Genomic DNA, 60,948 nt, shown 5'->3' with positions numbered 1-60,948 from the left:
GCTACAAACCACGTGTCATCTGACACCCTCAGCTACAATGTGTCTTTCTCTTCCAAAGGAGATACAGATATACTAAAGCAGCAGAGAGAGGGACCCTAGACACCAGGCCTTCGGAATGGCTAGCGAGTGTGGGAATCTAATATAGGAGGCTGACCTAGGATTCCTGGGAGTGAAGGTGACACCTAGAGGTTGCAAACAATTGGCAAAACATTCATTTCTGGGTTGAGCTGGCAGGAAACAGGAGACAACTTGACACAAGGTTGACGATCTTGGTCCAAGGCCCAGGTAAGGGACTTGGGTCGCTCCTAGGTTCTCCCCAGCCTGCAGCTCACAATGGCTTTGGATCCATCACAAGGTTTTTTTCCCATTAGCTACCACCAACTCATTCTCTCCCAATTCCCCTCCACCCCAATACAAACCCCACCTTCAGCCCTCAAGGTAGTACAATGGAATTCCAGCAGTGGAATCCACCTTGCCCTGAGGCTGCCTGGCAGGCTTCTCACAGGAGACAACTGTACTTCTCAAGACTGGGGCAGCATCATCCTCCACCCACCTACAGTGGCTGAGCTTCTCTGGCTGGAGGGGCTGGTCCAGTCAGGAGCACCAGCAGGCTTGCTCCATTCCCAGGTAATAAGGGTCTCACCTTCCGGTAACCATTACCCACATTTTCTGCATTAAAGCTCTCACCCAAAGGACAGCTGGAGGTCCTGTCCCTTCTCTAAAACCAAATGACAGAGAATGGCAAGGAAAAGTAAAACTAAGGGTTTAGCATGGCAACCTTTCACCTCTGCCCTCTTCCCTGTACCAGTCTGTGTGCTTTGTCAGTTTTCCTCCCTTCCCCGCAGTGGGCACAGTAGCCTTAGACACAGCCAGAGTCCATCCAAAAAAAAAGACTGGGATTCTTTATTTAAATCACTGAACTCATATTCCTCGAGTCTGAGACCACAGTGAGCGGCCCTTCTGCCCCCCGCCCCCTCAATCCCACCCCTTAGCCACAGCAAGGGCAATGGAAAATGAGAAGCCAAGGGGCCTCTGCCAGGAAAGGATGTCCCAGATGTGTGGTAAGTGGCAGCCACCATAAGGCCCTCCCTATAAATTAGTCCCTGTAGCCACAGCTGCGGGGAAAGGCACACTTGTGGAATGAAGGTCAATGTGCATCAGGCCACAGGCAGCATCGCTGACTCCCAGCCAAGGAATGGACTGAGAGCACAGAGTTCAAGGTCAAAAGAAGTCAGAGAAAGAGGAGAGGCATAGTGGAGAAGAGAGTGCTAAAATCCCCAACTTTGGTCCTAGGAGAAAACTTTGGTCCAGTTTTGATGAGTGTAAGGATGGAATGTATTAGTAAGCGTAGGGAAAAGGCTGCCAACAGGCACCCGTGACAGGACAGGTTGGATGCCCCTCCCCCACACACACCCTGGCAGAGGGGAGCTTGAGTGCCCCAGGGACTCTCAGGGAATGTCATTGCTAAAACATATATATATACATATATATTAACCATTCAGGAGAGGGAAGGGGCATAGGCAAGGTGGAATCAGAGGATCTGGCGTGGCATGCCATAGCCAGTCATGCCTGCCTGAGACGCCCCACGGTTAGTGCCCATCTGTAACCCAATCACATTCTTGCCCTCTTGCAGCTGGTTGTCTGAGAAGTTCCGAGGATTCTCCTTGGATTTCCTTAGTGGGGGGAAAAAAAGTACTGGTTAGGAGGAAGTCAGAGGTTCCCTAACAATTCTTCCCTGGACAGAGCTCAAGGGGAAGCACTTCTCCCAGTGAAAGGCTTGAGCTGTCTGGAGCTACCTTCTTTATCTCTTCAAAGGGACAGCCACCCCTGTGAGTTGTAAGAAACTAAGTGAGATGAGTTACAGGGAAGTTCTGTGTAAATGACTGACATCCAGGGAGACATTTCACTTCCTAGGGACAAGTGTACTGTGCCAACAAAGGTCCTGGGGCTGTCCTAGCAATACTTACTTGGGAAACCAGTTGGGATCTCCAGAGAAGAGGCCATCCTCCCTGGCTACTGCCAGCCCACCCAGATTCATCAGTGTCCGTTGCACACAGGCCATGTTCTTTCCTGGCAAAAAGAAGAATGTATGTGAACCTCAGCAGGGCTAGGATCTTGGATACCAGGGTTCATCTCTATCCCTTAGTAGATAGGTCAGGCTTCCAAACACCTTTTAACACCTTGATCCAGAGTTCTTTGTCTTAAGAGACCAAACTCCAAAATCCACCCTTTCTCTCTAGTCAAGATGACCTACCCCCAAACCCTGGTCTATCTCCTAGATGACAGCCCAGGACCCTGGCCTACCTTCCCAGAGATCCACAGTCTGGAAGATGTCAGTGGTGTTGATGCCGTAGCGCTCGGCTGCCTGCAGGAACTGGGAGATCTGCTCCATCTGCTTGAAGGCCATGGTAGAGGCCTGGATCTTCTTTACAGGGGCCTGCCCCTCAGGGTACAGTGCATTAATGAGCTCACACAAAACCTGGGTGAGGATAGCAGGTATGCAGAGGTAAGGATGTGTCTACTGTAGACCAATATGTACAATCTTCAGCACCAGACACAGTCATCAAAGAGGGTTCCTAACCCAGGTGGAGCCTCATGGTCCTTCCTGCCCAGTGTCCTGCTTCTTGAGTCCAGAATAAGCCAGTGTTCAGTCTTCCTTGTTATTCTAAGACAACTGTCTGGAATCCACCCTCCCACTCTTTCCTTACAGCTATTCTTTTTTTTTTTAATTTAATTTTATTGTCAAGGTGATGTACAGAGGGGTTACAGTTACATACGTAAGGCAGTAAGTACATTTCTTGTCCAACTTATTACTCCCTCCACAGCAGCCTTCTGCTGCAGGGGACATTCACCCTTACTGTCCCATCATGTAAGGTAGATCTCAATAAAGATATGAGGCGAGGAAGAAGTTAGCACCGCATGTTCTCATTCTTCCCTCCTCAGGTTAAACAAACCCCAGTCTCAGCTCTGTGCCCCCTGCTCCTCTAGGCTAGCGGGGACCTGGCTCTCACCGTGCCATCCTTGAGCCAGTTCTGGAAGTTCTCCCGCCCAGGCTGGGGCCTGCCCACATCTTTGCGGCACTGGGTGGTGATCCACTGGATCAGGATCTGTTCTAGGTCGGCATCATACTGTTTCTCGATCTTCTGTTGCACCTCCCGGCTCAGGCCATATGAAGGTCCCCTGTTGGCCATTTCTGAGCACTTGTGGAGGCTGTGCAGAGCTGGGGGAGAGGACAATAGCAGGTTAACGCTCTGAAGACCATACAGCAGGGGATTCTGCCTATGGAGATACACATCCCTTAGAGTAGGACTCAAGGGCAAGGATCAGAGCTATTGACATGTGACAGGACTTTCATCCTAGCTCCTGGAAATGGGCTAGCAGTGCTGCTCAGAACCCTGCGAGGTCTGGGGTTCACATAGTCTGCAGTTCCTACACTTCTATGACAAGCAGTCTGCCTGGCACATTAAGGCTCTCTCTAAATTTTATCTGAGCAAATGGTTCTACTGTGAAAATAAAGCATATAAGACCTGCTGGAATAGAATACGGGGTATATGTGGAATGTAGGGTGGTTGGCTTTTGCACAACCAAACTGTTCATTCTCATCTATGCTGTTCTTCTGGAAAAGAAAACAACTCAGAGAAAGGAAAAGAATGTGGAGCAGCTTCTGAAACCTACACAGGCCCCAGAGGGCTGAATGGACCCACCCTCCATCAATCACTGGGTTTTAACTTAGCACCTACTACTTATACTGAGGATTAAGAAAAGGACTTGAGGTACTAATGTACCCACACTGTCATCAAGAGAGACAAATATGGTACAGCTGAGTGGATAAGGACTGCACAGAATGAATATTAAACAGCACAGTTCAGATCATATGTTGTTTAAATTACTAGAAGAGGAAGGGCACCAGCAGTCTGGGAAAACTTTCTGGAAGAAGTCAGCGTGGGTAGACCCTTCACCACATTTTAGCAGGCAAAGGAAACTTTCTATGAGAAACCAGGCCCTCGACACATCCTCCTTTCCCTTCTAGGAGCTGGTAAGGAGAATAATGCCTTCCACCCCCAAAGGTATCCATGTCCTAATTTCTAGAACCTGTGGATACATCACCTTACAAGACAAAAAGGAATTTTGCAGATGTGATGAAAAGATCACGAGATGGAGATTATCCTATATCATCCGGGTGAGCCCAATATAATCACAAAGGTCTTTCAGAGTAGAAGAGGGAGGCAAGTAGTCAAGAGTGGGAGAAGAGAGGAAGGAAGCGGAGGTAGAGTCATGGCAGGGGCCTGAAGCAAGCAAAGCAGGTGGCTTGCTGCAGCCCCGAAAGCGCAGGAAATGGATCAGGAAATGGATGTCTCCTAGCCCCTCCCCCAAGAATGCAGCTCTGAGTCCTGCCGACACTAGGAAGGACCTTGGCCAGTGAGACCCCTCTTGGGGTCTCTAGAATCGGGAGATTTTGCATGTGTCTCACTACTTTCCTGGTTTGTTACAGCAAAAACAGGAAACTAATACTGGAATCCTGGGTGGCATATTTTTAGGAGAACCTGGGAAGGGAGGGCAGGATGGGGAAGCACACAGGAGGGTTTCATTTGAGGACCTTGGTTAGCAAGAAGTAGGTGGTTTCTGGCCACTGGCCTGTTGGCAGTACCTTGCTCACTGTGGGCAGCCTGCCCTACCCACCACCTCACTGCCAAGGTCCCATCCATACCCATGTCCTGGTAAAAGGGTAGCCAGGAGCCGAGAGGGATACACAGTGTCTCATTTGCTGTCGCCAGCCCCTCCCTGGATGGGCTCTTCTCTCAGCTCTAAAATACAGCTGTCTCTGGTTTGCTCACAAAGGAAGAGCCCCAGGACTGCCACCTACATTCAAGGAGAGGAAAGAAAGCCACTCCTTCTCCCCACATTTGGACCTAGGCCAGATCAGACTTAAGGATGAAGTCATTCTGGATCCTTCTCCCATATACCCCAGGTTAAACAGTCCACCGCCCCCTCAATGGGCCTTGGGGCTCTGGCCATACAATGAAAGGAGCCAGGCTGCCTCTGACAATCCTCATACTTCTCAACCCCAAAGGCTGCATGTCCCAGGTCAGTCCCCTCCCCTACACTCTGTTCCTTTCTACTCTAGGTTATCAAGCTGCACATTTCCAGCAAGATCCTCCCCATAAATCAGTCACTTTCATTAGCAACAACTCACTCCCTACTTCCCCTGGCCTGAAAATGGGGTCAGATAAATGTCAGTCTGGGTCCTGACCTATATCAGTGGCCACACACACAATCAGCTGGGAAAAGGAAGGGGGTGGAGTGGCTGAGGCCTGAGCAGAATAGAAGACTTACTTCCTCACCCTCCCGGGTCCAGCCTCAGCTGCTACTCCGTCTATGTAAGCCTGTAAACCTCTGACCCCCCAGAGAATGGCTCCAAGGAAGAGAGAAAACTAAGGGCTGCTCTCAACAGCAAGCCCCCTTTTCCTGGCCCAATTCCAGACCTTTCATATGGAAGCACATTTACTATGGTCATCTGGCTCTTTCGCGATTGCCCATCAGTCTGTGGTCAGAGGAAACACAGATAAAGCAAGGGCAGGATAGTGATTAACTCAGACATAGGGGCTAAGAGGGGGAGACAGAGCCCGCCAGTGTCTCCTTCCACCCAGGCCCACTCTGGAACAGAGGGGAGGCTGACTCTCTAGGGCTCACAGCTGGCAGGGTCATGGCCTCCAGCTGCAGTGTCTCTGCTCCACTCCGAGACCACTGCTCTCCAGTCTTTAGGTGCCAGAGCCACAGGACAGAAATTCTGGGATATGACAGGCCCAGCCTGGCCAGCAGCTGTCTCTCCTTCCCACCCCCTCAAGGCAGCCTGCAGCTGATGGGCTGCAGCTGCTGCAACTTGAGAGACCCACCCTGGTGACACCCAGGAGACCTACTCCAGACAAGCCTCAAAGGAAGAGAAACCAGCCAGTCTCCTACTGGGGTGTAGAGAAAAGATTAGCTCAGCTGGAGGACAGGTGGGAAGATACCCAGAGTCAGGAATCCCAAGGGGAGAGAATAGCTGAACAACATGGGGAGGGGGGCTGGCAGTGAGAACCTAAGCTCTAGAGCTGAACGCAGCTGTGAGAATAACCCTCAATCCACCCAGGAGGTTATAATAGTTGGGAAAGGGGAGGAGGGACCGCAAAAAAAAGCACTGGACTCCACCCAGACCTTGGGCTGGTGGCTTACCTCATCCCTCTTGAAGTCAGTGCTGAAGAAAAAGGGCACTCAGAGTGGTAATGTGTGTTTGCATGGGGAGGGGGCGGTAGATTTCAGGATTCTTGGCTGGGTTGTTTAATTGGGAAGACAAAGGGGACTCTCCATTCACTTAGAGGATGAGACACCGGGGAACTCTGGGGACTATTCTAGCAGAAATGTCACAGGGAGTAGGCCCAAGTCAGGACAATTGGAGAACTGTGGCTAGGGGGGTTGCCCTAGGGAAATTCTCTACCCACCCTCTTCCCCAAAGGGCAGCCCCCCACACCACCCAGAGTCCACAGCTGAAGAGAAAGCCCCAGCCACACCAACCGGAAGCCACAAGGCAAGCTCTGGAGGAGGGGAGGGAGTGGAAGCGTTGCCATGGCTCCTGTGTACCAAACAGGAATGGAGGCAGGGTGGTGAGGACTCAGGCAGGAACACCCTCTCCAAACAGACTCTAAAGTGGAGGCTCAGAGCACAGGGCCTTGAGTAGGGTTCTCAAGCCCTGGGGACAACTAGGTGTGAGATTCCCCCAGGAGGCAGCTAAGGAGGGCCTGGAGGGCACGTGAAGGTATTAAGAAGTCTCCAGTTTGGTGGTTAAGAAGCGGACTCAGGGAAGTAATCAAGTAGAAGAAATCACCCAAGAGGAGAAAGTGTTGGGAGTCTCGCACTTGAAAAGAGGGAAGTGAAAAACAAAGATGAGAGGTCAATCCCCCGGGGGGGGGGGGGGGGCCACGGAGGGACAGAGGGACGAGGCAGCGGGGTAGGAAGGGGGCAGTGGAGGAGAAAGACTTTGTGTGGGTTCCGGAATGGGGGCGCCCAGAGGATCGGCCCTGCCTCGGCCCGCGCGCGCCCGGCGCCCAGTGCAATAGGAAGGGGTCTGGAGGTGGGAGAGCAGGCCCCGGGGAGCGCTCGGGGATGGCGATCTGGGGCGCCCGTCCAGGACAGAGCGGGCCTCCCCATTCACTGCCTCTCCACATTCTATAGCCGCTTTTTGCTTTTCTGTCCCCCTAATTCAAGTACCCCCAGCCCCACCCCGCGCGCCCAGGACCTCTCAGGGTACCAGCTCCAGGAAGCCTGCAGGACCGTGGAAAGGAGTGGTCCTCTTCCGGCCTGCAGGTCCAGCCCCTCCGGCTGCCGTCCCACCCCCATGGCCACGCCCTAGGCCGTTACCGCGGATGAGTCACCCACCGCCCGCCCGCCGCGGGTGACGCAGTGGTCTGGGCAGCCCGCCCTCCCGCCCGCCCGGGGCCACCACCGGCTTTCCCAGCAGCAGGGGGCACAGCCGGGGGGAGGGGGCAGCGGGGTTCGGGCCCGGATGGGAGGACGTGGGAAGCAGCTGGGAGCCCCCTCCCCGCCTTCCACCGACGGGGCGCGTGGAACGGAGTGGGGGATGCGGTCCCGAGGTGAGGGGACTCTTCCTGGACAGGACGGGGTTTCAGAGAGGGCGAGGTTGCTGTAGGACCCACGCACGGAGACCCCCCCACCCACCCACCCCGGACGAGTCCGCAGAGGTGCACAAAAGGGCGCAAGGGGCAGGCAGTGCCCACACGTGCCCCGGAAAGCAGGAAGTGAAGCCCGGGATCACGGAGCCCGGGCCGGGCCGTGCGCACCGGGCCTGGCGCCAGGACGCGGTCCGCGCCGCCACTCCCCGCCACCCTGTTGACATCCGACGCCCGCCTTTCCTCGCCCCGTCTCCGGGACGGCGTGGGGTGGACGGGCGGGGCTCGATCCCGAGGGCCCTGCTCGGCGTGGACGCCCGTCGGTGCACCCGCAAACCTCGCCCGACTCACTGCCTAACCACGCACCGGGTCAGGACCTGGCAGCATTTGGCGTAGCCGAGCCGTCCTCTGGACCTTTGCCTGGGCACCAGCCTTTGATCCTCGAGATCCCCAGAACAAATCTTAAGCTCCGGCCTTGTGCTTCTGACACCGCATGCACACCCCGCACCCTGTCCTCACCCTGCCCCCACCCTCGGTCCCTCGGGGCCGGCTCACCCACCTACAGGACTTGGCTGATTGTGCACGCTCCGCAAGGCTTGCAGCGCGAGTGGAGCACCGGGCCGGGAGGGCCAGAGGTTTTCAGAAGGGTCCCGCCTCGGACGGGGCGGACCAGGGGCGGGGCAAGGGCCTAGAGGGTTTAAAGGCACCGCAGGGTAGAAGACAAGGGAGATTGAGACAATTGGGCCAAAAAAGAAAAAAAGTTAGAGGTTCTAGGGAATCCACGGTGCCTCCGCAGTGGTCTCCAGCCATGAGAACCTCAGCCTCTATTCAGGGTCGCATAGATCTTGCTTCCCAGTAGGACACCTTCTGCTCAGACTAGCTCATAACCGTGGGCGTGTTTTTGTGGAAAAGGAGCCTCCTGTTAAGGTAAATAGAGGCACAGGAAGAGCCTCACCCTACAACTGTCTGGGGTGTGACTTCACTGGGGCAAGCAGGCCAGGGCAGCACTCCCACGTGGTCTTGCTTGCCATCTAGTTCAAGCCTGGGCAGAAACTAACAGTGAGGTCACTCCTTCCCTGAGCCCAGGGGCGATGTCAGTATGGGACCCAGGGTTCAGACAGTGACTTTTTCATCACCTCTTTCATCGCCTCTTCTAGGACCTGGTATCCTGGATCTGATCTCTGGAGGGATTAGAAGAGAAGGCCTCTCTCTGGTGGTAGAACACATGCCTAGCAAATTCACAATGCCAGCGCCCTGTGCGTGCAGGCCCACACATACACACAGACCAACTGACGAATGGAACCTCTCCAAATAACTTGTAAACAAACAATCCAATGCTGTTGTGGAAACAAAAAGTGGGAAGGGGAGAATGCAGGAGTTCCTCTGTCTCTTACGGTGATCAATCTAGTTTAGGAGGCAATGGGCAAAACTTTCAGGTTTGTTGGGCAGAGTCCTGAGGTAGAGTCTGTACTCTCAACTGCCAGTAGACCTCTTCACCTAGGGTAGCCGCTCCCTTGAGCCTGCTATTCACACATCAACAAGCAGTCCCTCTGACCTTAGCTTTCTTTGTCCCCTCCTCATCCTACCCAGACCTATGGAGCATCCTTTTACTGCTCTGAACCTTTACATATGTGAATCCTCTGCCCAGGATGCCTTTCTTTCCTTAACAGGCATCTCACTTGGTCTTTCCCTTACCCACTGTGTGGCTTTTGGGCAGATCCCTAAAACACTTTATGCTTCAGGTCCCTAGTCTACAAAACAAACTAACAGTACAAAACAAATCCAGAGCAGCAGAAAATTAACACAGGACAGGTAAAGAGCTTCCAGCAGTACCTGGCCCATAGTGAATTCTATTATCATTAGTACCACCTGTGAGGATCCCAAGGCTCTCCCAGAAGCAGTGTTTGTCCCAGAACACACTGTAAACTTTCACTAAATGTTACCTTGACCTGAACTCTTTCTTTTGTGCTGGACATAATAACCAATAAACAGCTTTATCATGAGAACTTATCACATCATACTGTAACCATTTCTTTACTTGTCTGCCTCACTGGCTAGAAAGAACTCCTCAAGGGCAAAGGCAGGTCTCCATGAATTTTATATTTTCTCAGGGCTTAATGTCTGGCCTCTTGCTTTTTCTCACCCTGAGGATGAGTTCAGTTGTTCAATTTGGGGTTTTTGTTGTTGTTGTTGTTTGGTTGGTTTGGAGATAGGGTCTTGCTATGTAGTCCAGGCTAACCTCACACTCACTATGTAGCCTAGACAGGACTGGAACTTCTTAATCCTCTTGCCTAAGCCTCTCATGGACCACCACACCCAGCTATCTAAACTACTCTCTAAGGGTCCAGTAAATTTCCCACCTTTCTTAGATTCAAAGGTATATGGTACACAGAAACATTTTTCAGACTTTTATTCACCTGTAAAAAACTTCACCCACACCACAACCATACACACACACACACACACACACACACAGGCAAACTAAGAGCCCCACTCCAATCCAGACCCACCTAGGGGGCCAGCACATACATTCCATACCAAGTTCACCCAAGTCCACCCTCAAGCTCTGTGCATAAGTACAAAATGGCAGGAGCAGCCTCTGAGATTGCAGCTAGGTCACACTGTAGGCTTCTCTTGAGGTCCATGCACCTTATCCCAGCCTTAAAGCAGAGTGGCCTGTTCCGGATGAGGGCTTGGCTGTCGATAGGCTGGTAGCCTGGCTCTGGTGGCATCTCGGCGGCGGCGGAAGGCCAGGAATTCCTCCCGAAGGGCTGCACAGCGGGCCTCAGGGCCAGCAGCATGGACAGTGTTCAGAAGGCAGCCTTCCTCTAAAGTCTTAGCACCTGCAGAAGGAAGACAGTACAAGAAGAGAGGAGGCCTTGTAGTTCACTGGGTAAAGAGCTCAAGCCTAATATTCCAAAGGGCCTTGCAGTGTAGTGAACCAGGGGAGCAGGACACAGTGCACAGCAAGAAGCCTGGAGCTTAGGTCCTGACTGGTAACAGATGGGTCATGGTGGCAGAGGGGATGTGGGACAGCTATACCTAGCTCTGGCTCAACTTCAGGTCGAGGTCGAGAGCCTCCCAAGCCCAGGGGCCAAGTCTCCAGTAATTCCATGTCCCCAGGGAATTCTGAGTCCCATTCATAGTTCTCATCCACTGATGTGTTCCTCCTGTTAAAAGAGACAAATGCATGCAGTGGGTAGAGGAATGGAGGTATACAGGAAAGTCTCAACCAGGGGTCTTCAACTTAAGTGGAGCCCTAGGTTTCATGTGGAAATCTCTGGATATTAGCAAATACTTCGAAAAGAAGACAGGGTCTTTTGATCCGAGAGTGGAAAAAGAGCAGGGTGGTGGTGAGGAGAAATGCAGAATAACAGGACAAAACTGGGGCCAGAGCAAGGATTGCCAGGCCCTGCCCTCACCTTTTGCTGACTGTCACCACATGTTCCCTTCGAGGCCATCTCTCAGGGCCACTGGCCCAGCTGCTGGTATCTCCTGGAGCAGGGCTGAGGTAGCTGCCCCCTGCAGAAGGGGCTGAGGAGGGGGGCCGCAGGAAGGAAGCACTTCCCCTTCCGCTGCTCTGGCTTGTGAGGCTACCCCGAGGGGCAGCAGGGAGAAGGCCTGGCAGGAGCCTCTCCCTCAGTGTCCAGTCAGCCAAAGCTGTGTAAGGAGGTTCTGAGGTGGGCCCAGCCCCTATCACAGCCCCAGGAAATGCCACCCTGGAGGATGGAGGCGGGGAGTCTGGGGGTGGAAGGAAAGATGAGGTGGGACAGAGTCTTGTATCCATGTAATCTGGGAGAGGAGCAGGGCTGGGTTCCTCAAGTGGAGGCCAGTCCCCATCCACATTCATCTCCCTGAAGAAAGGCAAGCTCAGGTACTGGAGCAGAGGTCCAGGTCCTGGCAGGGGGCCGGGGGAGGCTGCTGCAGGGGCCCCCACGGGGCTGATATCTGCAATGCAGAGGGGCTGTGGTACCCCACTGGGGCTGCTGCTGCTGCAGTCAAAGGACTGGGCCAGACGCTGGGCTGGGTTCCGAGGTTCTACCTGCTCCAGACCTGATTTTTCTTGGGAGGCTCCCACAGTGGACCCCATCACAAATCGCCCATCTGGGCCACGGCAAATGGGCTCCAGGGGTAAGGGTCCCCGACCAGGTGGTGAGTCTGGACGAGGGCTAGGAGGCCGGGCGGTCTCTCCCCAAAGCAGACTTTGCCGTAGACTGGGGACAGGGGAGCCCTGGAGCTTCAGTTTGGCCACACTGTCAGGACTGCCAGAGCCAGGAGCAGCGCTGGGGAAGGACAGGACATCAGGGTCTAGTCTTGAGAGGTTTGCTGTACAACCACCCTGTTGTACCATAGGGTAGAACCGGGAGAGCAAGCAAGAGGGAAAAGCCAATGTGGTGGTGGGAAGGCACTTTACAGCGCAGGACTGCCTCAGGATGATGCCTCTGCTCGCTCACCTCACCTCCCTCTAACTTCATTTCCCACCCTCCTATTGGTCCCAAAGGTACAGAATAGGAAGCAGGGGATACTGCTGGGTAGAATAGGGAAGGTGAAAGGAAACCAGAGAGACAGAAGGACTTACTGTGATGCTGATTTCCTGGGTGGGGAGAAGATCAGAGGTGGATCTGTAAGGATGTGAGATCAGGAGGTGACACAACTAAAACCTGAGCCCTGGGGCACTGATGTCACCTGACAGTAGGTGCCCAACCCAAACCCTGTCTAGCTAGGAAGACTAGGCAAGGCCTAGTCCAGGACTACAAGCAGGTACGTGGACCATGCAGAAGGGAGGGACTGTTCTCCCAGGTAGGAGGGGCTTAGGGATGGGCAGACCCTTCAGATAGACTTACACCTAAGTGGTTAAGTACTCAGCACCCAGGGGATGAGGATACAGGAGAGAGGAGGGAGAAGAGGAATGAGGGTGCTGGAACCTACCCTGGCGGAGGCGCTTGCGTCGACGCCGGGCAGCCCTGCGCCGGTTCATGAGGCAGGCAGCCAGGATGCTCACTAGGACAGCCACGCCCAGGAAGCAAACCCCACCTACCACACCAGCCAACACGGGCTGCGGTAGGAGACCTGGGAGCTGTGTGCGTGAGGGGTAGACTTCCAGGCCTAGGAAAGGGACTAGGCGAGTCAGTGGGATGAGAACCCCCAAACCTCCCAGAACCCTTCCTTCCCACTAAGTCCTCACCAGAAGTGGAGACATTGGCTGTGTTGCTGGGATCACTGACGTAGTTACCCGCAAAAGCCACGAGACGAAACTCATAGAGGACATCCTGGAGATGAGGGGCGAAGTGCCAGGAAAGGGGTCAGATACCCACAGTGCCCATGGCAAACCCCATTTACAAAGACTTTGCAGTTGGGAGGTAAGGATGAGGTAGGAAAGGGGAGGTGAAGATGGTCAGATCAGGGAGATGATGAGATCTGGAGAATGGATGGGACACTAGACATTGTTCAAAGGGCACCTCCAGCATCTACCTTGATGAGGCCTGGCACCAGCAGCTCCATTTCTGTCCCGGCTACAGCCCGGTCCAGCACCTCCCAGCCGTGGGAGCCCTGCCGTCCTTCTAAGACATAGCCATCCAGCCTCTCAGGTACCATTTCTGGAGGATCCCAATGCAGAAGAACTCCCCGGGGTGTCCTGACTGCCACCAGACCTCGAGGAGGTGACAAGAGAGGTGACATCTCTGTCGGAGGAAGCTTGGGGGCAGCTGGTGTGGTGGGAAGACCTGAATAGGGCAGATGGGCAAGATAAGAGCTCATTCTACCCCTCCCCTGGCCTTCCACAGTCCTCAGGAACCCAGCCATTCTGCTAGAGTCCTTCTGTACCCCAGGCTGCCCAGTACCTCTGCCCACTTCTGACCCCCAGTTCCAAGCATCTAACCACCTTTCCCCTCAGCCTTTCTCCCTCCTGTATCTGGTCTGCTGCTCTGGGATGGAAGGTCTCTCACCTTCTGGTGCAGACAAGACGATCTCACTGAAGGGCCCACTGCCCAGCTTGTTTTGAGCCAGGACACTGAACTGGTACTGAGTGTGGGGCTGAAGCCCTGGCACTATGAGGTGGGCTTCCCCCACAGGCACTGCCAGAGACACCCAGTCGTGGTGAGCTCGGTCAGGACGCTTGGCCCTGGGAAACATGGAGAATGGTTCATGAGTTCATGAGAGAGGAAGTTCAGAAAGGCTGGAAGAGGAAGATCAGAGAACTGGCTTCCTCCCTCTGCTCAACCACCCAACATCTCAGGGCCTGGACTCTGGATTCTAAGAGTCTGGAAACAGGGCACCAGAAGAAAGACACAGCTAGGAATCAGGGGGAAAGGGCAGAGGGCCTGATAGACCCAGGGTGAAGATGGGAACAAGTCACTCACAATGGGGTATACCAGACACTGAATCGCTGCAGATAGCCACCATCAAAGCCAGGCTCCCAGGAGACATTGGCACCCTTGGGCAAAGGTGCTACAGACACATTGGTGACCACATGAGGACTGGTACCTGGGTGGGGATGGAAGGGAAATGGTCCAAGCCCTAAGGGAAGGTGATAAGCAAGTGGGGGCAGGGGTGGGGGTGGGGCCCTACCTTCCAGCTATCATCCCACGAGTCCCACACCTTCAATCCCCCCTTTGGGACTCTACAATTGACGCTTCAGTCTCCCGTCCCACATGAATTCTCCCAGGCCCATCCCCCTGTCCAACCACTAACCCAGCACATAGACATTGGTGGCGGTGGCCACTCGGGCCACAGCATTGCTGGCACTGCATTCCCAGCGTCCGTGGGCCTCTTTGGTCAATGGTCGCAGGATGAGGCTGTTGTTGCTGTCCACCTGAGCCTGGCCCCGCAGCCCCCGGCCCACCTAGAGAACCACTGGTCAGCCCTGAGGACACACGCAGCCACCCCTCACCAAGGAGGCCACTCATCTCTCCAGGGGTCATGGTTTCTCCCCACCCTCCAGGAACCCTCCCTCTGAGAACATGCTCTTTCCCATTAAATGGCCAAGGGCTCAGAACTAGGCATGCCATGAACATGAACTCAGGAATAGGAGATCAGGCACCTTACCTTGGCCCAAGAGATGGTTGGAGGAGGGTCTCCTCCGGCAGAGCAAGGGATGAGCAGCTCCCGCCCTACTTCTTGAAAATATTCTTCTTTAGGCCGTTCTATAAAAGCTGGGGGAGCCTGTGGGCCAGCTCTGCATTGGGAGGGGCCTCTCTCAAGGCCGCTCTTGCATCTCTGTCTAAGGTTGGGCCCATCCCTTTTGAGTTCCCTGCCATATTGTACAGTCTGTGTGCATCTCCTTTCATCTCTGCCTCTCAGTTACTCCCTAGCTTTGTCTCAGTCCCCATAGGTATTTGTTGCAGGGAACTGGTGAGACAGCAAAGGACTGCTGGTTCTGCGAGACTCTCTGGAGATGTTCAAACCTCTACCAATCACCCTCTCTCTCACCACTTCCCTCTCTTTCTCACAGCCCCAGAGAGGAGGCAGCAGGGGCGAAGACTAGCCAGGGCTAAAACAGATGTATTTGGTAAATGTGTTACGTGGCTGGCATTCCACCTCTCTGGCACCTTCTCTACACAAACCTGTGGGATATCATCTGACAGCGGCTGCTGTGGCCACCAAGGGAAACAGATTTGGAAGTTCCTCCTCACAAGAGTCTGTCCCGTCCCACCCCATCACTCTGAGCTAAGCACAAATCATCAGCCACCTAACCTAATGTCTTGGCAGGCTTCTGGCCTATGTGGACCTCACCTTGAGCAGCACACGGGTCACAGCAGAGGGTCCGGCTGTACCAAGACTGTTGTAGGGGGTGCAGGAATATTCTCCCAGAGCATCTTCATTCCCCAGAGCAATAATCAGTGAGCCTTCTGGGCCCTGGGACCAGCCGGGAAACTGGAGGGCAGAGAAGATGACAACTAGAGGAAGAAACTCAACCAAGGCCAGGCTAGGCAACAGAGGCAACACCAAAGTAGAGAAAGACTGCTCAGGCACTCCACAACTTAAGTGCTTCACCCACTCTCTGCACTCCAGCTCTCCATTCCCCTTTCCTATACAGGGGCCAAGCAGTGTGTGTGAGGCTGTGATTGCACAGCTGCCGGGGCTTGCATGAATGAGTCCCCTGGAGATGTGCCATGTGGGCTACCTGCCTGCAGTGACCTCCCTGCCCTCATCACCCAATTCTGCATCCTCCATCCCAACCCAGCTCCTATTTCTACATCAAGCCCACCTCTCATTATCCTCCTCAATAACGTGTGATCCTTTCCAATCCCCATCTAAATACTGCTGTCTGAGCACAGGGCCCATCCATCTTCATCAGCTCAGACTTCATAACCCCTAACCTACACTATTTCAACAGCTCACACCACCTCTCATGGTCCATTCCAGCTCATGAACTCAACTCCTGATTGCTCAGATAGATAGATAGATAGATAGATAGATAGATAGATAGATATAGAGATCACATACATATTATATATAACACATATATAACATATATCTAACATATATTATGTATATAACTTATATATATAACATATATATATATATATATATATATATATAAATTTTGGGGCTTGAATTCAGGGCCTGCGCACTTATCTGAGCTTTTTTTGCTCAAGACTAGTACTGTACCACCTGAGCCACAGCACCACTTCTGGCTTTTTCTTTTAAAGTGGTACTGAGGAATCAAACCCAGGGCTTCATGCATACTAGGCAAGCACTCTACCATTAAGCCACATTCCCAGCTCTGACTCTGATATTTGTTATACATCTTTGCTGGAAAAAAAAATATTCTAGCTCCAATTGCCTATAGAGTTTTTAAATATTTAACAAAATTTTGAGTACTACTATTGTAAAATCCCTGAGATTCAGAGATGCAAGGAGAGCCAGGGATCACTGATTTGTGCCTGTAATCCTAGCTACTCAGGTGGCTGAGATCTGAAGATCGAGGTTCAAAGCCAGCCCAGACAGAAAAGTCCATGAAACTTTTGTTTGTTTTTTGTCAGTCACAGGGCTTGAACTCTGAGCCTGAGAGCTGTCCCTCAGCTCTTCAGCTCAAGGCAAGCTTTCTACCACTGGGGCCACAGCACCACTTCCAGTTTTCTGGTGGTTTATTGGAGATAAGAATCTCATGCCCATTGCAACAAGGATACTCACAGGACAGTATATTGGGAACGAACTTTACAGCTTTGGTGAGGGGGCGTGGAGGAAGGGATAGTGGAACAATAACAGGAAAGGGGTAACAATGATCAACAAGTAATGTACTCATTGCCTTACTCATGTAACTGTGACCCCTCTGTACAGCATCTTTACAGTCGTGAGGCCTGGGCGGTCTCCCTCAGCTCTTCAGCTCAAGAATAACAATCTACCACTTTAGCCACAGTGCCACTTCCAGTTTTCTGGAGATTAATTGGAGATAAGAGTCTCACAGTCTTTCCTGCCCGGGCTGGCTTTGAACCATGATCCTCAGATCTCAGCCTCCTGAGTAGCTAGGATTACAGGCATGAGCCACCAGCCCCAGGATGAAACTTTTATCTCTGATAAATTGCTCAGAAAAAGCTGGAGGTAGCCCTGTGGCTCAAAGTGATAGAGTGCTAGCCTTGAACAAAAGATGCTGAAGGACCTTGCCCAGGCCTTGAATTCAAGCCCCAGGACTGGTAATAAGTAACTAAATAACTAAATAAAGCAATGCTAGGCCCCAAGGAATCTGTAGTCTCTGCAGGCAAAGAACCCAGTCACTTAGGAATGAAGTAGTATTAAATTGGCATGGAGTTGATGTCCCCCCTCCCTCCCCTTTAGGTCCCAATGACTTTATACCTTTTTCTACACCACTGTTGTCCCTACAGGCACTCTTTGCAGCTCCCATAAAACTGCCCAATTCATTATTCCAAAAGCACCCTATACTGTGTCCTGCCTCTGGGTCATGATTTCTGCATGGAATGATCTTCATTCTTCAAGACTCCTTACCAAAGACTCTGTTACTGATCTGTCATCAATTATGCTTGAGAGAAAGGCATTAATCCATCCCTGGCCTCCCCACAGGGTCTCTGTTGCTGTCCTACCCCCAGAACAGGATTGATGCTTCTTTGCCAACATCCAAGTGTATGTTTCTTAGGCACGGAGCTAACTCCACTCCAGGCCTTATACCACAATATTACCAAGCTAAGACTTGTATTCCCCCTGCCCCACGTGCATACCTTGTCCAGCTGCAGGGCCTGCCCATCCTTGGTCCAGCTGACAAATAGCAGTGGGGGGTTGGCACGAACTGGGCATCGGATCGCCCCCCGCATTCCTATGGGCAGGGGCGTCTCAGGAGGCATTGTAGCCACCTGTGCTGGGTCTGGAGGAGAAACAGTGTCGAGGTTGAGGGAAAAGGCCTTGTGCTGGCCTAGGGGAGGGAACAGACTCTAGGAGCTGGGGTCAGGCTTACAGAGCACAGTGAGATAGGCAGAGGCGGAGGGCGGGTGCAGAAGGCCATTGCTGGGCACGCAGGTATAGCGGCCAGCATCATCCGGCTGGACAGCCTGCAGCCGAAGGCTTCCATCCACCAGGATCCGCACTCGGGACTGCAGCCGGCTGCAAGATGGCATGTGTGAGGAGGGGTCTAAGTCTTACCCAACCAAAAGGCTTCACAAAGACTGCTCATCAGTTCTCTATCACCACAGCCCCAAGTGTGGGTGACCTCACCTAATGTGGAAAACATTGATGCCGTTTTGGAACCAGCTGTAGGTGAGGTTAGCAGGGTATGCCTCAGCCTGGCAGGCCAAGGAAGCATCCTGTGTGGCATTGACTGTGTTATTCTCTGGGGGTACAATGATGACAGGGGGTCCTGCGAGGAACACAAAGGAGAAAAGTGACTTTAGTCACACACAGAGTCTTCCCAGAACGTTCTGGTACAACTTTTCCTGATATGCTCTCTAGTATATAGGTTAGGATGCCCTAGGGCCTTGCGATTCTGAAATGGGATCTGCCCCTTGTGCATATCAAAAGCTCATTCTCTCTCTCTCTCTCAGCCCTCCTTCCCAAAGTCTTCCTGTTCCATCAGAGGTGACACTATTCATATCGTTTCCCCTGCCTAGCAAGTACTGGGGAAGATAGTTTTTATTGTTTGGTTGGCTTTGTGCTGGTCCTGGGGCTTGAACTAAGGGCCTGAGCAGTCCAACTACTGTGCTTAAGGCACACACTCTACCACCTGAACCACAGCTCCACTTCCATCTTTTTGGTAATTAATTGGAGATAAGAGGCTCACAGACTTTCTGCCTGAACTAATTTCAAACCATGATCCTCAGATTTCAGCCTCCTATGCAGCCAGGATTATAGGAGCCACCAGCATCTAGCTTTTTTGCTTTTTTTTTTTTTTTTTGGTGTGGGTCCTAAGGCTTGAATTCAGGGCTTAGATACAGTCCCTGAGCTTTTTTTGCTCAAGGCTAGCACTCCACCACTTGAGCTCCACTTCCTCTGGAGGACAATTTTAACTCTGCTCACTTTTCCTGTCCTAAGTCACCCCCATGCCCCTTCCTCTTATCCAAGTACTCATACCCTACCCAAGATGCAATAACAACCCAACACAGGCTCATCTGTGTAGATGTCACAGCAATGACCATTTATGCAGACAGGTCATCTTCACCCACAGAACACTTCTGCTCCAGGACCCGCAGTGATTCCAGGTCTAACACACTGAGCTCACAGTTCTAGGCCTAGGATCCATCTCTCCATACACCAGCCCTCATGAACTCCTTCAGGTCAATCTGGACAGCAGGCATCAGGCAGACTCCTATTTCTATGTCTCAGCTCCCTGAACCACAGGTCTGGAATGTTCCTCCCTAGGGCCTCCTGCACACCTGTCTCTGACCACTGTAGCTACGTGGTCCTCTAGGTCTCAGTGTATGACTAGTCAGTATAAGAGGGAAAGCCAGGGCTGGCACTGAGTGCCTAGCACTTTGCCTGCTCATCTTATTGCTCTCAGTAAGAGGCAATGAGGAAGGAATTGTTGCTTCCTTTGGATAGTGGAAGAAACAGAGGCTCAGAGGCAGAGAGATAGTGAGGTGACGTGCTCTAGGTCAGTAGGGGAAGCATGATTCCTCTTCAGGCTTTTTTTTTTTTGGTCAGTCATGAGGCTTGAACTCACGGCCTGTGCACTGTCCCTGAGCATTTTTTTTTCTCAAGGCTAGTACTCTTCCACTCTGAGCCACAGTGCCACTTCCAGTTTTGTGGTAATTAACTGGACATAAAAATCTCAGACTTTCCTGTCTGGGCTTGCTTCAAACTGTGATTCTCAGATCTCAGCTTCCTGAATAGCTAGGATTGCAAGTGTGAGCCACCAGTGCCCAGCTTGATGATGCCGGAATCTCTATCTTTAACCATTATCCAATACTGCCCTACTCATAGTACCATAGAGAGCAACTCTTCCCACTTTATTTCCCAGACAGGTAACAGGCCCCGTGAAGGCCTCACACACCTCAGCTTGCCACAATCAGCAATTACTGTGTGCCATTCACTGTGCTTGGCTGAACCTAAATTTTTGTCAGTCTTGAAATGGAGATATGAACTTTTTTGATGAGAAAACCAACTCACAGCCTAATACCAACACTCACCTCCTCCTTTACCATGCTTCTGAGAACTAAACATCTATTTGTCCACTGATTGATCCTTATTAAAAAACAATTGAAAACAGGAGTCGGTGGCTCACACCTGTAATCTTAGCTATTCAGGAGGCTGAGATCTGAGGATCACGGTTCAAAGCCAGCCTGGGTAGGAAAGTCCAAGAAACTCTTACCTCCAATAAACCACTAGAAAATCGGAAGTGGTGCTGTAGCTCAAGCGGTAGAGCACTCGCCTTGAGCTGAAGAGCACAAGGACAGCGCCCAAGCCCAGAGTTCAAGCCCACAACCAATAAAAATAAAAAATAAAAATAAAACCAATTGGTTTGAGAGCAACAGCCTGCACTTCGAGACTTCTCAACCTGTATTGACCTCCTCCCCCCAAGAACAAGCCTCCTTCCTGTTTTGTTGTGTTTCTCCCAAATACAGTTCATTGTCTTCTCCCCTAGGCATCTTCTGCCTCCAGTACTCCCAACCAAAAAGCACCTAGCACCAGAAGCTGGGTGGCATGGGTGGCACTGCCCTCAGTGCTGGAGGCTTGGCATGTATAGACTCCAGCTCTGCTTCGGGTCACCTTCTGGATCCATAGTGTCCCGTTCTGCACCTGAGGAAGGAAGGAGTCCTTAAGAGTAAAATCCCTTTCTGCACAACCAGCCTCAGACCAGGTACTTCTAAGGTTGGCCAGCAGAGGGAGGCAGCACCCCAGACTCAAAGAACCAATGCAAAGCCCTTCCTCTGACCCATCTCCCAGTCTGATGCCCCCCACCTGCTCAAGCCCCAGTCCTCCAGCTCTGATCCACCTTCCCTCAATGCTCCAGCTGGCCTACTCACTGGTAGCTGACTGTGGTCCTGGCCAAGGTCCTGTCCTTGGAACTTCCAAGTCACTCGTGGTTGGGGGCTCCCTCGGGCTACACAGTGCAGGGTAACTGGCTCCAATTCCTTCACTTCAAGAACTTGAGGAGGTGTCTCTTGGAACTGTGGGGGAGCTATTGGGAAGAGGGTGATCACAGCCCGTCAGAGCAGTTAGCAGCCCCCCAAACATCGTCCAAGGCCTAGGAGACAATTTAGGATTGCAGCCTCATTCCACCAGCCTGCCCAGCTTCATAGGAATCCCACTCCAAATCTATTGTACCTAGAAGAAAATTAGAATTGTACCACCCATCTCCACATACTGGTCTGGCCTGGCCTGGCTGTGCAGATGGGATGGAGGAGGGGGGCGGGGTGGGTAGAGAAGGAGACAACAAGGTTTGGGTGAGAGCTAAATGTCCCACTGTTCCGAGTTAGGAGATTGGGGTCCTACACTGTACTCTACCACTCAGTGCCAAGTGCCATTTCTCCACCCACTTCTCTGCCCCAATCTCATCTCCAAAATGAGAATGATTATGACTTTGTTTTTAGAGAGTTAAGTGAAGTCATGAGTAAAAAGATGCTTTGAAAACATGAGGTTCTGTTTAAGGGTAAGCTGTTTCACTCAGAGCCCAACAACAGTCCTCCATTCTCTACTCACGACCCAGCAGAGCCCGACCAGAAAAGAGAAAGTTTCTCAACGGAGCCTAGGGGGCTGATTAGATTTGGATTTGAAGACTAGGAAGGGCAAGTGGGTGGGGAAGGGAAAGAATCAACTACTAATTGGGCAAACAGGGAGTGTCAGGAAGTGTGGGGTTTTGGCCCTGCCTGCGGGCTGGAAACTCCACTTTCCCTTCCCTTTCTCCACCACCCCCATCCCCTGCATGCTCCTCCCTCCCTGCACCACTTCTCCCCAGCTTCATACAATTGACTGTCAGGTGCACCCAGGAACCGTTGGCAAAATCCTCTTCAGGGCTATGCTGATCCAAGAAGAGCACACGACATTCGTACCAGCCCTGGTCTTCAACTCGAAGCCCCTCGATCTGGAGAGATGCTCCTGCTTGAAGTCGGACTCGCCCTGGGGTATTGGGAAGCCCTGGGTCAGGGGTGCTGAAGGGATCTAGCAGGAGGCCTCCACCCCTGCTCACAGTGGCCATTCTCTGTGGCAGAGACTAGGCTCACTCTCTCCGTTACCCTGATTAGAGTGAGGGTCTACACAGGTGAGCCCGGGTCATTGAGGGCAGGTTGCTGTGTTCAGCCCTCCCAACTGCTTCTGCCTTCCCACAGCTGACACCCAGCTGAGACAAAGAGAACCCAGAAGGGTGAGTAGAACATTTTACTGAACTCCACCTAGCTCCTGAGACTGGTTAGAGGGAGAGGATTGAAAAGCCAGCATTTGATCTCCTCTGAAGTTCTGTAGATCTGCCCATCTCAGAAGTCTATTTGTAAGGGCAAAGTATGGGTTCCCTTGGGTATTCTTCCGGCAGAAGGCATGTCCCTGGAGCCCCCAGCTGTGTTTGGGGCCCTAGCAGGGACCTAGACCTCGCCTGTCAAAGCCTCTAATCCCTCATTTCTATTATCAGCTGTCTAAGCGCCTTAGGTGGCCAGAGCCCAGCCCAGCCAGGCCGCAGAGTCAGCAGCCATCTCACCCCATCCCCATCACACCCCAGGGCACTCAGGCATTTGCTGACTAACCACATGTACCTCCACAAAGCCACACACCACAGCACAAGCAGACAGCTCGTGCTGTGGGGACCCTGAGTCAACATCCACAGCACTCCCCCAGGCTCAGACTAAGGTGCCCATGCAACCCTCAGCACTCTCCCTGATGGAATCAGCTTCACCAGTCCCTGGCAGTGCAGCCTAAAGAGAAAGGCATACACGCTTGGCAGCCAGAGACCTAGGTCCAAGTCCAGCTCTGTTGTGGATTCCTTTGGCTAACAACTTAACCTGTCAGTTTTAGTTTCCTCATCTATGAAAATGAAAATGGAAAAAAAAAAAAAGTTGGGGGTGTGGCAGAGGGTGAGATAACGGAAAGAAGGCACACAGCCTAGTGCCTGGCTCGTGTGGAAACTCAAATAAAGGCTGCTACCCACAGGACTAGGCTTCAGATCTGAAATCAGGAGCCTGTGCTCACCCTAGGCCCCGTCACTAACTGATAACCACCATCTCCCTTTCCTCCCCAACGCTGGTAAACTGCACCATGACCTTGTTTCCTCCATCAACCCTCCCTTATCTTAGTGTAGCTTCCAAATCCTACCTCCTAAGTATTTGTATTGCCTTCTCTACCATCACTGATGCCAGCCATCTCTCTTTCTTAGGTAGTTGAGCTAATTCCCTCTATACTCACCAGCTGCCTTCTCCCACAGTGACCTCTGGAGTACACCAATGGTAGACAAGGGTAGGGCTTTTAACATCATTCCCACTCTAGCCCTTCCTCAGTCAAAATTCCAAAGCTGTTGGTATAATCACCCTCTCTGATCTGCTGCTATGCTGCTTCTGGAATGACCTGCCCCAAGAAGGTAAGTCAGGGAAGAAGTGGAGGCCAGGGTCTTTTTTAATTCTAAGAATGGATCCTGGGTGTGAATTCTTCAAGATGGGAGTTCCAGCTTAAAGGGCTAGGTGTTTAATCCCCACCCAGCAGATAAGACTAGGCCTAGCAGGTAAATATTTAACATAATCAAACCCTTCTACTCACCAGCAGGATTCTTTGATAACCCTAATCTGTGTGTATACTGAGCCTCACAGACCCCAAACTATAGCCCCCTTATATGTCCCATATAATAGTAACTTTTCATTATGGCTTTTCTTTTTCTTTTTCTTTCTTTCTTTTTTTCTTTTTTTTTTTTGCCAGTACTGGGACTTGAACTCAGGGCCTGGGCACTGTCCCTGAGCCTCTCTGTGCTCAAGGCTAGCACTCTACCACTTGAACCACAGCATCATTTCTGGCCTTTTCTGCTTATGTGGTACTGAGGAATTGAACCCAGGGTTTCATGCATGCTAGGCAAGCACTCTACCACTAAGCCACATTCCCAGCCACATTATGGCATTTTTTGAGCTCTGGAAGGAAAGAATGAAGCGGGAAGGGAGTTGAGCTCTGAATATGGGCCATGTATTAGGCATTGTCATTATATTCCATTCTCCCAAAAATTTCATTGTGGATGAAGGAACAGATATTTTCTTCCCAAAACTGCTCAGCTTAGTAACAAAAGTTACTTTGCACTGAACACTGGCATTAGGGTCCAGTGATGTACAAGCGATTGAGCATAAATGCCTACATTCCCACTTGGGAAATTGGAAGACAATGACATACTGTCCCAGAATACCCAGTACACAATTCTTCAAGTCCTCAATTTTCTGGGAGACCTGGGCTGCGGTGGTATACAGAGGGGGAGGAAGATGCAGGAGTCCTGACACCTCCTGAGGCCTGGACCATCCTCCTGGAAGCCTGTGTTCCAGCCACAGGACCAAATCCACCAGACTTCAGATCTGCCCATATGCCAGTTATAGGAAAGAGAAAGGACAGCTGCTGCTCTGTAAGGTTTTCCAAAGAGGAAAATCATACTGCCTTGAGCCAATGTGGGCAAGTGTGTGTTCACCCATATAGAAGTTCAAAACATGGCACCGGCTCTATCCAAACATTGCACTATGAAGCAAGAGGAGCAAGCAAGGTGTCAGGGAGATGTAATTAGGCAGATGGTTTTGAAGGATAATGGGAGATGACTAAAGCAAGCAGGAGCGTTCTAACCAGAGAACGAGACAACTGATTTTTTTTTTAATCAAACAGTGAGAAAATGTGTGTCATTTCTGTGGTGTGCGGCATCTTGACCCAACCAAGAAACACAACACAAAAGTTTAGGGCCAAGAGCCTGTCTCAAGGATGCAAAGAATTGGTCTAACTAACATCCATTCTGGGAAAGCTACAGTATAGACTAAAGCCCTGTAAAGACATTCTACAGGCACATTGCTAAGTACTTTACCTACAGTAGCTAATTTAATCTGACTCCAAATCCTAGCTCAAACCAGGCACCAATGGTTCATGACTGTAATCCTAGCTACTTAGGAGGGTGAGATCTCAGGATCTTGGTTTGAAGCCAACCTGGTAAAGTCCATGACACTCTTATCTCCAATTAACCACCAAAAGTCTGGAAAGGTTGAGCTGTGACTCAAATGGAAGAGCACCAGCCTTGAGCAAAAAAGCTAAGGGGCAGCCCCCAGGCCCTGTATTTAAGCCCAAGGACTGGCACACACACACACACACAATTTATACTAGGAGTTTTTTTGGGGGGAGAGACTGGTCTTGTTTTGTTTTTTGCTACTTTTGTATGAGTTTATAATAAACCCAATCTCCTCTGCTAGATAACTTTTAGTCCTCCGAGCCTGAAAGCCTCTTCACAGTGGTCAGAAAAGCTCTGTATCTCTCTCATGGTTCTCACACATTCTAGGCCACCAGCCCCACACACAATCCCAGGCCCATCTTCCTTCCACTGGCCCAGAGGGTTTATGACAGAACAGCATTGTCCTTAGCAACCTCCACCTCCAGTTGCTTAGCAACTGCAGTTTCAAGTCCCCTACACAAAAGCTGAGAGGCCCCTTCTGCACTGTGAGGCAATAAAAGGGTTAATGGGCTCAGGGGCCTTCCTCTTGGGGTCCTGACTCTCTGGACCAGTTCGAGCTAACCAGGAGCTCCAAACTGGTCAGGGGCAGAGGTGGTAACAAACCATAGGGGTAGAAGGAAAGTTCCAAAGGTTATAGTTCATGTCCTTGTAGTTCAAGAAGCAATACGGAATTAGAAAGAAACCTACAGGTAGATAGTCACTAGCCATCCAGTAACTTGTCTGCCTGGAGGACTGCCAGACAGGACAGAGGCTGGAGGAAGGGAAGAGTTCCCCACCTTTATGGTGGAGTCTCTGGGAAAGCCCTTTTCTACCTCTCCTCTACCTCTGCTACCTAGCCTTCCCTCGGGCAACATTCTGAATCTGTTCAGTGTCAGCTCTGTAGTCCTAAACCATGTCCAGGCAGGCAGAGACAGGAGGTGGGAAAAGGCATTTTTCCCCCTCTGCTGTGCTAATTGGGGCCTCACTTTCAAGTCCCTGAGGGCTTCTGTAGACACATACACACTCCCACCAGGCTGTTTGCCAGTAACTGTCCCCAGTTTGAAAATAAACTCTCCTTCTACAGCACCTGCCTGTGCTCAGCCTGCCCTGGAGGCCCAGCCCGCCAGTGGCAAGAGCCCAGCCAATCCCAGGGCCTCTCTCATGATTCAAAACTAAAGAGGGAAAAGGTGGGGGTCCCATCAACATCCTCCCTAGTGGCTTTTTCTGAGTTTCACCTCTGAAGAAGCAGTAGCAGGACTCTGTCTTGCTCAGCAACTCAAACCCATGGTGAGAACCTCCTGCAGGCTCTCTGAGACCTAACACTACCTCTGAGACCTGATACTAAACCAAGCAGATTTAAAGTTCCATCCGATTAGGAGCAAGAAGTCCACTGCAGGGGGCCAGATGGGGGGCAGTAAAAGCAGCAACCCAGCCAGCCCCATCCATGTATTAACTAACCTTTGGGAAATTGAGCCCCTCCACCCCCAGCCTGCCTTCTCGGTGCAGTGCACATACTCTTTTCTACTCAGAATCAAGCTATGCCCCATCCCTCCACTACCAAGAAGCAAAGAGGCTGGAGCCCCACCCACCCTGGTGCCCCTTTAGCCCACTCCCTAAAAGCCTGGAACCCCCAAACTAGCATCTCAGACTGTGGGGGATGGGAAGACAGGGAAACAAGCAGATAGGAGAGCCAAAGAATAGGCTCAGGCTAAGCGATTACAGATCAGGATGGAATCAGGGAGGTTGCACGATGAATGACTGGAAAATTGGGATGGGTACTTGGAACAGGACTGTAGGATCTCCTGTGGAACAACCAGGCGAAGTTCTAAATGATACAGCTATAGTATGCACACAGGTGTGTGTGTGTGTGTGTGTGTGCACGCGTGTGTGTGTATGACCCCTTCAGTGAATCAACATGCTGGGAAGCACAGCCATGCTTGTTAAGCAGAGGAAGGCAGTGGAGCAGGAGATGAGAGTGGAGCAGGACTAGAGATTGCACTCAGCCTACCCAGCTTCATTTTTGTTTGGGATACCTCCCTCCCTCCCACCTGAGGAGAACTCTTACCCACGTAATCAGGGTCGATTCGGGGAGAGTAGAGGCCAAACTGGATGAAGATGGGAAGCAGGAATCCAAAGCGCAGCCACTCGATGACATGCAGAGGGGGCCGGCCAGCCGGGGGCAGCAGGTCACAGCCCAGCACTGCACTCTCCCCAGCCCGGCCCACCACAGAAACCACCTCAGGCTTTCTTCGACCTGCATGGTGGGTGGCATGAGGGCACAGCAGGGGATCAAAGTGAGAGCTGGGAGGGGAAGTTCCATCAGTATCTCTGTAGGCTCCTTAGGACTTTGGGTAGAGGAACCCTTCACTAGAACCAGCCCTAGCCATCTCCTAACCTCACACACTTACAGAGAACCCCTTGAGGAACACCCCACACCCCAAAGCTAACAGAGAGTTGTTGAGCCCCAAGGATCCAGCTCACCGTCAGCCCCCTGGCTGATGATCAGGCTGAGGATGGCCAGACCGAAGCACCAAACCATAGCCCAGCTGGCCTGCTTGCCCAGCCCCTCCTAGCCACAGGAGCCCAGATGGAGGGGCCGAGAGATGTCCACTGCCCAGGAATCCTGGGATCAAATCCTTCTGATTAGGCCTCGGGTTTCAGCTCTCGTGTACCACCTGAGGTGGCTGTTCTCTGGAGACTCCAACAGCTCTAAATGCAAATGCAAGGCAACAGGCAGAGTTGGTCAGTGGTGGAGCCCAGAAGAAACTCCAGTCAGAGAAAAACACTAGGGAAAATTGGAGGGAGGAAAGCAAATAAGTGGGCTAGGGAGAGGCCAGTGAAGAGACAAGGATCATTTCTGTTGTAGTGGTGGACATTGAACCCAGGGCTTCCCATATGTTAGGCAAGCACTCTATCATTAAGAATATATCCCTAGTTCCCAAGGCCAGAGATTTTAAAGCCCTGGGATTAAGCCAGAGAGGAGAGGACAGGGTGAGGAGACTACATAGGTAAGAAAATGGCAGGAGCCAACTGAGTTGGAAGGATCCTAAAGCAGAGAAATTCTATGAAAAGCAGAGGAATTCTAAGAAACCCTGAATTATGATATTGTTGGCAACAACTAGGAGAAACTGGGTGGTTCTTATATGTGGAGGAATAAGATTATTCAGGGAAATATGAGAGATCCTCATAGCTCAACCTTCTCTCTCTTCTCTTTGCTTACTCCTGATGGTAACACAGCAGCAGAAAAGCAAGGTAGAACCCATGTTATGGCTCCCACTCCAACTGTGACCAATGAGGACCTGGAGGCAGTCATTCTGGATTAGAATCTAGCTGCTTAAGCCCCCCAAAGAGGCCCCTAAGACCCTCCCACACAATCTCTTGCCCAATTTCCTAACTCTATGTGTAAAGTCCTATGCCCTCTTTACAAAGCCTTCCTATACTACTTTGAGACAAGAATTTGAGAGAGGAGGAGCTGTCTCCCCTATTTGCTGATATGGGGGGGCCCAGCACCCTCCTCCAAGTCTGGGCAGGTCCTGGGGCTGGCAGTAGGCACCACTTCCCCTTCATGATGCTGCCAGGCAGCCCTACCTCTGCCAGGCACCTTGGCTCAAATGCCTTATCCCAATTCCTCCCACTCTCTCTTCTCCAGTATCCTGAGGCACAGTGTTTGCCAGGCCATCCCTTTCCCAACGCTAGGGGCATAATCCCGAGTAGACAAAAATGCCTGTATCCTTAGGTGTACCAAATGAACCGGGGCACAAAGGGTAGGAATTGTTGACAGTCTAGGCCCCATCAGTCCTAAGGCAGTCATGTGGAGACAGACGGCCCTTGCCTGGGCCTGGCAAATCTAAGTGGACTCTGCTCTGGGGCCTCCACCCTTCTTGTCCTCACAGTTCAGCACTGACTATAAAATATCTCTTCCCTGTCTCTCTATTCCATACGTGACTCCTGGGAATTCTGCAGCAACATTCCCAATCTTCCATGGCCTGCCAGTCAGCTCTCCCATACTCCCCCTACAACCCTTCTATCAAACCAAATGGACCCCCCCCCCCATTCTCTTTTGGCTCTGTTAGCCACGATTCTTGTAACTCTGGCAGCCCCGTAATTAGCCCACTTTCCTAAGGACCTTTCCAACTCTACTGGCCCCCATCATTTCCCTCCTTTCTAGTCTCCCAGTCCAGCAGTCCCTTATCCACACAGCACTCCATCTCAGCCATGCCTCCATCACAGTCCCTCCAAAATTCCAGCTTCTCACACCTGATCTGTCTCCAGCTGTAGCAGGTCCTCTGCGCTTCAGAGAACTCCCCACAGGTCTCCTCCCCATTCTCTGCTCCCAGGATTTCCCCCTCCCTGGGATTCTCCTGGCTCAGCCCAAACCACACTTCCGAGACTCTACCCAACCATTCCCTTCTCCCTCGCCATCTCCAGCCCCTGGAACTCCTCCTTGCTGGCGGAACCCACTAAAAACTCCCCCATATCACCTCCAGAACTCTTCCAGTTCCCGGGGAACCCCATCCACCCACCAAGAATGCCACTCCACTGCCTAGAACTCCCTTCGTCCTGCTCCAAGAATTCCACTACTCTCCAGAGCTCCCCGGCTCCTCCCGGGTCCCCCACAACTCCACACGGCTGCCCGTGTCCCCCGCCGGCACCCCATTTCTATCCCCCCCAGAACGCCCCCACCCTCACCTGCTTCGCACCGCTCCGGCTCCGCTCTCGCAGCCACACAATAGGGGGCGGACCTGTCTCCCCGCCTCGGATGCCCCGAGCGCCTCCCGTCGCCCTGGAGACCGCCAATTCCCCCACCCCCCCTGTCCGAGGCGGCCAATCGGAACCGAGAGAGGCCTGGCGAGGCGGGCAGGACCCCTGGGCCGCCTGGGAGTTGTAGTTTCGAGGAGAAGGACTCAGCTGCACGTGGGCTCAGGTCGCCCCCTCGTGGAGCTCTTCAGCTTGGGAAGGCGGGCCGCGGTTTCCCACTGCGAGCCGGAGGGGCTTACGGGGGGTCAGATCCCGTGCGCAGGCTACGGGAGCCCGCTGCTGTGCAGCCTGGGGGCAAGCATCCCACCTGCGACCCCCGCCCTTCTCGGAAATACAGGACTGGGTTGAAATCTGAGCCCCGGGCTGGCGCACCCCGGGAGAGCGCGACTCCCCCTCCCCCTCCCTCCCTCCACCCAGACCTGGGCTCATCCATCCGATCTCCTCTTCCCCAGTCCCCATCCCCAACTCCACCCATTTCCTCTCTCGCCAGACTGGAAATACCTGTCTGTGCTGGCTAGCTCCCAGATCTTGCCTAGGCGCCTCCCTAGCGTGCAGCTGGCGCAGGCTGCTTTCTGAGTTTGGGGGTGCCTAATAGATTCCCAGACTACTATAGTAGCAGGAAGGAACAAGAGAAGCAGGCCCGGAGGGCAGAAATGACAGGCTTCCAAACAACAGAGATGAAAAGGGAGCACGAAATAACTAATGCTTCTCTGGAGCCCAGCAGGGCACCACACCTTGGGCTAGATACTTTGTAAATCTCCTATAACCCTCACAGACTTTCCGTGAAGGGTAGGTTCATTTGTCTAATGAGAAAACAAAGACCCAACGAGCTGAAGTCACTTGCTGAGATTTCCAACCGAGGTACAGGCAGAGCGCATTCAAACTCAAACTGGACTTGAAACTTACTACCTTGGAGACTTCACTCTCTGATGACAAGATACTTTGTGTAGCTACTCCTCAGGGATTTGTACTTCCTCAGCTTGACCCGACTCGAGATGCAGGTCTGTTATTTGCCCTCCCCCCATACCGTTCAGTAATTGTTGCCATTGCAGCTACTACTTCCCATTCATTGAGTTCCAATGGAATCATCTCACACCAGTCCAAACACCTACCACTCAGACACCAAGTATCTGATTGATGGAATCATGGTGACAAGGTCATGAAGGATTAACCCTGAAAGATGCATATAAACACTGCTGTGCAAGATAAACTTTGCCAAATCTTCGCTCCAAGTGGACACACACCTTATCTGATCATGTCTTGGGCCAGGAAGTACAGCATTTCTTTGGTGGTCATTGCTTCTTTTGAATAACTGCTGGAGTGATCTTCTAGGTGCAAATGGGTGGGGTTTTGTTTGTTTTGCTTTTTGACACTGACAAAAGTAGAAGAGGTCCTTGGGATCTCCCACCACACTTCCAGCAAAGCCAAAAAAAAAAGGCTTTTCAGTATAATTGGTTGCTCTAACAATTGACAAAACTCTAAAGGCATCATGTTAGTGGACACACACACAAAAACAATATTCGGCCAAAGAGAGAAGCCTCGAAGCCTCATTGAGTTCTTAGCTCCTTGCTAGCCAGCAGGAGAACTGGCCTCACATCTGATCCAAATCTTTCATTCTTGCCATCTCTAGTAGTTTTGGGAAAATAAGACAATCTCATTTGGGGAGATTTAAAATGATTTTCAAGTAGAGCACCAGCATCAATGGCTCATACCTGTAATCCTAACTACTTAGGTGGTTGAGATCTGAGGATTAAGGATTGAAGCCAGTCCAGGCAGGTAAGCCCTAAGTTCAAGCCCCAGTGCTGCCACATTCACACACACACACACACACACACACACACACACACACACAGAGGTATATGATAAATACATGGTTTTCAACTTTTAAAGGCTTATGACATATTCATGCTTTTCTAGAAGCATGCTCATCTTCTTCTGATTAAAAACATAACATAGTTTTTTAAGAAAAAGATCCTAGATCTATCACTTATTCCCTTACTACCCCAGAAATGAAAGTTGATAATGAAAACAATAATCATCATAGTCCAAAATGAAGCTTTTAGACTTTAGTTTGTCCTAAACAAGCTCGTCCTTGATCTAATCATTAACATTCTCTGGGAAAGTTTATTCAGCCAACTAAGATTTTTACTCTAGTAACAGCTCACTTGTGTATTTTCAACTTGCTGACAAAAATATCAGAAAAAACCAGTATTCCAGGGACTTTGTGGACAACAAGCCCTTGAGCACTGGTCCCTTTAAATATTCTAGGAAAAAAATAGGGTTTCTTATTATTGTTATTAACTGTTTGTGTGTTTTGTCCTAGTGAGATATTAAGCTCCATAGGGCTGTGGATCTTACCCTCAACTCCCACACCCAAGTCTAATGAAAAAGCTCCTGCCTAGGCCTCCATTCTGGTTTCTCATCTGTCCCTTATTCACAGTATATAATTCTGTGAGTTGCTCTGTCTCTTCGCACTTACCTTCTGTCTGATTAGAAAGCCTTTCTCTCCTTTCCCTGGATTCATTACTGATCACCAAGAGAAATTATATTGCTTCATTTCCTCAAGGACACCTCTCCATTTACCATGCTGCATCTCCACCATAGGTCTTGCCACACCTTGCAATCATGTCTTTACACACTGCATGAGTTCCTTGATGGCAGGGTTCTGCCTCTTGCTGCGAGCCCAATACATGACATTTATTATGTGATTAAATATTATGTCCTTCCACCTATTTCAAATGATGAGGAAGAGCAAACACTAACAGGCTGGAAGACTGAATCAAGAAGCCTGGACCTCTCTGAGCTTCTAGTCAACCTTTGAAACTTCACTTTTCCAGGAGTTCTGACCTGTTTTGGAACCTCAGCCTTTGTCTTTTCTGAGCTTGAATATGAGAAGAGACTTTGCCAACTCCAGGAAAATCTCTGACAGACATACAGGGACCATTACTTACTGCCTGTGTGCCAGATTCTGTAATAGAGGCAAAATGGGGTGAGTTTCTGTGTGCAAGATAAATGGACACCTAGTGGTTTTCTGTTTTTGTAGTGCTGGGGTTGGAAGTCAGTGTCTTGCACTTCTCGGGGTGGTTTTGTTTTTGTTTTTGTTTTATTCCCTACATAGCCCCAAGACCTGAAGTAATGCCTCTCAAAAATGTTATTAAGATCATTAGTTGTGTCTGTGCAGATACTGCTCAGAACCTAAGGGAGGTACAGAGAACCATCCTCAAGCCAAGGACCGCCTTCTACCAGGACAAGAGCTCTGGCCCTTAGAGAACAGTCTTCGGAACTCTTCACGGGCTGTTTTTCTACCCTCACCAGACTCTATACAAGCCCAAGGGCCACAATCTCCTTCATAAAAACATAGAGACAGCCTGAGTCTTAGCTTCAGACTCCACCCCATACTGCTTTCAGAGCCTCTCCCTGCATTGTTCCAAGATCCAGTGCACATGGCCTACTTTCCTAAAAGCTGGGTGTCTTTGGTCTCCATGGTTCCCTAGTGTCTTCCTGCACCCTTCACAGAGTTCATATTCTTGTTCTTGGAAAGACACTCTGGAAGTCAGCATTCTGTCCTTCACATATGAGAAGGGGAGAAGAGTCCCAGAGGAAAGTCAGCTATGTCTCCTGTCACATGGTCCTCTATCTGTCAGATTTCACTTCTGAAACTCTCCAGGGCTCCCTGACTAACCCTCTTGGGTGAAAGTCAACACACTTGCTTAGACATGTCTGTAAGAACTCCAAGTATCTGTACCTACACCTCCCTCAAGTGTATATTCCTTGTGGAAATGGACTGTGGCTCAATCGATGTTAAATGAATGTAGTGTCCTAGGCCAGAGGCAAGTGACCCAGCAAAGCCCAGCAAAGCTGGGTGACATCTCACCCAGCTCTCTTCCTACCCCATCCTGTGCCACTTCTCCAAAATCACTCACTGCCTGCACTTAAGTGTCTTCCAGTTCTCTCTCTGGCAGTTATGCAAGAAAAATTCAAAAGAGTAATTGATAGACACAGGAAGCAGCACAGCAGCCCTCAAGGAGAAATTCAGGCTAGTCACAGGACTAGGGAAAGACCAAGAGTATACACAAGAGACCCTTGGCCAGAGAGTGAAGAGTAGGTATTAATCCCAGTCAAGATCCTAGAGAAAAGACACAAGACATGGAAATCTACAGGGAAGAAACAAACACACAGGATAGCAATGCCAGCGACAAAAAGAAGTTAAGGGTTCTGATCCTGGAAATTGTCATTGCTTTGAAGTAGTCACCAGAGGCCTAGAGCAACTGACATGAGGAAGATAAGAGTGGTCACAATGTTCAACTCTGGTCCAGAATAAGATCAAACAAGGGTCCTTCACCTTCTCGGTGGGGCAGAATAGTTTAGTAAATATATCTGCCAGGATGAAATGGGGGCAAAAGAGCTGAAGAAACTTAACAAGTACAATACCACTTCGTGTCTATTCTAAGGACTGGAAACCGTCCATTTAGGAAGCTAACTGAGGTTTCAGTTAGGTTAAAAGAACTCTGTCTAATTTAAAGCATATATGATTTGTACTGATAGAGAACTGGGTGGGCCTAGTAAAAAGCAAACACCTCATTCTGAGGGAGTCTTTGGGCTTACTTTCTTCCCCAAAGATGGGCCCGAAGAAAAAATAAAACAACAACAATAACAACAAGCCACTGGAAGTGGTAATGTGGCTCAAAGTGGTAGAATACTAGCCTTGAGCAAAAGAGCTCAGGGACAGTGCAGAGGCCCTGAGTTCAAACCCCATGACTCACACACACACACACACACACACACACACCCATCATTGTATACTTACCAGCCATGTACCAGTGGCTCACACCTATAATCTTAGCCACTCAGAAGGCTGGGAACTGAGGATTGTGATTTGAAACCAACTATGGCAGAAAAATCCCTATGAAACTCTTATTTTCAATTAATCACTCAAAAATCAGAAGTGGAGTGGAAAAGTCTCCATAAGACTCTTATCTCCAATTAACTACTCGAAAATCGGAAGTGGAGCTGTGGCTCAAAGTGGTAGAGCACTAGCCTTGAGCAGACTAGCTCAGGGACAGTGCCCAGCCTGAGTTCAAGCCTTGAACTGACAAAAACAAAAAATAAAACAAAACAACAACAACAAAAAACCCCACCTGTTCTTGGAGAAATGTTCAGTGTCCAGAGTGGAAAGTAAAGGTGGGGAGAAAATTTACCCATCTTCCAGTAAGGACAGAAAGACTAGGCATATCTCCTCTGAGGAGCAGATACTCAACTTGACTTTATTGCCATGCTTTTAGGAAGATGGCCCTTCGCAGCCCTGGTTACCCCCTTTGGAGGATTCCCTTGGAGCTGAGAAGACACCAAGCTTAGGATAGAGGACCCCAGGAGGCAGTCAGGCCAGGCTGGGAATAGGCTTCTCCTTCTTCCAGTTTCATTCTGTTTCTTTTGATTTTCCTTATTCTTATCCTTGCACATTTTTTCTGGACCCAAAGAGCGCAGAGCGTTGTGACTAGGAGCAGGAGGAGGAGCAATCCCTTGGCTAGGAAACAGAAAGTCATTGAAGACTTTTCAGGATATCCAGAATCTAGGATAAAAGAAGGAAAGGGTAAAAGTCTCATGAGAGGGACTGGCAAGTTAAGATTAAGAACTCCTACCTCAAATTCCAGAGAGGAGGTCTCAGGTTCATAATCGGTGGATATCCCTTTGCATATGTCTCTAGACATACATGTTCTAACCCACTCAAGAGACAAGACCTTTGGAAGTTGGGAGAATTAGACACCAGAAGGTGATTACCACCCCACTCCCCCACCCCCACCCCCGCCCATCTAGATTTCAACCCTCTTGGAATAGGGTTAGGCTATGGAGTCCATGTACTCTTTAGAAGACTTGGGGTTGGACGAAAGAGAGTATGTGTGTCTTGAGGCAGGAGTTTTGCACAAGCTTGAGGATTGTCTCTAGGGTGCTGCTACCTGCACAGAAGAGCCCAGAAGGGATGGAACAGGAACTGATGTTGCTGATGGGGTTGCTAGCCCTGCATGTGTAGGAAAGAGCATTTTCACCAGGACTCCAGGATGTGTTGAGGACCGGGCCTTCCTGCACCACAGCACTGCTGTCCCCTGATGAGAGCCAGCTGTAGGTCACATCCATGCCCGCTGTCTCTATAGAACATGTCAGGAACACATCACAGTGATCTTCCCCAGAGATCTCAATATTCACAGTGACTCAAGGCTACAACAGTCATCCTAGGTGAGAGGAAAACCCAATGACCCACTGAAAAGTGGTGACACCTGTTTTTCAAACCTCTAAGCTCTGGAGTACTGAAGTACTGATCCTCCTTTGACAGCCCCTTCACCCAAACAACAAATAAGCAAACACTCAAGAAAATCAACCATCATAAAACTTCTTGTTTCTGGATGGCCACAGCAACAACTGCTAAGGTGGAACAGAGCTGTTGATAGCTTCCATTTCTTCTTCTGCTTGTTCTTCCTTACTTTCATACACCCCTTTCAGAGCCCTCTTGGGCCTCATTGATCACACAAAATGTTATCACTATTCCCAAGCCATTTATCAGTAAGATTCAACATGACAGGTTGGGCTTTAGTTAAAGAAAGATACAGATTAGTAGTCCTCAAATTATACAGGGCAATAAAAGGCTCAATAAATGTTCATTCTTTCTCCATGAGAGAGAAAGGCCCCTTAGAGGGTCTTTACAAAAAGCCTCTCATCCTTCTCACTGCATTTGGGACCCTCCGTGGCCTTGCTCCAACTTACCTATCTATTGCTGTAGCTCAGATACTAGGGCTGAGCCATGCTGGAGGAAGTCTGCCTTCTACCCCTGGCTTCTCAAAGCCTAACCCCTCCTCCATGGCATAAGTAAGCCCGTGAGAACCAGGAGGGTGGGGGATGGGGGAAAAGGAGTCTAAATTAACTCACGGTAGACATGTGAATTATAATGTTGTATGGTAGAGTATGAGGATATTCTCAGGTTGACGTGAGCTTGATAAAGTCCTGAGTCCTCCCAGGTCAGATTGCTAATATAAAGAGAGTAGCTGGGCTCCAAAAAGCTCACTCAGCCCTGGTAGTGAGGGTCCATTACCAAGATGGATGCTGGCTGACCTTTGTTCCCTGGCGTCACTATACTGATTCTTTTCTGTGAGGACCAGATGATGCTCTCAACTTCTTTACTTCTCCCAGAGGGAGGCTAATTCACTCTTGAAAGACTGCAACTACTTCCTCAGGATCAACACCATCTCCAGAGAATGCTTTGGCTGCAAATGTAGGTAGAAAAGAGATAGAAATAACACAACTAGTGTCTTCTAGGTGCTGAACCTGATATCAGAAACTGCATCTATCTCTATGGAGCAGCTTCTATGACCTACACACTAGATCTTGTCCTAAAGTTGCCTCTTCTGATGTTAGATTCCCATTATCCCTGAGTTGAGCATCTGCCAGGGGTCACTCTCATCTGTCTCTTCACTCTCTAATTTTTTTCTTTTTCTTTTGCCATCTTGATTCTGCTCCCCCTTCCTTATCCCCAGACATTCTTCTTGCTTGAGCCGTCCTTGATGCCACTCTGTTCCTTGTCCAGGAAGGCTGACATTTCCAAAGGAAGGATCTCACTAGATCAATGACCACCAGACAGGAAAACTGGAGAGGAAGGAGACAGCACTATGCAGGTGTGGGTAGCCACTCATCTTCTGGGAGCAGCAGGAGGAGCAGCCATGGAAAGGCTTCCATGTCAGCAACTGTGGCCCAGTCCCAGGGTAACTTGGTCCATACTCCAGGCTATAGAGAAGACAAGCTGTTAAGAGACTGAGAGACTGAGACACTGATTGGCAGGAACCAGAGGGGAAAATAGTTGCCAACCCAACTTCCTCCATCCCCACTAAGCCTCTCCCATCCCTCGTGGAGGGAGCTACTGCTCTAGCCTGATGTCAAGATGGTTTATCACACTGACTCATGGGGCCCATCCACCAAACTCAGCTCAAATCCCTCTGTTTGATAAAGTCTTTATAGACGTCCTGTTCTTTCTATGCCTAGACCCTCATATGTGTACCACATGCCCGGAATTCTCCCTAGCCTATTGTTTGGCAATCTGCATACTGTGTCCCAGCTCTCTTGGTAGTTCCTATATTGAGTGTGGTCATTTGATCCTATACACATCTTTATCTCCCCAGATATAGTTCATTTTTTTTTGTTTCCTTTCTATTTCTCATGATTGCTGGATACATGTTCACATTCAATTGATATCTTTAGACCAGATCAATCAAAGATATTTTTCTCTGTAAGCCAAATTATGTTTGCAAATGAGATTCTATTCAGAAGAAAAAAATCATCCTATTTAAAATATTTAGAGCCAGGCACAGGTGACTCCTGTCTATAATCCTTGGTACATAAAAGGCTGGGGTCTGATGACCACAGTTGAAGCCAACTTTATCTCCAATTAATCACCAAAAGGCCAAAAGCCGAATGTGGCTCAAGTGGCAGGCAGAGCTCCAGCCCTGAGCATGTGACAAAAGCTAAGGGACAGATCCCAGGCATTCCATTCAAGCCTCTGTACTGGCACTACATTAACTAATTAATAATTAATTCATAAAGTAAAATATTTTGACCAGAATTTATCTAGGTTATCAATATTAGAGAAAGATGTTAAGTCCCTCAGATCATTGTTTGTCAAGGCTGTGTAAAATCAGATTCTGGAAGAGATCGTGGAGAAGCAGAAGCGACTTCCTGAAAAAGAAAAGAAGGAGCCCTCATACACTGTGGGTGGAACTAAAAGTTAGTCCAGTCATTATGAGAGACAGTAAAGAGGTGCTTCAAAAACTTCAAACAGAACTATAATCTAACTACCACTATTGGGTATGCATCCAAAGGAATCAATAAGTTTTCTATAGAGACACTGTATACCCATATTTATTGTGGCACTATTCATTATGGCTGTGCCTGCCTATGGGCTCAGCTATGTGGCCCATCAAAGGATGAATGGATAAAGAAAATGAAGTATATATGGCATATATTTATATGATATACACACGCACATATTATTTAGCTGTAGGGAAGAAGAAAATCATGTTGCTTGCAGAAAAATGCATGAAACTGGAAATCACATATTTAAAACAAATGAGACTTAGAAAGAAAAAATATTGCATATTTTCTCTCAAATTCAAAATCTAGGTATGTTATATTCATTGATGAAAAATTCACAATAAATGCATGATTTTGTACAATAAATGTATACAAATAAACAACAGTTTAAGGAAAGGTAAGAGTGAAAGAATGAAAGAAAGAAGAAAGGGAGAAAGGAAGGAAGAAGGAAAGAAGGAAGGAAAGGAAGAAGGGAGGGAGGAAGGAAGGAAGGAAAGGAGGGACAGAGAAAGAAAGAGAGGGGGGAAGGAAGGAAAGAAAGAAGGAAGGAAGGAAGGAGAGAGAGAGAGAAAGAAAGTGAGAAAGTAAGAAAGAAAGGCTTCCCATCAGTCAGAGCTGTCCAGAATGTGATGGATTGCCTTGGAAAGTAGTTATGTCTCTCACATTTTTCTATCTATCTTCTAGCCCCAGCTCCAGGACTAGCACTGAATGTATGTATGAATGAATGATGAATGAATGAATGAAGCAAGAAAAGCGGCGGGGAGGGGGGTGGGGAGCTACCAAGATCATGTGCAGATTTTTCAGAGTTTAAAGAGACAGCACATCAGCCAGCTTCTCTGAGAAGCAGATGGCTGGAATAAAAGAAGTTTAATGGGGGGTAATGTCCATAAGCGGATTGATGAGTCACAGCTTCAGGGACAACTTTAGGCAGGGATGCAGATCTCACAGTATGCTAGCTCAACAAAGAGTCAACCTAGAACAAGGTTGCCCAGTAAAGGAGGCCTGAGCTGGGCCCAGACAGTATGCCCAGAATGCCCAGACAGTAGTAATCACTGTGCAAGACCATCCAGATGCTGATACCCACTCTGGGCTGAAGCTATCCAGAAAGAGCAAGGACTCTGAAGGTGCTATAGCTGGAGGTTGTCAGTTCACAGCACTTCTTGCAGCTGAAGGTAAGTTTTTTCTTGAAGGGAGAGCCTAGAGGCATCCTCGCGGCTGCTACAATGAGTACACTGATCGACAGAGGCTAACTGTGCTCAGCTTTATTGAACCTGTCTCTACAAGTGAAGTATAAGCACTTCATTATCCCTATCAGGAAGAGGAAACTTACCTCTCATCCTCCCTAAGTTTTCCCAGTCCAGTCTGGAAAAACTCACTTCTCAGAGTGGTTTTCCCAGTAATGCTCATTCCAGCACATGGATTGTGACCAAATGCAACTTTCTCTCTCACTGCTCCTTTACTCTTACTCACTAGGATAGTCTTTGCTTGTCCTGGAGGAAGAGCCCTAATTTCTGGTCTTAGTTCAGAAATGAGAACTTCCTGCTTCATGTAATATATAAAGTGTCAAACCTATGTACAAGCTTGGAGCTCTTTCCCCTGGTTTGGGTCTGTCTGGAGATAGAAGTCTACAATGGAGGAAAAAGACTTCTCAGCTCTCCTCACCCTCAGCTCACCTTCCCCCCCCCCAGGTCCCCATCTCTTCACTGGTGCCCCCTAAAATCATTCCCCCAACTCTTGATTCACTCTTCAGAAAGATGGGAGTATGTGTGATAAGTAATTCTTATCTGGTTGTGCAGCTTTGCATTCTGTGGGCCTGGCTTAAGAGGTTAAAAAGTATTTTCTGTTGAGGAACAGCTTTGCTGGTTCAGTTTCCTTCTGCTTCCTCTTTCCCAAGCTTGGTCCAGAATGGCTGCATCTCTCTTCTGGGTGGTCCTTGCAACTCCCCTCTTAGTCCCTGGCTATCTGGCCATATACCTCCAGTCTCTTCTCACCCTGGTCCCTTCCTGATGTCTCTATTGTGGAGAACCATAGGCAACTAAAAACGGCTATTGCCCACCACAAACATTCTTTGCCTGACAGATTCCAAACTGCATCATGATACCTGCTGTAGCTCCTTAGTAAGAGTCAGACCTTAGACCATAATCTGATTTTTTGAGTTTTGTCTTTTGGGTTTTTTGTTTGTTTTTGTTTTCTTTTTGCCAGTACTGGGGCTTGAACTCACCTCACACTTTCTTGGCTTGCTTGACTACTTGAGCTATTCCTCCAGCCTGACTTTTTGCTGGTTAATTGAAGATGGAATCTCACAGACTTTTCTGCTTAAGCTGGCTTTGAACCCAGCTCTCTAGGTCTCAGCCTCCCTAGTAGATAGAATGATAGGCATGATCCATTAATGCTTAGCCACAGTCAGTTTTGACTGTTTTAGGTCTTTCTTAGGCTCCTGAGAATAGGAAAGTTGTATCTTCAAGACCCTTCCAACACTTCACAAGTGTTCTCTTTGAAGCCCCCTTTACCCAGCTTGTTGTCAGAGGGAACAACAGTCATCTTATGGATAAGAATGGGGACTCATGAGCTGGGAAGGTGGCTCAGTGGTAGAGCGCTTGCCTTGCATGCCTGAGGCCCTGGGTTCGATTCCTCAGCACCACATAAGCAAAAAAGAAAAAAGCCGGAAGTGGCGCTGTGGCTCAAGTGGTAGAGCGCTAGCCTTGAGCTGAAGAGCTGAGGGACAGCGCCCAGGTCCAGAGTTCAAGCCCCATGACTGGACCCCCCCCCAAAAAAAAAAAAGAATGGGGACTCACAGAAAAGTAGCAGTTATTTTCAAAGAGGCTTCCCCTCACCTCCAGTCGCTCTCTCTCAACCCTCTGTGGAATAGGAGCTCCCAAAAGGAATTAAGGGGCTCCTTAATTTCCACTGTAAATTCTCCCTTGCACTGCTTTTAGTCTTTTGACCTTCTTCACATTGCCAGTCAGTATAGTCAAGCAGGAAGAGATTCATTCTAACATCTTGTTCACAGCGCACACTCAGAGGTCTCTGTCACACAGCCCATTGATCATCTCGTGGATAGTATTATGACTACTGAAGTTTGCACCTTAGGTAGGCTCTGCTTTTCTGCTTCCTGACTTTCTCTGCAACTGAGGGAGGCCACCCAGCACATGCAGGCATACAGAGGTGCAGCTGGGAAGAATGCATGTGACCAATACATTAGCCAATGGAGCACTGAGTTGGCAAATCGATGTCCCCACTCCCCTGCCCTTCCATGGGACAATTCTGAGGCATGTTCTTTATAGTTTTTCTGAGAGATTGCACACCAGTTGTCCACAGCAGTGATCAGCTATTGACACACCTGTTAGTGGTTTTTCTCCTTTCCCTGTCTCATTTTCCTCATTCCTTCTTGGATCACCTCCCAGAAAGATTCTCTCCACCCACATTAGTTCAGGGGAAAAAACCCACTAAGATATTATTATATATGATAAAGTAGTTAGTTGTACCAGCAATGTTTAGATAGACCTGTACTTTCTTCAGTCTTGGTCTTGAAGACTAGATAAACCAATGAGAAACCTTCTACTCTAATTCTGATATAAAACTCTGGTATATAGAAAACAGTAGAAAGCTGGATGTGTTCTGATGGACAGTGTGGGAGTAAGGCCTAGCCAAACCTTTGCTTTAGTCTTCTCAGCTGCTCTTTGGAATGATGGAGACTCATAACAGCAGAGGCATGAACAAGTAAATTCCAAATAAATTACCTCCCTCCCAAGGCAAAACATATGAAGACCTGCATGTGTCTTCCATCCCGGAGACTCCTTTTGCCTTGGTGCTTTCCCTTTCCCTTTCCTCTCTTAAGTGTCCATGTTAAAAGTGTGACTATCCAGCTGAACCATGAAGGTGGCTGAAGAGAGCTGAAACTGCAAATTGTTGAAGTGTACCCGAAGGAGTCATTAAGAAACAAGAGAGAAAAAATGTTTCTCCCAGTGGGAGCAGGCTGCACAGTCGTTGAGGTGGGAGACAGCAGAGCTGTAGGAGACTGTAGCAGACACTGTAGGAGAGAGAGCATCAGAGCAGGGGGACCATGCAGGAGAGAGCGGTGGGAAGAGGTAGGGTGAGGCTAGAAAAACCGACTTTGTAGACCTGTTCAAGAAATTATAAGTTATTCTATCTCAAGTTTACCTTTGAGGGGGAAGTGAAATTTGGAATGAGAAAAGGGAAAACTTATTGCTGGTGATCTTTCTTAAGATGTGCGATGTGTTGGGGCTGGGAAGGTGGCTCAGTGGTAGAGCACTTGCCTTGCATTCCTGAGGCCCTGGGTTCGATTCCGCAGCACCACATAAGCAAAATGAAAAAAGCCGGAAGTGGCACTATGGCTCAAGTGGTAGAGCGCTAGCCTTGAGTTGAAGAGCTGAGGGACAACGCCCAGGCCCAGAGTTCAGGCCCCACGACCGAACCCAAAAAAAAAAAGAAAAGATGTGCGATGTGCATATGAGAGACAGGCTGAAGGAATGATGGATTTCCAGGTGCTGGTGGCTCATGCCTGTAATCCTAGCTCTTTAGTAGGCTGAGATACTGAGGATTGCAGTTCAAAGCCAGCCCTGGAAGGTAAGTCTGTGAGATTCTTTTTTTTTGGGAGGGGGGAAGGGGGGTCTGGTCATGGGGCCTGAACTCTGGGCCTGGGCACTATCCCTCAGCTCTTCAGCTCAAGGCTAGCACTTTACCACTTGAGCCACAGCGCCACTTCCAGCTTTTTTCTTTTTGCTTATGTGGTGCTGAGGAATCAAACCCAGGGCCTCATGCATGCAAGGCAAGCGCTCTACCACTGAGCCACCTTCCCAGCAAGTCTGTGAGATTCTTATCTCCAATAAACATCAAAAAAGCCAGAAGTGGAGCTGTGGCTCAAGTGGTAGAGCACTAGCTTTAAGCAAAAAGTTTAGGGACAATGCCCAGGCTGGTCTCCAATCTCTCTGTCTGTCTGTCTGTCTGTCTGTCTGTCTGTCTGTCTCTCTCTCTCTCTCTCTCTCTCTCACACACACACACACACAAAGATGAATAACGAATGGTCTTTTCCTCTATCTGCCCCTCACCCCCAGAAGGTGGGAGGGAGCTGAGATTCAGTACCCAGGAAGAACATTATAAGATAGTCCTCCACTATAATAAGACAGAATAGGCAGAGATGAAGGTTGGCTTGTATGCACTAAAAAGTTAAGCACAGTCCTTCTGGTGTTTTCATCTTTCTCCACAGAACAATGTTATCTGCAGAAACTGAAAGTTTGAATGAAGGGTGGGCATATCAAGAGAAAAACCAGTAACTGGAACCCCTCTGTACATCACCTTTACAATAAAATTTAAATAAAAAAAATTAGCAAAGAAGTTCTTCAGGCACAAAGGCATAAAATCAGATGGAAAATTAGTTCTTGGATACAGAGGGATAAAACATTAGAAATTTCTTTAAAAGAGAGAGAGAAGACCCACCTTGTAAAAGAGATGAGAAGATATATATCCAGGTTTCTGGGATAGTTTCAGGCTTCTTGCTTGTTTTGTTTTCTTTGTAGTACTGAAGGTACAACTTAGAGCTTATTCCAAGTGCTGGGATTACAGGCACGTACCACTATACATGGCAGAACAATCCCCATTTAAGCATTTTGTTTCTTTCCCAGTTATTAATAATGAGGGTGAACGAGCTGTGCGTTTACCCTAAATCAGGTGCAAAATCTTCTTAAAGGACTTCCTATGAGATGGCCATCGTAGCACTTACTGGCAGTAAATTACCCTGAGAACTGTAAGGAGACAGCGGGGTAAACAGTGCAGAAGACCCTGCATCTGGAACCAAATTGCTTGGTGTCTTTATTTGCACAACACTCACTGTATAGAGTGGTTGTGGTGCATAGTGAGGATTCAGTGAATACAGGCTGTGGTTGCACTGAAGACTGGTGAGGCAAAGATCATGAGCTCTAGCATTACGAAGATGAGGACCCCTTGGTAGTGGGCCAGGTCTGTAGCTATTAAAGAGATGTGAGAGGTCTCCTAACATAAGACGCATGAATAGGTTTGTTTGAGAACATCAGCAGGCAGCACTCATCAGCCCGTTTTGAAGGCTGGCCCCATTGCCAGCCTGCACAGCCTGACTTGGAGGTTTCCATGCTAGCAGTCCATTCACCAGACCTGCCACCTATTCATTTAGAGATAGCACACATTAGGCTGGTTCCACCTAACCACACCCCTGAACAATTCCGTCTTCATTCTCCAAAGTATCACACTTCCAGAGCAGCGTGCACACGCATGCGCACACACACACACACACACACACAAACACACACACACACACACACACACACACACACACACATTTCCCTCATTTTAATCTCTGAAGCACAGTGTCTTATCTTTCCTCAGATGAACTAGCATGTGTTCCTCTGGGCTGCATGCCCTCTTGGTTTTCCTGTGCTTATTGCTCTCAAAATGTAAATGTTTTACTACTTAGCTTACTGTTACACTACAGGACAATTAAAATCTCTCTACCTCTGGCCTCACTCGAGACTCACTGAGTCAGGAAAGGGTTTGTGTGGACAATGTGGCCACCTGCCTACCAAGCAAGGCCCTCAAGTGATTCCACTGAAAGCTGAAGCTAGAGGATTGTACATTTTGCCTGCTCTTCTGTTCTGTTGGAGCGGAGAGGAAGTTCCCCAGCCAGCAATGTCTTTTGTTTCCAATCACAAATCGTTTCTTTCCCCTGAGAAGAGCCATGAAAGGACACTGTCTGTTTTCTTCTTGAACTGGGCTTTGGAGAACGTGAGAGGGGTCCACCGGCTTTTAACCTATTCTCCTGGGCTTCCCAAAGAGTTGTTTCAGGCAATGCTGAAGGGAGACAGCTGACAGGCTGCAGCTTCCACCGGAGATACTCTGTTTTTAATCTTTTTACATATGGGGGGTGGCTCAGAACCAAAACATGTTTGAAAATAGGGCACTGGTGTTCATTTTTTTAAGTGTAGAATCTACTGAGGTCATCCAATTTTACAAATTAGTACTTTTACAATTTTACAAATTAGTACTTTTACAATTTTACAAATTAGTAATTTTACAATTTTACAAATTACAACAAAAACCCAGAGTTCCATTCCCATAGATGGGAGGGCATACATGGACTGCCAGAATTAATGTTGTGAAAATGGCTATACTGCCAAAAGCAATCCACAGATTCAATTCAATCAAACTTCCAATGTGGAAATAGAAGAATCAATTTAAAACATTCATATGGAAGTGAAAAAGACCCCTAATAACAAAAGCAATCTAGAGTGAAAAAAGAAATGTTAGAGGTATCACAATACCAGATTTCAAATTGTACCACAAAGCCATAGTAACAAAAACAGTATGGTACGGGCACAAAAACAGATTCAAAAGCGGAAAACGTCAGATAATGTGATGTCAGGAAAATGAACCCTTAGATATGTATTTTAATGTTTTTTTCTTTCATGCATGTGTTTCTAATGCATTGATAAGATTATCTCTTTGTTGCTTTGTATGTCCCTCCCCCACAGAATAACCCCCGCTTTCACTATATTTGATGTCAGTATAACTTGTGGAGGAGATGGGGAAAAACCAGTTGTTTAAGGATACAGGTGGACCTGTTGCAACAATGAGAAGTACAAGTTGTCATGTCCAAAACGAGCTTTACAATGTCGGTGCGGGGGGGGGGGGGGGGGGGGGGGAGGAAGAGGGGGGAAGGAGAAGGATTGGGATTGGGGGGAGGGGGGAGGCTGGGAAGGGATGTGAAGGGTAAACCAAAGGAGGAGGCTTCAATGCTTGGTAAGAAATGTACGCATTATCCTGCCCATGTAATTGTAACCCCTCTGTACAAATAAAATTAAATTAAATTAAAAAAAAAAAACAGATTCAAAGACCAATGGAGCAGAATGGGAGTCCCAGAAATACAGCCCCATATCTAAAACCATCTAATTTTCAACAAAGGAGTAAAACACACACACACATACATACACACACACACACACACACACACACACACACACACACACCTATACTCCAAATGGAGCAAAGAACTCAGAGATCTAAAATTTTTATTTTTATTTATTTATTTTTTTAGGTCCGGTCATAAGGGCCTGCACTCTGGGCCTGGGCGCTGTCCCTCAGCTCTTCAGCTCAAGGCTAGCGCTCTACAACTTGAGCCACAGCGCCACTTCCAGCTTTTTTCTTTTTGCTTATGTGGTGCTGAGGAATTGAACCAACCCAGGGCCTCATGCATGCAAGGCAAGCACTCTACCACTGAGCTACCTTCCCAGCCCCGAGATCTAAAATTTTAACCCTCCTTCAGGATAACTCTGGAAGTTATAGGCACAGGTTATTATTTTCAGAATAGGACTCCAATTGATCAGAAAGTATGAATAACGATTAACAAATGGGAATACATCAAGTTAAAATTTTTCTGCACTGCAAAAGAAACCATTATCAGAACCAAGAGACAACTCATGAAATGGGAAAAATCTTTACCTGCTATTCAAAAGATAAAGAGTACATTCATAGAATGCAAAGAACTCAAAAAAATTAAACAATAAAATAACAAATAATCTAATTAATAAATAGACCAAAGAATTCAATAACTCTTAGCAGAAGTAAAAATGGCTAATAGAGACACAAAGAAATGTTTGACATTATTAACCATAGAAGAAGTGCAACTTAAAACTACCTTAAAATTCCATCTCATTCCAGTTACGATGACAGCCATCAAGAAAACAAGGACAACAAATGCTGATGATGGGAATGCGAGCTTGTGCAACCACTACAGAAATCAGTATGTGGATTTCTCAAATATCTAGAAATAGACCTACCCATGTCCCTGCCATACAATCATGGCTATATATCTGAAAGACCGTAAATCAATATAGAAGAAGGATACTTCTATACCCATCCTTATTGCAGCACTGCTCACAATATCCAAACCATGTCATCAGCCTAAATACCCAACAACTGATGTATGCATACACATATATACACATATACAGTAACATACATATACAGTAACATACATACATATACATACACAGTCACAGGGAAAAAATGAAATCATATTATTTGCAGGAAAATGGATGGCACTGGCAAGATAAACCAAGCTCAGAAATCCAAGCATCACATTTTCCCCTTATTTGATCTAAAAGACATATATAATCATGGACATGTGCATATATAAGTACACATACATACATGTACACATATAGAGAGAGAGATAAATGTATAGATATAGATACATACATACATAGGAGAACAGTGATTCAAACTATGGGACTGTTTAAGGAGATGATGATTGGGGGTGAGAAAAAGAAAAAAGATTAGAAAGACATTGAATTCTGTGCATGATCTTCAGTTTTCATCATAAAGGATGTTATTGAGAAAACTGGCAAATTTTATGAGTCAAGAGACTAGAGAAGACTACTATATAATAATGATAATTTCACTGTGATATGTGAGGACAAATTCCATTTGCAAAGAAGTGTTTAAGGTTGAAGTGGTAATGTGTGCAATGTACTCTTAAGCAATTAAAAATGAATAATAATAATAATTAAAAAACCCAAAGATACAGGTGGTAGAGAGACCCTGTCAAGTCTAGCAAAGCTGAGATCAAAACTCAGGTCCTCTCATGTCTTCTTGGTGAGCTTTCACTTCACTAAATGTGTTTGTGATATAATAGAATGATATCTACAGATACTCCAGCACATAGAAAGCCCTTTATAGGTGTGGTGGTTGTTGGTGGTGTTATTAATAATTCGTGTTTGCATGCGCTTATTGGTAATGATTTGTATCTGGGATTGGAGGCCTACATGGCAAGCGCGAAGAACACAGAAAAGAGCAACCAGAAGAAGCCAGCTGGCCGCCTCACAAGTCTCCACACACTGGCATTTTCCCCAGCTAATCTGGCACTGTTTAGGCTCCAAGGCTTCTCAGTAAATTCTTGTCAATGTCCCAGAGTTGATCAAAATCTGGGATCTTGTCTCACTTTATCAAAGCTGTCATCAGCTGACAAAAAAAAAAAGCTACTCATCCTACAAATTAAGCTTCAATTAAATGCAAGCTACTCTTCCAGGTATGAGATACAACAGTGAAGAAGAAAACATAGACATCATTATGGGAGTGAAAGTTGCAGGAAGATAAGCCATATGCAACAAATAGATAACGTCAAGTCATAAAGTACTATAAGGGAAAATCAAGCAGGATATAGGAGTAAAGAGGAATGTGGCCAAGAAATAGCCTTTGTTTAGTGTGTTCAGATCAAATGTCTCCATAGCAGCTACATCACCCTAGAATTTGCAGGAAATTTTGCACCATCAATTTGGGGAGTTACCCTCAGAAGGCTACTAGAGGAGTGCTAGAGGAAAGGAGATGAACTAAGACTCAACAATTCACTGACAATCTGTAGTGTTCATCCCCATGATAGGGCTCTTTCTGCCAGGCCTCTGGAGATGAGGCCTTGTCTGACAGAGGCATCAGACAGAATTTCCTTAGCTGTCCCTCTGCTAGGTGTTCACACTACTTTGCCTCATTGTTCAAAGGCCCAAACCTTCATTTGATCATTTGCCTCTTTCGGGATAATTTTCACATCTCATCTCTGATCTACTAAGTCTTGATGTCATACTTTGGGACTTAGAAAAGCCATCTCCTTTTCCTCCTTTTGTGGAACCATTCTTTCCTCTCCTCTCCTACCATTAAATACTATTTCATAAAGGCTGAAGGTCTTTCATGATCACTAACAAAACATGCTGTCTTCTCTGTCATATTTCCCAAATAGCTTGTCCCTAAGAACTGTTTTCTGATGCCCAGACTTAGCTGTTCTCTGGGTCAAATCTTCTTCCCAAGGAGAAATGCAATGTCTGAGAGAGCCTGACCTTGGAGCACTTGGAATTTAGGCCAGCTAGCTGTGAGATAGCATTTCCTGCATTGGAGAGATTCCACTTCTCTGAAGGGAGAGCTAATTAGTAACTACCTCAGCAATGGATACATTCTCAATCTATGAAAATAGTTAAGAAATGGCGAATGCCTTGTGGATCCCACCCATATGACTAGAAGAGGAAATGGAGGAAAAGAAGATAACTTAGGGTCTGCTACTTAGACCACACTTCAGGGCAGAGGTGGTGGTGGGGAGAATACTCCTAGGATTGATGATCCCTGGTACTATAGGGTTGAACTGCTATGAAAGACTGCATTGGGGAGTGAGGGATGGGGTTCTAGTCCCTAACTACTTCTCAAGAGATCACCTGATGAACTGTTACCCAAAGACTATCCAGTCCAGTCCTTCCTCCACAAGAATGGGTACACCCGAGCGCTGGTGGCTCACACCTGTAATCTTAGCTACTCAGTAGGCTGGGACCGGAGGATGGTGATTCCAAGCCAGCCTGGGAAGGAAAGCCTGTGGGGCGCTTTTCTCCAATTAACCACCAGAAGAAAAACAGAAGTGAGACTGTGGCTCAAAGTAGTAGAGCACTAGCCTTGAGCAAAAAAGCTCAAGGACATCAGCCAGGCCCTGAGTTCAAGCCTCACAACTGACCAGAAAAAGAAAAGAGTGGGTACAATGCTTCTTAAAATATTCCCTCGTTGGAATTTTAATCAGAAACCCAACACAATGAAAACTGAACTATTGTAGCAGGAGCTGACCTGTGCAGCCCATTAAACATCAAATCAACTTTCAGTCCTAAGGCTTAGTACTATGAAGCATTTATCCAGAAGTAGGAAATGGAGTGACATCTGCGGGTTGAATTCTCTCCCTCTATTGGACTTACAAAAATATTTCCTGGGGTTGGGGAGAAGGAAAACTTCCCTTTTAAAAGCCTTCGCTCAACTCTATTCAAAAACCTTTAAAATTGTGTTTATCACTCTTTTAATGGCCTAAAACTCACAGAAGAATGCCATATGCTCCTGTACAAAATAATCATGGTTTGCTCTGGCATAAGATCTTTATGGGGAAAGCAGGGAGGGCTTTCACTATGAATCACTAACTTGGGATAAACTAGATAATAAGAAAGATGAAATCCAAGCCACATCAAAGGGGACCATGCAGGCTTACCCTGCTAAAATGCTTTGCTGCAGTACTCATAACTTGTGTAGAAGGCTGTTAAAGAGTAGGATATCCAATGGAGCCAGGGAAAAGGCGTGTCAAAAGATGTGCACTATCCCCATGCAGTGTTCTATGAGGGAGGAAATGCCCACTGTCCAGTAGTGTCAGCATTCCCCTAAGCAGTTCCTGTGATTTTCCAGTATACTTTACAGATCTTTTGCAGTTTCTGCTATTGTTCCTTACTAGAACTTATATTTCTCCTCTACTTTCTTTTAACTTTTTTTTTTAAATAATGGATTGGTATTTTATCTTGGCACACTGTGTACATCTTAGGAGAGGCATATGCGAGTTTAGCTGTATGTCTAGTTAAAGAGAGATAGGTCCACAAAAAAACCGTACCTAGTTATGATATCAATTTTAAGTCTGAAAGGTTCCACAGTCCATTCTCGGTTTCAATAATTTGCTAGACAGATACACAGAACAGTCCTGGTTGTGGTTCATGATAGGGAAAAGATACAGATTAACATCAGCTCAAGAGAGAAGTACACAGGAATCCAGAAAAATAGCTAGCACCTCACCTCCCATGAAGTTAGTAAAGCGTTATTTTCTCCGCATCAGAATGTGACAATACACACAGCATTATCAACCATGAAAGTTCACCCTAGAGCTTTAGTATTTTTATTGGTGTTAGGTCTCACATGCTGCATATATGGTTAACCTTGAGTTCCCGGCCCTTCCAAAGGTTGGGTGATAACTTTGGTCTATGGACCCTTTGGAGGTAGAAATGATACTACTTGGCTCAAAGCCTCCATCATGAATCACAAATTTCATTGTTGAATTTGTGTGGTGGCCAACACCTCTCTGTAAACAGACACTCCTATTAGACATGACACAGCAAGGTCCTAGAAATTACCTCCCAGGAGCTTAGGGCAAATGCTAAACTTGTCATCAAAGAAGGTTAATTCTTCAACACACAACACGTAAAATCATCTTGGGGACAAAGGAAAGAGAAGGAAAGAGCAGATGAACTAATCTAATCAGAGTAAGTGGGAATAAGACCATGTTCCTGACTCCTGCTCTTTACAATGGAACCAGGCCCTCTAGGGGATGACAGGCCCCAGCAGGGACTCTGTGGTCGCAGCCATTAGGTCCTTTTGTGAGCTAATTTTACTGTTTATGGTACCTTAGTTTACAGAAAAAAACATGGTGCTACTCAGCTCTCTGTGAGGTGGAAGAAGAGCTCTCAATGCCTTCGGAGACTAAGGAAGACATGGAGATTCTAAAGCAGATTCAGGCTCATTCCATTATCTCACCTAATGTGTTACAAAGGGTGGGTATTGGGTGTAAAATGGAAATCTTGGCCCAATAACAGAACCTTCAGGAGGACTAGGAATGTGGCTTAGTGGTAGGGTGCTTGCCTAGCATGTATGAAGCCCTCGGTTCATTTCTTCAGTACCACATAAACAAAAAAAAGCCAGAGGTAGTACTGTGACTCAGGCACTGTGGTAGAGTGCTAACCTTGAGCAAAAGAAGTTCAGGGACAGTGCCCAGGCTTTGAGTTCAAACCCCAAGACTGGCAAAAAAAAGAAAAAGAAAGAAAAAATAAACAAACAGAGCCTTCAGGAATGGCAATGTATGAACGATCATAGATGACACTTAGCCTCCAGAGCCTCAAAGTTACTCACAATCTTCAGCAGCACCTGGACAAACTACAAAAGGAACCAACAAAAAGAACAGGAAATGTAGCCAACTCTAACATGATGTCTAGCAACTTGTGGGAGTACTGAGGAACCAGCTGAAAGCATCAGATTCCTTCAGGCCTACACATAGAACTCCAGCACCTCTATCTCTCTTTGTTCATGTATTACATTGCTTTATTTGTCTTCCTGCTCCCGTCCACCCTTCTAGCTGAAAGAGTTGTTGCCAATGTCTCAACCCAGTTGTCACTCTGTGACTTGGAGCCATGACCCTGATGTAGGGGACATGGTAGAGCCCTCTGTGAGGCCCGGAGGGACTTTCCTCTCATCCTGTACTCATTCTACCTTGACAGAGAGATCCTGTGGAAGTGCCTGGTTCTACTTTGCAGAATTACCTCTCTTCTTGAGAGGAATCAAAATCTCATTTAAATAATACTAAGAGGCATAGGGCCAAGCAGTGAGATAGTCCCTCTTCTTATAACTACAAAATAAGCAGAGGATGGGACAGAGTAGCTGATATGAGTGGGAGGGGCAGCTATAGAGTTGACCATGCAACTCCAGATTCCCTCCTCCAAGAGCGAGTCTCTCCCCGGCACTATTACATAATGATTCTTCTTATTACCATGTTTGGGTCCAGCTGTAGTTATCCCACCCAGGCAATTGCTTTATTCCTCCAGAAGAGTCTTCTCTTTCTTCATCCTCTATCCAGATTGACCAATTGTCCCAGTGTCAAGTTCAGGTCTAGAATCCTTAAAAATCTCAGGAAATTTGCTCTGGCTATCTCCACCCCTTCCTCAGAGACTCCATCCATGTCCTACACCAAAGCCCATCACCACCAGAGACCCCCATCTTCCACCCAGACATACAGGGTCTTGTTCTGCTGTTTTCATCCTGATCCTGAATCCTCTATCCTGTTACAGTCTTTGCATCTCCCCACATCAAGCTCTGTAAGCCCCAGGAAACCTCAAGAACCAAAATCCATGGCTGGGAGTTGGGCTTGAGGACCATGATGAAGGTTGTAGAAATAGGGCTCATAAAGGGGTTCCCAAGCCATCCCTATATTAACACATGACACAGATAACTCCCTGAAACTCCAGGTATCCATATGTCTGTCATAGTTTCTCCTCTTTGACAAAGAAACTGATTGAGGATAGCATTCATTTATTCTCAATTCATTGACATATTCATTCATCAAACATTTATTGAGCACCTTCTCCATGCCAAACACTCTGGAACATATTACTTCATAGAATAGTAGACAAGAGAAAAATATCTTTAGTGTGAGCATGGAGAGAAATTGGTTGGTTTTACCTGTTGAAGGGATCAACTGAGTGACATCATTGACTTCACCTTCAAAGTTAAGTGTAAGAAAGGAGTGGGGAGGGTCATTTCAGATGTAGCCCTGAAAGCAAGGGAACTGATAGGATGTGATGTCGCTAGGGAGGCCAGGATATAAAGAAAATGGTGCTTAAAAGTAAGTCTGAGAGACAGTAATCAGAGGAATTCAAACCATGCCAGAACAGTGGGAAATAATAGGAAGAACTGGAGATTGGGGGTAATAAAATTAGATTTTCATTAAAGATCTTAGGGCTGCAAAAAAAAAAAAAAAGATCTGAAGGATGAGAAAAACCAGCAATGAGACCATTGTAATTGCCCACGCAAGAGCAGAAGGTACCAACTGGGACAGTGGCAGTGAGGTGGAAAAGAGAAACTAGTATGAGAGCTGCTCAGGCAGACTATAAAAGGTTTGATAAAGATGGGGAGAGGGCTTGGGAGAGGAAGAAGAAGAACTAAGGGCGATGAGAAACAGAAAAGAAAATGTGTCTATCTTAAGGTGAACTGTTTTGAACATGACTAGGACGAGATAGCCATCAATTTAGACTATATATGTGAGCTTAATTATCTATTCTGGAGGTAGATATTTGGGAGTCATTAACATTTGGTGGTGTTTAAAGCCAAGTATGTGGTACAGCACTCTGAGATTGGAGTGGTGTGTTGATGTGTGTGTATGTGGGCATGCACATGCATGAATATATATTAAGTTGTTTTCATTCTTGCTTTTTATGTCTAAACAGTATGTACATAATATATGTAGTTTATAATAGCCAATGAATTAAAAGCAACTAACCTACTTACTAATAAGGGACTAGTTTAAATAAGTGATAGTACACCATATAATGAAATATGTCATAATCCTGAGAAAGAAGTGCATCTGTAAATACCTATGGAATGAACTCCAAGATAAAGGGTTAGTGAAAAAATATTAAAAGCAACATATGGAGTTGTGTGCACAGTACACCTCCATCTATATATAAATAGAAGTGCATATTCACATATAGATGTGCATTGCATATAAATTTTAGACTATGACTAGAGGTTCTACAGATGGGCTCAAAAGCCTGAGCTTAATAGATAAAGACAATTCTTCTGACTGATTTAAAATCAGGGGTTGTGTGCCCTCAGCCAGACAGCTGTCCCTTCTGACAGTTCCAAACAGCCTGGGTGGTCAAAATGGGACGTGAGTGCCGGCATACACATGTACAGGAACATGGAATTAGAGTCACACAAACGTTCCATTCTAGGAACCTGCAATAGAGAAAAATGTAGGGATTAGATGAGATAATAAGGCTTCCTGGTGGAATGGGTAGTTGCATATGGGAATTATGCCTTACAGGAAGGCATGTGGGCTCTCTTTATCCTTTTTCTGCACTGACATGGGGAAAGCCAGCCCTTTGGCCCTCCTTCCCCTCCCAGTCACAGCTACTGACACACTCCACAGGAGCATTTCCACACAGGCATCTGGCTGTCCAGGCTTTGGGGTTGGTTCTCCATTGAGCCAGCTCTATGGCATGCTTATCTCCCCACTTCCTTTGTGCCCTGCTTCAGGAGGAACAAAGAAAAGAGACCAGATAGTACTTAAGTGACAATCATCACAGTCTCTAAGAAACAGGCAAGAAAAGACCCATGGGTGAGGTAGAGCTAGGAACTTCACAAAAGAGAACTTGACTTCTGTGGCAGTTCTTAGGAAAAACATGAATTTGTAGACAGGACACCAGTTGCCATGAGGTAGGGCTCAGGCAATTGAGAATTCCTAATTTCTTTCTTTATTTTTTGGTCAGGTCATGGGCCTCAACTCTGGGCCTGGGTGCTGTCCTTCAGCTCTTCAGCTCAAGGCTAGCGCTCTACCACTTGAGCCACAGCGCCACTTCTGGCTTTTTTTTTTCCTGCTTATGTGGTGCTGAGGAATCGAACCCAGGGCCTCATGCATGCAAGGCAAGCACTTTACCACTGAGCCACCTTTCCAGCCCGAGAATTCCTAGTTTCTAAGGGGCCTGGTCTGGCCTGAAAGAGACAGATAGAGAATTATAGTCACCTGGATGACAAATCCTAGGATGGTATCCAGGTAGGCCAGCAACTGAAGTAACATATACAAAGGATGCACAAGCTATATCTTAACATAGATTCCTAATATTCCTCCTCACTTTTTGCTTTTCTTAGTCTCTAGTAAGCACTCTCTCAGTAGTGTTGAAGGAGAAGGAACATAACCCTTGCATAGTCCAGTATGATAGATATCAACATTGGTAATTAAGGAGAGACCCCCAAAGGAAAGTGGACCTCAGAAACAGTGGGAACCCTGGATCTGGGTGGTCCAGTTGCCCTTCCAGGAGATCATTAGACCCAATTTCATATGTTCTAAATCTTTTTTTTTTGTCGGTCATGGGGCTTGTACTCTGGGCCTGAGCACTGTCCCTCAGCTCTTCAGCTCAAGGCTAGTGCTCTACCACTTGACCCACAGTGCCACTTCCGGCTTTCTAGTGGTTTATTGGAGATAAGAGTCTCATGAACTTTTTTTTTTTGGTGGGGGGGTCCGGTCGTGGGGCCTGAACTCTGGGCCTGGGCGCTGTCCCTCAGCTCTTCAGCTCAAGGCTAGCACTCTACCACTTGAGCCACAGCGCCACTTCTGGCTTTTTTCTTTTTTGCTTATGTGGTGCTGAGGAATCGAACCCAGGGCCTCAGGTATGCAAGGCAAGCGCTCTACCAGTGAGCCACCTTCCCAGCCCCTCATGAACTTTCTTGCCCGGGCTGGCTTTGAACCCTGATCCTCAGATCTCAGCCTCCTGAGTAGCTAAGATTACAGGCGTGAGCCACCAGCGCCCAGCTTTTATATGGTCTAAATCTTATTACTAGCAAAATGGAGAGTACAATTCACCCTCTGTAGCCATGGATTCTACAGATTAAACCAACCAAAAATACTCAAAATCACTTTGTTTTTGGACAGAACTGAATATGTACTAACTTTTTTTTCTGTCATTTCCTAAATAACACAGCATTATGGTATTTGTTTTTGCTAACATCATACTGATTCTTATAAGTAATCAAAGGATGGTTGAAGTATGTGGGAGAATGTGTATAGGTTATATGTAACTATTATGTCATTGATATAAAGAACTTGTATCATCTGTGGATTTGGGTACCTGGAGGGAAGCCTGAAGCAGAGAATCCACTCCTCCATGGATTCTGAGGGAAAATGAACACCATTTCCTTCTAACAGTATAGTAACTGGCTCTCCCTTCTGCCAGTGTCTGGGCTTCTCCCATTCCCTACCATTTCCCCTCAAACTGAGCCAAGAAATAGTTAACTTGACTATGTGGAAATACAAGTTTTGTTTTGGGGTAGTAAAAGATTCTATTTGTGCTTCTTTTTTTCATGAGACACAACATTGGCCTTGTGCATAACTCAGTGTGCTACATGCTTGTCAGTATGGTCTGACTTTCATTTGTATTTGATTGTGTTTGGGGCTCATGTAGCACAGCTCTGAGTAAAACACTTGGCAGAATAAGTGTGGGTAAGGAGAAGTTGTAAGGGCCGGATACAAATTTAGAAGAACAAAGACTCCATAAGGGGAATGGCTTGATAGATCTAGAAAAGCCTCTTATAAGTACTTCTCTCTTGGTCCCATCCTTTCCTCCTATACTAAATCCCACTGATTTCTTCTGCGTTGTCATTACATTACCATGTTCTTTTAATATGCAAATATTTCTAGGAAGAGGAAACCACATCACATCTCTGTTTAGAAGCTGTCCTAAGATGTTTATGTGTTCAGAGAAAAAAATGTAAATCTTAGATAAGCAGGCTTCTATGAAGCCATGAGATCATTCTGGTAAAAGTGCAAGGGTAAGCACGGAAAGCAAAGTGCTTTAAATCCATCAGAGAGATTCAGAAGGCAGGAGTCAAGGCCTGATAGTTAAAAAGACTGGAAGATACCTTAGTGGTACTCTTTACCATGAGAGATCTAGAGAAAATAACACTAGGAATTTTTATTAAAAAAACACTTGAACTCTATTAGATATTTGTCTACTTCTAGAGCTAGCTAGAGCTGGGTATCAATAGCTAATGCCTGAATTCTTGCTATTCAGAATACTGAGATCTGAGAATCAATGTTTGAAGATAGTCCCAGACAGAAAAGTCCAAGAGACTCTTATCTCCATTCAACCAGCAAAAAGCTGCAAGTGGAGCTTTGGCACCAGTGGTATAGCACCAGCCTTGAGCAAAACAAGTGAAGCAAGAGTGTGAGACCCTGAGTTCAAGCCCCAACTCACTCTCATCTTTTTAATCTAAGTCTACAGAAAATTGTATAAATCAGTTCTTACCTCCACACTGATTATCAGGCACGCTCCCTGGATAGGCAGACACCCTATGCAATGAGCTGAGTCTGCAGAACTTCTCCCTCCAACTACTCTTCTCAGAATCCTCCTCTTTGCCATATCTCCCTAACCTCCAAACTATAGTGATAGCAAGATACCCAGCCTCATTGCCCAAGGGCCAACTGCTTTCTCCACTGAAGGCAAAAGTATGAACTAAAGTAGATTGCTTCTTTTTTTTTTTTCTTTTTGTGCTGCTACTTAGACTTGAATCCAGGGACTAGGCACTGTCCCTTAGATTTTGTTTCATTTTTCTATTCAACACTAGTACTTTAGCCACATCTCCACTTTGGCTCTCTCTCTCTCTCTCTCTCTCTCTCTCTCTCTTTCTCTCTCTCTCTCTCTCTCTCTTCCCCTCTCCCTCTCCCTCTCCCTTTCCCTCTCCCTCTCCCTTGCTTTTTCCCTCTCCCTCGCTCTCTCACTGTCTCTTTCCCTCTTTCTTTCTCTCTGTCTCTCTGTCTTTCTCTCTGTCTCTTTCTCTTTCCCTCCCTCTTCCTCTCTCTCTCTTTCCCTCTTTTCCTCCCTCCCTCCCCCTTTCCCCCCTTTCTCTTCCCTTTTCTGGTTTGAGATAAGAGTCTCATGGACTTTCCTGCCTGAGCTGTTCTCAAATCATGGTTCTTAGGATTATAGGCATGAGCCACTGACACCTGGCTAGAGTTCTACACATTAATTTGAGAGTAAGCTCAGACCTATTTAGTATGTCAACAACCCATTCTCCAACTGGTTTTCCAATCTTCCAACTCTCTCTGTATCTGCATCTCTTAGACCCAACTGACCACCCTTTTCCATATCCAGCAGCAGATGCCTGATCACAGGCAGGAGTACCCCCACATACATCACCAGGGCCTCTTGATATGATAGCAGATGAAGAGATAGGATCTCATGTACCTTCCCTTATGGGCTGAACGTGGCTCACAAATTCATATTGTTGATGCTATGCCCCTCAATAAATGATGTGACTGTATTTGGAGATGGGCTTGTAAAGAGGTAATTAAGTTAAAATGAGGCTGTGAGAGTAGATCATAATCCAAGCTCATAAGAGGAGGAAATTACAAAAAGTTTTTGTAAGGGAGAAGATAGTCATCCACAAGCTCAAAAGTCATTCTTGCTTACACCTTGATTTCTGATTGCTTCTCCAATACTGTAAGAAAATAAATTTCTGTTTTTCACTCCTCTGCCTGGGATATTTTGTTATGGCAGTCCTAGCAATCTGCTATGGCCTCTCAGGACTGTGCTGGAACAGATGGACTGGCGAGAAACTCTTGATACCTAACTGCCTACCATATCCATGGACTCCTTCAGAAGAAACCAGTTTTGTATTGAGACATATGGCCAAGTTTGCCATAATCTGACTTTTATGGTCAGGTTTTTAGGGTCAAGCCTGGCTAGCCCAGTGGTTTTATAGGAAAGCTCCATCTCATATAGCACCAAGTATACCGCTTAGATTCTCCCTTGGAGTCATTTTGAATATGAGACAGAAAACCAAAAAAACTTGAAAACAAAGGTAATAAAAAAACAAAGTTAGGAAACACGAAGTCTAGAAAGAGATTGAAGCTGAGAAAGGAGACACACTGTAACTAGAAACTTCTCCTGAGGGACTCTGTGGGAACATCAGGCCACTGTACAACCAGAGTGTCTGTCATTTCCTAATGTCCAGATAGTGATTCCCATCTTCCATGAGGCCTAGCAATGATGCTGCTGCAGGATCCTGTATACTTAGAATAAATCCTTACCACTCAAGCTCTCCTAAGCTTATCTCTTTGCAATCTGAAAGAACCTACCTAATGCAATCAACTTGTTAGGGCTGCTGTGGGTTGCATAAATAATAGAAATTTGTTTTCTCATACTTCTGGAGGCCAGAAATCCAAAACCAAGGTTTCAGCAGGATTGAGTCCTTAGGCTACCTCCAGCCACTGACCCTTTGGATGTATCTGGTACTCACACGAAGACCACCCTGCCCTAGCTTCTCCCAGCCAATGCCTGAGTACTTCTGGGTACTAGAGAAAGACCATTTCTGTCCAACTAAGAGCTTCAGTAGCAGGCAATGCCTGCTCTGGGACACTTCATCCACCTTGTTACACCTCAGAGCTGTCTGAGGGCTTCTCCTACCCACTCTTTCCCTGACCTCTCCTTCCACAGGTGACCAGCGCAGAGGCCTGATGGCTCCCCTTGTCTAGTCCTGCACCCACTGCAGCCCTTCACAGGTATGGTGTTTCCCCCAGAGAATGTCCTTCAGGTTTAATTTTGTCTCGGTCTCTGCTTTTAATAATGGATCTTACTGTTTCCGTCTCCTTTCCTTAACCCCTTCTCCACACCAGCAGAGTCCTTCTAAAATTCATATCTGATCTAGTTTCACCCTGCTTTCTCTCTTCTAAAGATGTCTGGACACTTACAAGATGAAATTAAAAGACTTAAATCTCCTCAGATTCAGTCTACAGATTCAACTGTCTGATCTCATTCCTTCCATCCCTGTTCCCTTCCTGACAGCTATATGGAAGTCTCTGTACTTCCCTAAACTCTGGCACTGTTTCATATCAAGGCCTTTGGCCATACATATTTTTCTTTTTTTTTTGGGTCCGGTCGTGGGGCCTGAACTCTGGGCCTGAGCACTGTCCCTCAGCTCTTCAGCTCAAGGCTAGTGCTCTACCACTTGAGCTACAGCGCCACTTCCGGCTTTTTTCTTTTTGCTTATGTGGTGCTGAGGAATAGAACCCAG

General features: G+C 47.7%; 3 protein-coding genes across 5 annotated transcripts; all 3 read right to left on the bottom strand.

Annotated features, from left to right (window-relative positions):
* Positions 1-875: 875 nt before the first annotated feature.
* Positions 876-20,320, bottom strand: Tagln2 (transgelin 2). Of its 3 annotated transcripts, none has more exons than XM_042681769.1 (5): positions 20,315-20,320; positions 3,012-3,220; positions 2,305-2,479; positions 1,968-2,070; positions 876-1,673 (listed from the first exon to the last, which is right to left on the bottom strand). In XM_042681769.1, exons 2-5 carry the CDS (start codon positions 3,189-3,191, stop codon positions 1,532-1,534), a joined length of 600 nt encoding a protein of 199 aa, XP_042537703.1. In that variant the 5' UTR covers positions 3,192-3,220; positions 20,315-20,320; the 3' UTR covers positions 876-1,531. The 3 variants fall into 3 exon arrangements, with proteins under 3 accessions (XP_042537703.1, XP_042537702.1, XP_042537701.1); XM_042681768.1 differs by lacking the exon at positions 20,315-20,320 and adding an exon at positions 8,224-8,316; XM_042681767.1 differs by lacking the exon at positions 20,315-20,320 and adding an exon at positions 8,224-8,278 and having other exon boundaries at positions 3,012-3,210.
* Igsf9 (immunoglobulin superfamily member 9) lies at positions 10,094-29,938 on the bottom strand. Its single transcript, XM_042681766.1, has 21 exons — positions 29,875-29,938; positions 27,667-27,894; positions 27,251-27,439; positions 22,014-22,166; positions 21,074-21,228; positions 20,729-20,846; positions 18,330-18,471; positions 18,073-18,218; positions 17,840-17,982; positions 15,396-15,536; positions 14,709-14,825; positions 14,355-14,505; positions 14,024-14,147; positions 13,610-13,785; positions 13,137-13,387; positions 12,850-12,934; positions 12,594-12,770; positions 12,244-12,286; positions 11,087-11,947; positions 10,707-10,834; positions 10,094-10,507 (listed from the first exon to the last, which is right to left on the bottom strand). The coding sequence occupies exons 2-21, from the start codon at positions 27,722-27,724 to the stop codon at positions 10,326-10,328; spliced, it is 3,540 nt and encodes a 1,179-aa protein (XP_042537700.1). The 5' UTR covers positions 27,725-27,894; positions 29,875-29,938; the 3' UTR covers positions 10,094-10,325.
* Positions 29,939-35,805: 5,867 nt separating this feature from the next.
* Slamf9 (SLAM family member 9) lies at positions 35,806-37,808 on the bottom strand. Its single transcript, XM_042681460.1, is given in 5 exon segments — positions 35,806-36,149; positions 36,862-37,119; positions 37,122-37,196; positions 37,598-37,713; positions 37,795-37,808. Coding segments are annotated over 5 exon segments (807 nt in total).
* Positions 37,809-60,948: the final 23,140 nt, after the last annotated feature.

The sequence above is a fragment of the Dipodomys spectabilis genome, unplaced genomic scaffold, assembly GCF_019054845.1.
Source record: "Dipodomys spectabilis isolate Male_0828 unplaced genomic scaffold, ASM1905484v1 ptg000069l, whole genome shotgun sequence".
Classification (NCBI taxonomy): domain Eukaryota; kingdom Metazoa; phylum Chordata; class Mammalia; order Rodentia; family Heteromyidae; genus Dipodomys; species Dipodomys spectabilis.
The sequence above is the reverse complement of the archived record's forward strand: the minus strand, read 5'-3'. Positions and strand labels throughout refer to the sequence as shown.

Coding starts and splice junctions, on each gene's coding strand:
- Tagln2 (XM_042681769.1), bottom strand. CDS start 3,191: ATGGCCAACAGGGGACCTTCATATGGCCTGAGCCGGGAGGTGCAACAG. Junction 2,480..3,011: donor ACTGGCTCAAGGATGGCACG/GTGAGAGCCAGG, acceptor ATCCTCACCCAG/GTTTTGTGTGAGCTCATTAA. Junction 1,674..1,967: donor GATCCCAACTGGTTTCCCAA/GTAAGTATTGCT, acceptor CCCCCCACTAAG/GAAATCCAAGGAGAATCCTC.
- Igsf9 (XM_042681766.1), bottom strand. CDS start 27,724: ATGGTTTGGTGCTTCGGTCTGGCCATCCTCAGCCTGATCATCAGCCAG. Junction 21,229..22,013: donor GGTGCACCTGACAGTCAATT/GTATGAAGCTGG, acceptor TCTTCCCAATAG/CTCCCCCACAGTTCCAAGAG. Junction 18,219..18,329: donor ATCAATGTTTTCCACATTAG/GTGAGGTCACCC, acceptor GCCATCTTGCAG/CCGGCTGCAGTCCCGAGTGC.